Source organism: Phytophthora cinnamomi (genome assembly GCF_018691715.1).
Source record: "Phytophthora cinnamomi strain GKB4 chromosome Unknown Contig11, whole genome shotgun sequence".
Lineage (NCBI taxonomy): Eukaryota > Oomycota > Peronosporomycetes > Peronosporales > Peronosporaceae > Phytophthora > Phytophthora cinnamomi.
In genome coordinates, this window is record NW_027150944.1 from 1 (window position 1) to 67,527 (window position 67,527).

The 67,527-nt window shown below is 55.0% G+C and overlaps 18 protein-coding genes across 18 annotated transcripts; 7 read left to right on the forward strand and 11 right to left on the reverse strand.

The window, feature by feature from the left end:
- Positions 1–1,528: 1,528 nt before the first annotated feature.
- On the forward strand, positions 1,529–3,113 carry IUM83_18876 (zinc finger family protein; the record flags this gene model as incomplete). Its single annotated transcript, XM_067943899.1, has 8 exons — positions 1,529–1,576; positions 1,794–1,862; positions 1,927–2,068; positions 2,139–2,218; positions 2,296–2,415; positions 2,492–2,679; positions 2,739–2,874; positions 2,949–3,113. 8 exons carry the CDS (start codon positions 1,529–1,531, stop codon positions 3,111–3,113), a joined length of 948 nt encoding a protein of 315 aa, XP_067798046.1.
- Positions 3,114–3,273: 160 nt separating this feature from the next.
- On the forward strand, positions 3,274–3,727 carry IUM83_18877 (Transcription factor S; the record flags this gene model as incomplete). The annotated part of the gene is made up of 2 exons (XM_067943900.1): positions 3,274–3,409; positions 3,486–3,727. 2 exons carry the CDS (start codon positions 3,274–3,276, stop codon positions 3,725–3,727), a joined length of 378 nt encoding a protein of 125 aa, XP_067798047.1.
- A 126-nt stretch (positions 3,728–3,853) lies between these two features.
- On the reverse strand, positions 3,854–6,041 carry IUM83_18878 (HECT E3 ubiquitin ligase; the record flags this gene model as incomplete). The annotated part of the gene is made up of 3 exons (XM_067943901.1): positions 3,854–4,492; positions 5,659–5,777; positions 5,849–6,041. 3 exons carry the CDS (start codon positions 6,039–6,041, stop codon positions 3,854–3,856), a joined length of 951 nt encoding a protein of 316 aa, XP_067798048.1.
- Positions 6,042–6,221: 180 nt separating this feature from the next.
- IUM83_18879 (CMGC/CDK/CRK7 protein kinase, variant) lies at positions 6,222–9,000 on the forward strand (the record flags this gene model as incomplete). Its single annotated transcript, XM_067943902.1, has 9 exons — positions 6,222–6,400; positions 6,466–7,007; positions 7,224–7,329; positions 7,417–7,498; positions 7,578–7,668; positions 7,753–8,195; positions 8,279–8,409; positions 8,483–8,608; positions 8,670–9,000. The coding sequence occupies 9 exons, from the start codon at positions 6,222–6,224 to the stop codon at positions 8,998–9,000; spliced, it is 2,031 nt and encodes a 676-aa protein (XP_067798049.1).
- A 2,687-nt stretch (positions 9,001–11,687) lies between these two features.
- IUM83_18880 (Adipocyte plasma membrane-associated protein) lies at positions 11,688–12,938 on the forward strand (the record flags this gene model as incomplete). Its single annotated transcript, XM_067943903.1, has 1 exon — positions 11,688–12,938. One exon carries the CDS (start codon positions 11,688–11,690, stop codon positions 12,936–12,938), a length of 1,251 nt encoding a protein of 416 aa, XP_067797999.1.
- A 274-nt stretch (positions 12,939–13,212) lies between these two features.
- Positions 13,213–13,797, reverse strand: IUM83_18881 (uncharacterized protein; the record flags this gene model as incomplete). Its single annotated transcript, XM_067943904.1, has 1 exon — positions 13,213–13,797. One exon carries the CDS (start codon positions 13,795–13,797, stop codon positions 13,213–13,215), a length of 585 nt encoding a protein of 194 aa, XP_067797998.1.
- Positions 13,798–14,626: 829 nt separating this feature from the next.
- IUM83_18882 (Retinol dehydrogenase 14) lies at positions 14,627–18,222 on the reverse strand (the record flags this gene model as incomplete). The annotated part of the gene is made up of 5 exons (XM_067943905.1): positions 14,627–15,000; positions 15,087–15,159; positions 15,258–15,722; positions 16,992–17,369; positions 17,668–18,222. The coding sequence occupies 5 exons, from the start codon at positions 18,220–18,222 to the stop codon at positions 14,627–14,629; spliced, it is 1,845 nt and encodes a 614-aa protein (XP_067797997.1).
- Positions 18,223–22,751: 4,529 nt separating this feature from the next.
- Positions 22,752–24,404, reverse strand: IUM83_18883 (Voltage-gated Ion Channel (VIC) Superfamily; the record flags this gene model as incomplete). The annotated part of the gene is made up of 6 exons (XM_067943906.1): positions 22,752–22,755; positions 22,873–22,922; positions 22,989–23,246; positions 23,336–23,431; positions 23,500–23,763; positions 23,853–24,404. 6 exons carry the CDS (start codon positions 24,402–24,404, stop codon positions 22,752–22,754), a joined length of 1,224 nt encoding a protein of 407 aa, XP_067797996.1.
- A 238-nt stretch (positions 24,405–24,642) lies between these two features.
- IUM83_18884 (Voltage-gated Ion Channel (VIC) Superfamily) lies at positions 24,643–26,199 on the reverse strand (the record flags this gene model as incomplete). The annotated part of the gene is made up of 1 exon (XM_067943907.1): positions 24,643–26,199. One exon carries the CDS (start codon positions 26,197–26,199, stop codon positions 24,643–24,645), a length of 1,557 nt encoding a protein of 518 aa, XP_067798001.1.
- Positions 26,200–26,492: 293 nt separating this feature from the next.
- Positions 26,493–26,989, reverse strand: IUM83_18885 (Homebox and aldo/keto reductase; the record flags this gene model as incomplete). The annotated part of the gene is made up of 2 exons (XM_067943908.1): positions 26,493–26,799; positions 26,862–26,989. 2 exons carry the CDS (start codon positions 26,987–26,989, stop codon positions 26,493–26,495), a joined length of 435 nt encoding a protein of 144 aa, XP_067798000.1.
- Positions 26,990–27,083: 94 nt separating this feature from the next.
- Positions 27,084–28,022, reverse strand: IUM83_18886 (Homebox and aldo/keto reductase; the record flags this gene model as incomplete). The annotated part of the gene is made up of 3 exons (XM_067943909.1): positions 27,084–27,481; positions 27,561–27,895; positions 27,988–28,022. The coding sequence occupies 3 exons, from the start codon at positions 28,020–28,022 to the stop codon at positions 27,084–27,086; spliced, it is 768 nt and encodes a 255-aa protein (XP_067798005.1).
- A 934-nt stretch (positions 28,023–28,956) lies between these two features.
- IUM83_18887 (uncharacterized protein) lies at positions 28,957–30,470 on the reverse strand (the record flags this gene model as incomplete). Its single annotated transcript, XM_067943910.1, has 2 exons — positions 28,957–29,892; positions 29,991–30,470. The coding sequence occupies 2 exons, from the start codon at positions 30,468–30,470 to the stop codon at positions 28,957–28,959; spliced, it is 1,416 nt and encodes a 471-aa protein (XP_067798004.1).
- Positions 30,471–31,681: 1,211 nt separating this feature from the next.
- IUM83_18888 (ATP-binding Cassette (ABC) Superfamily) lies at positions 31,682–32,757 on the forward strand (the record flags this gene model as incomplete). Its single annotated transcript, XM_067943911.1, has 2 exons — positions 31,682–31,909; positions 31,963–32,757. 2 exons carry the CDS (start codon positions 31,682–31,684, stop codon positions 32,755–32,757), a joined length of 1,023 nt encoding a protein of 340 aa, XP_067797995.1.
- A 639-nt stretch (positions 32,758–33,396) lies between these two features.
- On the reverse strand, positions 33,397–35,427 carry IUM83_18889 (uncharacterized protein; the record flags this gene model as incomplete). Its single annotated transcript, XM_067943912.1, has 1 exon — positions 33,397–35,427. One exon carries the CDS (start codon positions 35,425–35,427, stop codon positions 33,397–33,399), a length of 2,031 nt encoding a protein of 676 aa, XP_067797994.1.
- A 1,354-nt stretch (positions 35,428–36,781) lies between these two features.
- IUM83_18890 (uncharacterized protein) lies at positions 36,782–37,876 on the reverse strand (the record flags this gene model as incomplete). The annotated part of the gene is made up of 1 exon (XM_067943913.1): positions 36,782–37,876. One exon carries the CDS (start codon positions 37,874–37,876, stop codon positions 36,782–36,784), a length of 1,095 nt encoding a protein of 364 aa, XP_067798038.1.
- A 5,174-nt stretch (positions 37,877–43,050) lies between these two features.
- On the reverse strand, positions 43,051–44,709 carry IUM83_18891 (ABC transporter G family member 29; the record flags this gene model as incomplete). Its single annotated transcript, XM_067943914.1, has 1 exon — positions 43,051–44,709. One exon carries the CDS (start codon positions 44,707–44,709, stop codon positions 43,051–43,053), a length of 1,659 nt encoding a protein of 552 aa, XP_067798039.1.
- Positions 44,710–44,970: 261 nt separating this feature from the next.
- IUM83_18892 (uncharacterized protein) lies at positions 44,971–45,979 on the forward strand (the record flags this gene model as incomplete). Its single annotated transcript, XM_067943915.1, has 3 exons — positions 44,971–45,400; positions 45,520–45,878; positions 45,974–45,979. The coding sequence occupies 3 exons, from the start codon at positions 44,971–44,973 to the stop codon at positions 45,977–45,979; spliced, it is 795 nt and encodes a 264-aa protein (XP_067798040.1).
- A 118-nt stretch (positions 45,980–46,097) lies between these two features.
- On the forward strand, positions 46,098–47,297 carry IUM83_18893 (uncharacterized protein; the record flags this gene model as incomplete). Its single annotated transcript, XM_067943916.1, has 1 exon — positions 46,098–47,297. One exon carries the CDS (start codon positions 46,098–46,100, stop codon positions 47,295–47,297), a length of 1,200 nt encoding a protein of 399 aa, XP_067798041.1.
- Between the last annotated feature and the right edge of the window lie 20,230 nt (positions 47,298–67,527).

Sequence of the window (67,527 nt, forward strand, 5' to 3'; positions counted from 1 at the left end):
CTTGGCGCGCTGGACTCTCGGCGCATAGTGGGCGCCAGTCAACCCCAGCTCGTCGTAAAGCAGGCGGCGCATGTACCATCCTGCGTGCAAGAAGGAGAACTCGCCGCTGGAGCTCTACCTACTAACGCATGTGCTGCAGCGTTGGAAGACCCCGCCGCCATGGAGCGGAGGCGGACAAGACTGCGTCCTAGTGCCTGGCGCCAGGCCCGACCCCTCTGTGCCGGGGCGGTGGCGGTCGATCGCCCGCGCTGCCGGTGCCGGGCACGGCACGCGCAATGGCCGGCACTGGAATCTCGAGATACTGCGGCGCGCAGTGTTGGACTCGCCCGGAGACGCGGAACCATCCGGCGCCGCGACTGGACGCGCCGTGCAGGGAAAGCTCCGCCGCTGGTGGTGACCAGCACTTCCCGAGCGCTGCAGCCGCAGACGAACCGGCCGAGCCGATCTCTCGCCGCGCTCAAACTTTAATCTGCGTTCCGACGACCGTCACTCCGCCGACTTTGTGCAAGGGCTCGCCCAAAAGCGTGCGCGCGCTAACGTCCAGCCGCACCGGTCTCCGCGGCCTCCATGGCTGCCTGAGAATTTTGCCTTCCCTTGGGGCATTTTTTGGCATGAGCTGGGCGGGCGAATCGCAGATCTGCCGGTCTGCCGGTCAAGTTGCATTCAAATCGCCGGACCAACACTCCGCCGCTCCTGGCCGGTCGCTGCAAGCGCTGTCACAACAACTGCAACTGCGTGGCCGAAGTCTTCGTAAACATGCGACCACCGCAGAAAATGAAAATGAAGGCAGTCGCGGATAGTGTTCACCACGCCTGCGCGCGTGATGGTCCAGAGATTGCTTGATCACGCAGAAGTGGTCACTGCAAGAATGCCCCCACAGTGGAGATGACTCCACTAGCGGAGAAAAGGTTACAAACCCGCACTGAACGAAGTGCATGTAACGCATGATTTTCTCGCCTAAGAACGCAGAATCGCCCCCGCCAACCTTCTTCCTCATTTTGATCAAAGTGCGTAAATCGGGTGTAAGAGCTGCAGTGCGCCGCCAAACGCAGCATGCCGATAAAATCCACGACCACCAAGCCCACTTCAACCTGCGCCTACAACAACTGTCGGCTTGGTTGCTCCCGAAGTCTTCTCGTCTGGTTGGATACCCCTAACAGTCTTCCTCTTCGAACTTGCCTCTACTGTACTTCCTGCACTCACATGCTGATGCCCTTCATGCCATGCCCTCAACGTTGGGCCTTATTAGAGCGTAGTTCACGGCAGTAGCCCGCGGGTGTAATACAGTGTATTGTGCACGTTCGCCACCAGTACATGTAGCACCTTCCCGGATATGTGAGTACTGCAGGGCTCGTCACTCAGCAGTCAAAAGCACTGCTCGACGGACGTCAAGTGGGACAGTCAAATACCTACAGTGGACAGCTGTCGTCACACGTCACATGGATACACTTCATCGCTTTGGACAGGTGTCATCACACGTCACATGGATACACTTCATCGCTTTGGGCGGGTGCATTTGGCGAAAAGCATGGCGTCGTTCGACGACTTGGCGTTCACAGGGCCGCCCTCCGCCAACGTACGCGGGCTTGCCAACTTACCTTACGAGCCCCTCTAACACCACGCCTCCCCGTGCCTGAACGTTTCGATCACCAGACTGCAGCGACTCCAGCGGCCGAGCTCTTCTGCAAAGACTGCAACGGGCGCCGCAGGCTCGACGTCAAGGTGAGGGGAGGAGGAGGCTGCTGCTGCGCTGGGTCAGTAGCTGACGGAGTTGTACTTTAATGCTGCCGCAGATGGGAAGCGGTGTCTGGTCTGTGGATGCGAGCTGGAGCGTCGACAGCAGGCGACAACAGCGACCCGGTGTGCTGACGCTGGATGCGGCAGAAGGCTGTAATTGCTACTTCTGACAGAGGCTTGCTGTCGTAGAATATGAGCGGCGCGCTGTTTGGCGGGACCGAGGCGAGTGCGCAAGATCTGCAAGCGATAGTGATGCGTTTGCTGACGCAGATCGGCGGCGACTGGAACGGAGGGGACACTGGAGCACGTCGCCCCGCGTCCGACGAGGCTGGTGCGAATGTGGAAAGCTACTTGGTGTTATCTGAAAGTATTAACTGTGGCTGGTGTTGGGAACACCCTAGTGAGAAACCTGGGGTCTTTTGTGGCAGACCAAGCCTCAACCGTTGAAGTGGCAGTTGTGGTGAAGGGAATCAAGAGCGAGGTGGGCAATCGATCCTGCGGCGTCGAGGCGAGGGATAACTATTGCTTAATGATTCGACTTTTATGCTGTTTGGCTAGGTTATCGCTATTCCGGGAAACTTTGGTCCATGTGAAGCTCTCAAGGAACGCAACGTGGTCGTCGCCGATCCATTTGACGGCGCAATAGCTTTTCAAAATGCCAACGAGATGAAGGATAAGGTCTAAGCGCCGTGTTCGAGAGCGCTCGATATTTATCTCGACCCTCTCACGGTTATCCCTCCTTGCGTTTATGCAGATTGTGGTGATGGCTCGCGGTGGCTGCACGTTCGCACGCAAGGTACTTCGAGCTCAAGAGGCGGGTGCTGCAGGTGTCATTATCATCCAAACGGTCGATATCTGGCCGTACACGATGACAGACTCCACGGGCGAAAGCAAGGGCGTGACAATCCCGGCGTTCATGATGAGCGCGAAAGTTGGTAACGGGTACGTTTTGTTTGCAGGTCAATATTCTACAAGGTCGCTGTCTGATACTGTTGCTATAGCTTTGTGGCGTTTCTCCGGGGCAAGCGCGACGAAGGTGTTTCGGCGGACGTTATCGTGCGGAAGGATGCGCGCGAGTGCGTTATTTGCCAGGTGGAGATGTCGATAGGCATGAAGGTCACGCGGATGCCGTGTCAGGTACGGGGATGTGGCCTGCCTTCGCTTTTGCCATCCACACTTCCTGACCTTGTGCCTTGTCCTCCGTGACGCAGCACATGTTCCACACGGCTTGCCTGCACGAGTGGCTGCAGATCGGCAACTCGTGTCCAATTTGTCGCGTCGAGATCGCCGCCAAGCGCACTGCCCACAACGGCTCGTCAACTTCACAGAACGCACAGCAACGCGGTGACTTCGCGTGGAGCGAGTGGTTCTCCTGATCATGGAAAGTCGCACAATTAATTTTGGCCTCACTTTCATTTCCAATAATTCCGTTTCATTTCGTCCGTTGCTGCCACAACTCGCACATTGTCCGTCACCGACCAGGATAATTGGCTGAACGGCAACCATTGCCACATTAGCGCGCCTGCAGACACAGCCATGTCGACCGAGTTCTTCGCCTCCAGCGCCACAGCTACGGGCCCGGCCTTCTGCCCGCACTGCGGCACCATCCTGGACCACCCGGACACCAACAGCATCGTGTGCTCGGCCTGCGAGTATCGCTGCCGCTACCAGGGTGCGTCCAATGCTCTCTGTGACGATTGACACATTGACACGTTTCCCACTAACTCGGTATTCCTGGCGAATGGCAGACCTGCCGTCGCTGACTGTGGTGACCCGCAGCGAGGACAAGCCGGCGCCCAAGTGGCTGGACGCCGAGAAGGTCATGAGCGAGGTCACGGGCCCGGCCCGCGCCACGGTGGAGGAAACGTGCCCTAAGTGCAACAACCCCGAGATGGACTACTACACGCTCCAGCTGCGCTCGGCCGATGAGGGTCAGACGGTGTTCTACGAGTGTAAGAAGTGCGGCCACAAGTTCTCGGTCAACAACTAAGCAGCAGCAGAGTCGGTTGGTGGATGCTCTCCCGCCCACGCACCATATAGATATATCGATACATGTACGTTCACGCAGAGGTCGTTTGTGGTTGTGTTGGTTGTGCTATCGTTGGAGGTGATGGATTTACTGCATGGTGAAGCCGGTGATCTCCATGTTGATGACGAGGGTGAGGTACGTGACGAGCTCTTCATAGGAGCGGTAGACAGGCAGGTCGAGGCGATTGAAGCACGTGTGGGCTTTCGGGTAGAGTCCTGTGGGCGGGGCGCCGATGGACACCAGTTGGAGGCCGAAGCGCCGTATGTGGCCGTCATGGCTCAGCAAGGCTCGGAAACCTTCGGCTGGCACGCGAGAGGTGCCGGTGACGAACTGCAGCAAACGCGCGCGCTCCTCTTGTGAGAATACGCGGACTGCCTCCCAGAACCACTGCACAACTTGCTGCTCGCTGCTGGTGGGTGAGTTGAAGCCTTGCTCGGCGCGCACGTAGCGGACATCGGTGTGTGATTCCCAGTCGGCGACGTCAATGGATGGTACACCGCACAAGAGCAGCTCCAGCTCTTGGTAGTCGAAGACAGCGAGGAGTGAGCGTGGCAGTACATCATACAAACCCTGAAGCAGCGCCGCAAGTTGCTCGCCTACGCCAGCGAACATTTTGTGCTTGAGCAGCAGGGTCAAGTACTCTTCCTTGTTGGCGTCCGTCACGGGTATGTCTTTGCCGCCTGGCTTGAGCTCATCCGTGACAACCGTGCCATCACTTGTCTGCCGCTGGATAGTGAAATCGAGCGCGAGAGCTTCAGCGCCATCATTGTCACGCAGCCAGAGAGCGTGTCGATGGAGTTCGGCATCCAGGAATTCGAGATCAGAGAACGAAATCGGTACCCCGAGGAGGTGCTTGAGGAGAGGGAGAGCTAGATGCACCGTCATGAGCTGTCCTCCAGAAGACACTTCGCCAACAACCGACCGACGAACTGGAAGCAGTGAAGATGATCTCGATGAATTTCCCGTGAGTTCGGGTTCAACCAGTAGCCGGATTGATCCGCGTGCGTTTGCTGGAAGAGCCCGTAGCTCTCGTCGAAAAGTTGTTCACACAAGAGTAAAACCCACTCGCGCAGTAAACCACCAGCATCCAACCCCGGTTCGTCGATAAATTCGATTCGCAAGCGCTGGCGGAGATCAGCTGCTGGAACGAGCATGAGCAAGTGCATGGACTCTCCCAGCACCGCCTCGCGACGGATTTTCAGTAACAGGTGACCTTCATCCCACGGCACAGCTATTTTGCCCAGCTCTTTGAAAAACCATCGCACTTTCAATTTGAATGGCAGAGCAGCAATCGACTCGAAGTCAATGTAGCTGGTGGCTCGCGGGAACTCGTCTATGTCGATTGAAGTTACTGTGTCGTGCTCGTGCACAAGCGTGTCTGCTGGAACCCATTCGGCTTGACCTTGCTCGTTGACATGACGCACGTAGCCAACCGACGGCTGCGCTATCAGTGCATCGTCGGAGCTTATTGCTGAAGCTGAAAGGGCTGTAGGACTTCGACAGCCACGGGCATTCTTTCGGATTGCAGCGGAATACTTTCCATCAGCGTCTGCCGACTCGACCATAGTTAACTCCGTTTCCACGCCCAGGTCTTCTCTATTGCTGTGGTTGTCCATCGCAATCGAAAGCGGAGATTCCTGTTCGGGACTGTAAGCATAGGCAGCAGGCGCTGACAATCGCTCAGCCTCTGGAGTACTCGGCAAGAGGGAGACTGCAGCTGCAGGCAAGCTGGCGCGGATATTCGCGGCGAGGTGGCTGAGGCGAGACGGCTGGCAGTGACCTACGCGCACCCAGCGGAACTGACCGTCGGGCGTTCTCTCACGTTGCCACAAGTGGCGTCGCCGCGCGCCTCGCTGCCGCTGGTTTAGGTTCATTTCATTCAGCCGGCGCACATGAAAGGAGCGGTTTCGAGCAGCCAACGCTGCCTGCGACTCTGGCGTCTCGGTTGTTAGGAGCTGGAACGACTTTCTCGCTTGCTTCGTGGTCGTCGCTGCCACCCCCTGCGAGATAACTACGGGCAAACGCAGCAAGTGAGGTTACTAATTGAGTTCCGAGCGCGTCGTTCCTCGTAGCTCGTCGTACCTTCTGGGGTTCCGCACATGAGGCACTCTCTCTTGGCCGGGTGGTTCTCGTGGTAACAGACGGAGCACTGCCACTCGGCCTGCCCGTCCTGGACGACGCTGTCCTCGAGCAGGTGGCGCTGCATGTTGTTGTTGAGGTTGTCGTCGTGCTCGAACCGCTCGAGGCGGCGCTGGTGCACGCAGTAGAGCAGCATGGAGCCCCACCAACGCCATGACGACGCCCAGGAACACGTACATGTAGAACTCGATGGCTGGAGGCAAGACACACACGCACACACAGACACACACAGCACACAGCTCAGTCAGACGCACCAACCCAACCACAGATCTCGCACCGCAACTCACTCTGGCGCTGGTGGGCGGACAAATCCCCCATGCTCACGTGGCCTGCGCTTCCGTCAAGCGACGTCGAGCTCTCGTTGATGCCAGGCAGCAGCGACGGCGCCGCCAAAGCGCTGCACCATTCACTCCCAGCGAGCGAGAAAGCGGGCAACTGCGGCGCCGACAACGCCCGCAAGTCGTTTCTAGGGGCGTCGTCACTGCAAGTCGCACGGTACAGTGGCCGTTAGCAACAACTTCAACATCCGGTGACAATCACTCCTGTCTCGTCTCGGAAAGACTGCACCACGGCCTGATTCCGTCTGATTCCCAGGACGACCGAAGACCATTTACAGGAGGAGCATGGCGGACGCGCCGTCGCCGCCTTCGCCGCCCCGCGCCGTCCTCGCCGCCCCCGCCGCCGCCCGCGCAGGCGTCTCCGCCTCCGCAAGCGTCCGCCACGCCCGCCAGCGCGAAGAAACCGGCGCGCGCCACTAAGGCGCGCAGAACGGCGCGCACGCCGCCCGTGCTGTCGCTGGCCACGCCCGACGCCGCGCCCAGAGCAGAGGCGGCAGCAGCTTCTCGTCGCCGCTGCCGCCCTGCCCCGAGGACCCTCCGGCGCCGCCGCCGCCCTCGTGCACGCCGCCCAAGTACCGCCCCTGGAGAGAACGAGAACACGGAGGACGAGCGGGACGACGCGCGCAGCGGCGAGAGCGCCGACGAGCCCGCGGAGCCGCAGAGCTTCCCACGCCGCCGCCGCCGCCCTCTCCGCCCGTGGCCTCCCGCTGGGCGCCGCCGCCGCCCCGCCGCCGCCCTACTCGCCCCCGAGCGCCAAGATCGCCGTGGACCTGTCTGGAGCCGGAGGCGCCGTGAAGGCCGCGGAACAGGAGGCGCAGGCGCCGCCGCCCGCCTGAGACCCCAAGCAGAGGGACGAGGCGGCGGGGAGGAAGAGGACGACGAAGGGACGAGGCCGCCGCCTCGGCGGAGCTGCTGGGGCTGGCGGACGCGTCGCCGTCGTCCGTGATCGCGTCCATGAGGAGCGCCGTGAGGGGAGGGAGATCATGGCCGCGGACTCCGTGAGGAGCCGCCCGCCAAGCCGAGGTTCTATGTGGGGGACATCGACAACTACAGCATCATTGACAAGGTCGGGTCCGGGACGTACGGGTGCGTCGGCGTTGGATTCGGCTATTGGGTGGTTGGTGGTGTCATGGGGAGGTTGGTTGACTGACGCTGCGGGTGTGGATGGTGTAGTGAGGTGTTCAAGTGCCAGCACAAAGTCACGAAGGACATTGTGGCGCTCAAGAAGCTGAGGCCGGATGTAGAGAAGAACGGAGTAGGTGCTGCTGAGAGGCTGACGAGCTTGGAGCGACACGTGAGCTAAGTGTTTGTTGGCTCGGATTTTGCGTTTTCAGTTCCCCGTGACCTCGATTCGTGAGATGAAGATCCTCAAGTACCTCAAACACCCGAACATTGTGGAGCTGAAGGAGATCGTATCTTCCAGTGGTACGTTGCCTACTCGCCTGACGCTATAATGCTTTCCTGAGAAGTATCTCAACATGTCTGCACTTCATATTGGGCACCCTGCAGCTCCTCCCAAAGAAGGAAAGAGGCCGCCGCTGTACTTTGCGTTCGAGTACATGGAGCACGATCTGTCTGGGCTGTTGAACCACCCGCGTGTTAAGTTCACTCGCACGCAGATCCAGTGTTATATGCGGCAGCTGCTCACTGGCATTGCATTCATGCACCGGAACAAGATCATCCACCGCGATATCAAAGCATCAAACTTGCTGTTGAACAACCAGGGCATGCTGAAGGTGGGCGATTTCGGTCTCTCGCGGTTTTGGAACGAAGTTAACGCCAAGGCGGGGAGATACACAAATAAGGTCGTCACGCTCTGGTATAGACCGCCGGAGCTTCTAATGGGCTCAACGTCGTACGACTTCTCGGTTGATATCTGGTCGATTGGTTGCATCTTCGGCGAGCTGTTACTGGGAAAACCCATTTTGCAGGGGAAAACAGAGATTGAGCAGGTACGAATATGTTGAACTGTGGCTGCGCTGGATTTGGAGCTGATACGTACGCTTTTTTTTCGTATTTGGCAACCGTGTTGCAGCTTCAATTGATATTTGGACTCTGTGACATGCCCACAGAGGAAACCTGGCCCGGATTTTTCAAATTGCCTGGTGCTGAAAGCTTCCAGATGGATGATAAGTATGTGTGCCCCTTGCGCGAGCGATTCAAAAAGTACGTGGGCTTGGGTTCGTCAGAGTGCATCGCACCGAAGGGCTAACCTTTACGGAAATGTTTGGTCGTTCAGTTTCCCTCCGCATGCGGTCGACTTGCTGGAAAAGCTATTACAATTGGACCCTGCAAAACGGATTACGGCCGCGGAAGCCATGGACCACGACTACTTCTGGCGCGTACAAACCTGCAAGCCGCGAGAGTGAGTAGCCAGCTCCCGAACTGCTTTGGAAGAAAACTAACATTTGCTGTTGATGCTGTAGTTTGCCAAAGTTCTGCGTGTCGTCTACTCATGAGTACCAGTCGAAGAAACGTCACCACGAGGAGATGGCTGCAGCGGCCGCAGCCAACGGAAAGGGTAGCGAACAACACCGCAGCGCGCGTCAGCGTGGCGAGCGCAGTGGGTATCGCGAGCGCAATGACCACTACCGCAGTGGTGCTCATCACCACAGCCGATCCGACAGAAGCCGGCCTTACCGCCCGCACCGCCCCAACAGCGATTACTACGATCGGGACCGAGATCGCAGTCGCAGTCGGAGTCGTGAGCGCCATCGAGACCGAGAACGTGGCCGCGACCGGGAGCGCGACCGCTAATTCATCACTCAGTCAGACGCAGAAAAGACCAATAGTGATCATTATCAACGGAGCACGCACGCGTTTAGTGGAAGCAAATTTGTGTTCGACTTGCTATCAGTTTGCAAAGTAGTAAGGTATTGCGATTGGGTTCGGCATCTCTTTGGGCACTTTGTAGCGCTGTGTCTCTGTTCTTGTAGGCAGCAAGCTTCGGACAACAAACGCTGCAAGGATCAATTGAATCGACCATGCTGCGTGCTGGTCGAAGTGAGGCTAGAGCAAGTGATAAACTCGACGTTGTCGTGGTACATCTTCAAGAAATCTCAGACTAGTAGCCCCAGGACAGTCCGTCAACGAGACCAAGAAGAAGGCTGCAGTCTCCTTTAATGCTGCGTCAGCAACGACGAACCTTGATGGAATTCGAGGGCTCGCCGCTATGTTGGTGGAACTACAATACTCCAAGGAATACATCGACAACGTCAACGTTGGGGCCACTGCAGTCGACGCGTCCTTCGTGCTGTTATCGTTCTTGGTGACGATGTTGTTCCACGAAAAGAGCATCAAGCTGGTGGATCAAGGCACAAGCTATCACAAATGGGGATACGTTCTTGTCTACAATTTCATGAAGAGGTTCTTCCGCGTGTACCCGTTCTTCGCTCTGGTTGCACTCTTGCTGTGGTAGCTGCCGTTCGAGTACCAAGAGCGATTCTTCCTAGTGGAATCGGCAGACAAGTTAAGGTGCTCACGTTCGACTTCGAGCACCGCTACTTAATGGTATGAACGCTGTCGTTGGAGATTGCCTACTATTTCTTCATTCCAGTGTTCGTGGTTGTGGTCAAACTACGCCAGCTTTGATGGGTCGTCCAACTCGCGTTGCAAGTCTGGATCGTGCACGATGGCGTGTACACGTACAGGTTCCACCACCAATCGCTTCGACCGCATATCTCGACATTATTACAGGGATCGCTCGATCTCGTGGTCTTTGTGAAGCTCGATGTATGGCGTAACGAGACCGGATTCAAGTTCTGCAAATGGCAAATGCTGGCGGTTCGAGTAGTGGAGTATATCCTGCTCGTTTTGTTACTAAGCGAAGGCTTCCGAATCTTGCTTTCCATGTGGGTTCACGATAACATTGTCCCTGTTCCTCCCGGCGACCCATTCAGTGGCCTGCTAGCTTGTGTCACCGTGATCGAGATGCTGTTACCGCCATCGGTGTCCACGATACTCGAATGGACGTGCTTCGCCACTGGGGCAAGTTCAGCTTCTATCTCTACTTGCTTTACCCCAGTGTCATGTACTCAGAGACAGTCGGCCAGAACACGAATTACTACTACAGGTTCTTGATACCACAAGTATCCCTGCTGCTCCTGGTGACTTCGACGTCGTACTGCCTTGTCGACTAGCATTGTACCAAATAGTGCAGAGATTTTCTCGGATGCTGACACAGTTCGAAGCGAGATGATTCTGCCACCGGAGACTAATCGAATCGAACCTCGCCAACGATAAAAAGCGTGGTGAACGAATGACGGTGATCTAACCTAAGATCCACCGCTAACACGAAACTGTACATATGGACGCAACCTGCGCTGAGCTGATCCTCGGCACTAAGCGCACCAATGTCAGTGGCGCCGTCGAATGCCGGTGAAGACAAAAACAATGAGTGACCCCGCCAAGGGAGGTGGCGCAAGCGGCCGAACCACGATGACGCGTTGGCAGTGCTGAAGAAACCTGGGAATGCATCGCTTTACGGCAGAGTACAAAAGCCAATGCAGTGTTGATGGAAATCTCAACCTTCGAACCAAGTTGGAAGGACAGATACGCGTTGGGCGAACTCTGGAAAGTGCAATTGACCCAGCACATGACGAAGGTTTGCCGACAACCGTCCTGGAATGGGACGACCGCGTGCCTCAAAATTTTCGGACTACATGTAGTTAGTCTACGCCCTGCTTGAGTAACGTTTGGAAGAACCCTACACGCGTGCGGACGAGGTTTTGGGGACTACGAAACCTACATGCATGAACTACGATGTCAACTCCACTGTCCAAGTTGATCATGATTGACGGGGTATATCTTCCTCCTAATACAACACACGCGTGTTACCATTTCCAGTGGAGAGTGTGCTTCTTGCTACCCAGAATTGCCTTAGCCATGATTCGGCAGGTCGTCCGATGGAGCGGTGTCGTAAACTGATAAAAAGCGGAGACTAGGCTTGCTCTTATTTAGTGTTGGAAAACCTTCTCATGAACGAATTCACGCCGTAAATCCGGTTGCAGTATTGTGCTCCTTTGCGCGAAAATTGACCGGCATGCCCAGCGAGCGGACCACCCAGGATGTTGACGGGCGCAGCTAGGTATTCATGAGAAAAAAAAAAACTCAGATTGACCTGCTTGCCTTCGTGTTGGTAGCAGCAGCACGACCCGTACAACGAAGCACAGGACGAGTGTCTCTGCATAGTGTCATGGCCACGATCTTGCATGCAACTTAAAACCTCCACGACAGCAATAAACGACTGAGCCTTCGCTCTGCATTGACCATGATGAACTTCATATTCGAAAGTTCATGGGATGAACAGTATATTGACCTGATTCAACGTGCCGCGGTAATCATCCGGTCGTAATCTTCACACAATATTGTGTACCAACCGTTACGTGAGGCCCAAAAAGCCTCGACGGATCATTCGTCAATCAGGCGTGCCCCCCTCCCGAGCAATGCTGGCGCTGCGCAACTTCCTGTCTCGAGAGCTGCTCGCAGCATGCTTCTTCGTGATGCTGCTGTCCTCGGCGCTGGACCAGTACCCGGGCGAGGTGGATCCGCAGCCGCTGGACTACGCGTACGAGCTGCGCACCAGCCAGCAGGAGATGCGCTACGATGAGACCAAGGCGCTGGTCAGCAACACGGAGCTGTTCGAGGCGCCGCTGGCCGAGTCGCTCTTCCTCAACCAGGCGCTGAGCGCCGAGGACCTGGCTGTGAGCCAGGACGGAGTGGCCTACGTCGGTCTGGCCGACGGCCGCCTCGCCAGCTTCGGGGCTGCAGCCGACGAGCTCCGCAACTTCTCGAGGACCGGACGCGAGGACCCCGAGTGCGGCACGCTGCCCATGGAGCCGACGTGCGGACGTCCGCTGGGCCTCGTGTTCGCGGCGGCCAAGCCGTACGCCAAGTTCCTCAAGAGGATCCCGGACGCCAAGCTGTTCGCCGGTGACCAAGTGCTGCTCGTGGCTGACGCCTACAAGGGCTTGTTGCTGTTCGATGCCAACGGCAAGCGCACGCTGCTGTTCAGCCGTGTCGGGGAGGAGCACGTGAACTTCCTCAATGGCATCGCTGTAGTGCAGGAGACGGGAGAAGTGTACGTGACGGAGTCTTCCCGTCGCTTCCAGCGCAACCGCGTGGTGATGGAGTTCTTGGAGCGCATGCCGACGGGATACTTGCTGCGCTTCGACCCGAGGAACGAGCGGGTGTCGATTGAAGCCAGCGGTCTGGGTTTTCCGAACGGTCTGACGCTGGACAAGGACGGCAGCGGCTTGCTGGTGGCGATCATGTTCCAGAGCAAGATCGTGCGCTTCGACTTCAAGACGAAGAGCATCAAGGATTTCGCTTTCCTGCCCGGCGAGCCTGATAATATCTCGATTGAGAAGGTGGGGGCTGGGGAGAATGAAACCGAAGTGCTGTTGGTGGGAATGGTCTCTCGCAACGACGGAGGTATCTTCAGCCACGTGAAGGGGAGTGTGAAGATGCGCAAGCTGCTGTCCCTGCTGCCGACGTGGATGACGGTGATCTTCGTGCACCGCCTAGGGCTTTTCGCCTCGGTTGACTTGGAGACCGGCGATATTCGCCATGTGTACGAGGCTTCGCAAGGCCAAACACCGATCGTGTCAGGAGCGTCTCGCTTCGGTGACCACATTTACCTGACGAGTTGGGCTCGCCCTTCGATCACGCGCATTCCGGCGGCTCTTGTGCAGTAAGGACGCGAAGGATCGTTTTGTATTGTAGCTTGGCTTATAGGTAAAGGTTACTTCAAGGCGAAGAATTTGTTAACAACAAATTCTGTAAGTGGTCTCACATTAGACTTACACTTGGTACATATACCAACGAAGGAGTAGCTTTCACGAACTTCGCATGTTCATACATATACACACTTTGATCGCACTCATCAACTACAAAACTGATGGCTTTCGCGTCTTATGTTGGGACAATTCTTCATTTTGGTTTAATTAGATAAATTCTGGAGGCATCCTCCTAAAAGCCGGCGAAGGGAGAATACTGCTGCTGATGAGTCTCCTCAGTCAGTATGGCGCCCATCAACTCGTCCGGTGCTTCCACGCTGCCAGGCCATGGGAGTTTCTGCGCCTTCAGCCTCACGTGCTCATCGATTGTGCTTTGCAGCGTCTTCACCACTTGTAGTTGTCGCGCAACCATCGCTCGGAGTTTCCGGTTCTCCACGAGCGCTGCGTACACCTTCGGGCTTTGGTTCGCCTCGCAAAGCTTTTGAAGCTTCGCAGCCTGGTTGTGTTTGCCTGGCGCTGAAGGAAGTCGTCTTCCGGATTGGTGCAATGCCGCCTTCAAGCATTCGAGCTCGACAACCTGAGACCTCAAGTACTTGAGCTCGTCGTTCGGGCGCTTCCTCCAGCGTGTCTTCGAGCGGGTGTACGGGAAAGCGCGGCCTCCTCTGTCGCACCCGGTTGTCGTCACCGAGAACGCTGGCCCAGGTTGCTCGAACAGACTGACGAGGAGTTCGCTGTCGTCGCTGCTTGATCCGTCCGAGTCGGTTGCCACCGTGTACGCCGGCACCTGCACGCTCAAGGGGTCTTGGAAGGTATCCATCTCGAAGTCAATTTCAAAGTGAGCAGGCAGATCGTCACCATTTCAACGGTAGGCTATCCTGAAAGAGGTACAGATGTCACTTTCCATTTGGTACGTCCGCCGGGTGGATGTTGGAACAACAACGTTATGGGGATTTTTGCGGCAATCAAGGGTTGCCGTTCAGACGTCCTAAGCATGCATATGCCTCCGATCTCTGTTTTGACCAGCAAGGCGATCCTTTGTATTTTTAATGTCTAGCTCGTGTAGCGTGACGGCGTGACAGCCATAAGGTGTATAGAGGTCAGGGCTTGCCCGCCCGGATAAGGAACAAACTTATTTAAACCACAGCTGTACGGACATCGTTCCATGGGATGCGAAGACGTTTGCGGCCACCAAATGGTGGCCGCAAGCGCCGCAGCACGTTTTCTATTAATAACCAAACAACTTTCTTATCCCAGCAAGACACGTACAAAGACCCTCGACTATTGATACAACTGCGCCTGGAACCTCTGTCTTCAACAGCAACACAACACAACCATCCCGAAGGAACGTAATTCCGAGTTTGCATTTCTTTCAACTGCACAAAGCTTGTGGCACAAAGTGCTTCAACGCGATCAATGACCACTGGTTACATCCCCCACGAATTGTGTGTGTGTGTGGGGGGGGAAATGACCTCAATTTGACGACTTACAACTACCATTAAAAATTCTGGGCTGGACGTTCATTTGTAGCCCAAGTGTCCAAGTTGGAAGATCGCCGCGACGTTAGCAGGAAAATAGGACAGCCTTGAACAAAGTGGTCCTCGTAGCTAACGCGACGAAACAGTATTTACTAGGATGACTGGCCTGTTTCACATACTGACTTTTAATTGCTCCAACATCGCCTGGAACATGCGCTGGCCTGTGCGTTGGTAGGTACGCACTACGACGTCTGCCATCTCCTCGAAGTCTTCTGACTTTTGCACGTCATACTCGGTTTCCACAGGTGTCAGCCGAACAGCAAGCCGCATCATAGTACCCGGGGATCTCCCTCCCATCGTGAACATTCCGAGCTTCTCCATGGGGATCGCTTCCAGCGAGATGTACGTCTTCTCGAGCAAACGAATAAATTTCGAGCCACTGTACTCGGCGTAGCCTGACCAAACGACCACGGTGCGTTCACCCTGAGGGATGCATAGCTGAAGAACCCTTGACTTGACGTCAGCTAGTTCTGCATCAGGGGAGCCTGAAGGTATCCGATGTGATAGCATGGAAGTACTTGCCGAAGGATTCATAATGCCGGCAGTGCTTCGCCGGCCCAACTCCTCGAACCGTGGCTCAGGCAATTGCGTAGCGAGCGAGCGACGTCCGCCACCTGGAACGGAAGCATGCGCACCTCGTTGTGCTGGAACGACATATCGTTCCCGTCACGGTGGAGCAGAAGTCTCGAGTACAGTGGGTAGCAGATCTGAGCGACCCGCACTCTTCGAGCACTCTGTCTACGTCCGCGTACTGGTGCTCCTTCTCCCCGTCCAGCAAGGAGAAGATGATACGGTCCGACACGTCCGCTTGGCTCGGCCAGGACATCTTCTGTGTCCTGAGTTTCCTGTGATCGTCGATCACGGTCTGAAGCGCGTTCGCCACCTGGAACTGGGTGAGTATCATCGAGCGAAGCCTCCGGTTCTCAGCCAGTCCGGCCTTCAGCTTCTTCCTGTGACTCTCTTCGCGGAGTTTGCGGAGGGTCTGGTTGGCGGTCCCTGCATCTTCTCCCGAGCCCAGCAGCTTCGTCCGTCCGTCCGCGCAGTTGAGGCTCGCGAGCAGCTTTTCCAGCTCGGCCACCTGAGACCGTAAGTACTTGAGCTCGTCGGTTGGACGCTTGCGCCAGCGCGTCTTCGATCGGGTGTACGGAAACGGGCGCCCCACTCGGTCGAATCGCTCGCTCGTCGGTGAGTTGCTCGACCCACTGGGCTGGTTGAAAAGGTTCATCAGCACGTCGTTGTCGCTCTCATTGCTGGACGCGTCCGAGTCGGTCGTATGCGTTGAAAGGAGGGCTTTCGAGTCTCAAGTCACCCTCGGGCATACAGTGAAGTAAGCTTGTGCGAAAAGCTCGGCACACTCATCGGAGCCTCACCAAATTCCCGAATGAGTCCATCGTATGTCCATGCCGCACGGTATTGTGGACAGTCTTCCGTTACTGATGCTGTTTCGTTTGGATGGCGGAGCGGTTAGGCCTTGGTCGTTGGCTCGACTTACGTCCGGCTTTTGAGGCTCGGATAATCGGACTGTGCACAGTGACCCTGACTCAGCAGTTGAGCGCGTTGGCATATGATCCACATGCTAACATCACCTGCAGTTCGATGCACAGGTGGTCTGGCATGGTAGAATCCTGGGCGAAACTACTCAACGCCAGCGAATGCGCACTTGCCTTTGTTGGTCTGCTGCGAACCAAAGAGGCCAGCGAGGCTTTTGAACCAAATACAGATCGCATGCGCGGAAAGTGGCACGATGACACGCAGCTCCCGGTGCGACAGGCTTTGAAGTGGCTCGCAATGCCGAGCCATTTCGTGGCAAACCGGCGCTCGGCATGTACTGGCGCTCGAGACACTCAAGATGGTGGTGGTGGGACTTTGAACTTCAAACGGGGCACAGTGCACGGGGAACGCTAACGAGAGAGGTGCCCACACATAGAATCGACTGATGCCTCAGAACTTGATGAATTTCAAGGCATGCGTAGGCGAGCGGCGAAGAACGACGCTTTCTCGTAAATTACAGCGGCTGGCGAGTACTGCGCTCGGTTCGCGGGTACAGGACGTATCATCAATTTCCGAGCGCTCGCTTTTTTTTTCGTGAGTAGTTTTCCGTGTACATGTAGTTGACGTGAACGCTTCTTGTCCGAGGGCCTGCAGGACAGCTAGGTACTGTGCGCGTAACACTTATAATACCTATCCACATTACTCTTATTCTTCCCGCAGCAAAAGTTAACTCTCACGGCCAAGAAACAGCATGAATGATTTTATTTACCGTTCAGACCACCTGTGGTTCAAGGACAGCTAGGTTTTTATCTCGTGCCTTTTACAAAGGTATGACAGAGACTTCTGCCACTTTAGTTTGATACACTCTAGCAAAATCATCGAGTTAGTGAAAAATACAAGTGTACTGATTACATATATTGACTCTTCATCTCCTAGAAGCAGCTAACGCTGCCAACTGATCTCGCACCGCCAGAACGACTCGCACCGAGTCGCGTTTGTAGCCGGCGATAATAATGTCCGCCATGTCCTCAACGATTGTGGTATCAAGGTCAGGGTCCACTGGCGTGTATCGAACAACCGTTCGGAGAATGCAGCCTTGCACCTTGCCAGGCTGGGCCATGCAGTTCTTGTCGAAGCTAATGGGCTCCAGCGCGAACCACAGTCTCTTGAGCAGACGGACGTGTCTGTTGCCGTCGTCGTACTCGTTGAAGCTGGACCAGTTGATGACAGTGCGGTCGCCCTTGTCGACCGACCAGAGGAAGTGCCGGCCCTTGATTTCAGCCGGGAGAGCACCAGGCAACTCCACGTTGTCCACCGTGACAGCGTGCGAGTAGCAGTCGTGCACCTCGAACTTACGACAGTGCTGCGACGGCCCCACCCTCGATCCGTGTTTCAAGCTTTGCCGCAAGGCACGCGCCACGATCGGCACGGGAACAGGAGAGGAGCACGCGGACGTCGTTGTGCTGGATCAGACGCCGTTGGCGTCGCGCTGAAGGAGCCGGTTCGGAGGAGGAAGTAGATGCGGGCCACGCCGCTCTCATCCAGCATCCTGTCTGTGTCGGCGTACTGCAGCTCCTTCTCCTCATCCAGCAGGGCGAAGACGAGGTCGTCGGACGCGGCCGCGCTGCTGGGCCAGCAAATCTTGCGCGCTCGGGTCGCACGTGCTCGTCCAGCGCGGTCTGCAGGGCTTTGGCCACCTGGAACTGACTCGCCACCATGGCGCGGAGCTTGCGGTTCTCCATCATCGCCGCGTTCATCTTCCTCGTGTGACTCTCCTCTCGGAGCCTCTGCAGCGCCTCGGCCTGGTTGTTGTCGCCCGCGTCCTCTCTGTACTGGAGCAGGCGCGACCTGGTGTCCGAGTGGCTCAATGCCGCCAGGAGAGCTTCCAACTCCACCACCTGCATGCGCAGGTACTTGAGCTCGTCGTTCGGCCGCGCTTGCCAGCGCGTCTTGGAGCGCGTGTACGGGAACGGTCGACCGCCTCGGTCCGACAGATCGATGGTGGTCGGCGACCGACTCGGCGACCTGCTGCTGCTGCTGCTTGGCGGCTCGGGGGCGAATAAACTGAGCAGCACTTCGCTGTCGCTCTCGCTGGAGCCATCGAGCTCCGATCCCACGGGCGACGCGTACGTGGGCGACCGAGTGGCCACCTCGGGCTCGAGCTCGCCCGCCACGGGCTTCTGTATGAAGCCCAGGGAAGAGTAGAGGGTAGCCATCGGCGGGGTCTCAGCGCTGGTAAAATTCCAAAGTGAGCGGTATTCCAGTCACCGCCTCTTTCTTGAGGACGAGCTGCAGGATGCGGACGTAAGCAACGCAGTGCAAAGGCGTTCGGACAGACCCGAGGCGCTCGTTTGCGCCATGTGCCCATGCTCCAGAGACCTTATCGGGCATAGACAGCCGAGCGGCCTGCGGCGAAAAGCCTACGGACTGCAGGCTGCGGGGCGGCGGCTGCAATGCGGTCGCCTCACGCCAGTCGCGCGGGTCCAACGCGAGGATGGCAGCGCCCTGTAACGTTGGCGCATCCTGGCGGAATGACAGCCGCAGCCGCAGGCGCCGCGAAGAAATAGGACCGCTGCAGTTGGGCACATGGTGACTCCATGCTGCATGCTGGCAAAGGCGACCATGGACTGTATGGCGCTGAATCGTGCGATTGGCATTAGCATAGCACGGGTGAACAACGCTGACTGCATTGAGAGCAACGGAAAGAAACGCAGTGTCTCTACTGGTATCTGTTCGAGACTCATGCTAATGTTATGAAGGTTAGTTGGTCAACAATTGATCTCCAATCGCTCGGACCACCAAGTCCTGCCCTCGTTCGTACATGTACATGTAGATTACTGTACAATGTCCGCCGCCATCTCTTCGACCTGACTCACCTTCCCAATGTCGAGATCAGTGTCGGCAGGCGTCGACCACACAACCGTCCGCATGATGCAGCCCTGCCTCACGGCCCTTGAGTCTTCTCGTTGTCGATTGAGCTGCTGGCTTCCAGGGTTTCGACTCGAGCGACATCCAAATCCTTTGCAGCAGCCGAACAGAACTGCTGCCTTCGTTCTCAACACAGCTGGACCAAGTCAACATGAACCGTCAGGAGGCTTGACCACAGAGAAGCCTCTATTTGACTTGGGCGGTGGGATCACGACATGGTCGACGGTTATAGCATGGCAATAATGGTCGAAGTTCAGGAAAATGGTCGGACGGACAGACCTTTGATCTGTAATTCATCGAGTGCCGCAGCGACGGGTGACGTCCGAGACTCGGAACAGCAGTACATGCAGACGTTTGTGTGTGTTGGGACGAAACTGCATTTGCTTCATGCTTAAGTTGAAGTCGAGAACTCAAAGAATGATAGACCCGAGCGGTACCGCTCTCCTCGAACACCTTGCCGATCTTGGCGAACTGGTGCTCTTTCTCTTCGTCCAGCAACGCAAAGACGAGCTGGTCGGAAGCTGACACACTCCTCGGCCACGAAATACGTGTATTCCGGGCGCAAGTCGCACGTGGTCATCGATAGCGAAGTGTCCTCGCAATTTGGAATTGGCGACCAGCCATTGCATGCAACTTCCGATTCTCCCGCACTGTACTCACTGTTGCTGCTGACGATTCATCGTGGCCTTCATTTCCCTGTTGTGACTTTCTTCCCGGAGCCGTCGAAGCATTTCGGTGTCGCTTTGTTCAGCCGCTCCACCACACAGTAGTCATTTTTGTCGTTGGTCATTGTGGCTCAGTGACGCTAGCAGTGCCCCAAGCTCTATCACTTGCGAGTGCAGGTTTGTGCCTGCAAGTCTTCGATCGGGTGTACGGGAATGGCCGTTCTCCTCGGTCTATAAGCTTTTGCGTTGGTTCATTTGTTCCAGGTTCTTCTAGCAGGTTTAGGAGATATTCTGTATCGCTTTCATCGAAGGTGTCGAATTCGATCGAAGGGTGGTAGCTCGGCATTTGATTGACCATGCATCCGTCGTGATTATGTGTCCATGTTTCTTTCGTAAACGAGGGGGGGGGGGGCAGAAGGTGGGGCCTCACCACCATCTTGGTGTGGGGGGCAGAAGGTTTCGTGAAGTAAAGCCACTTATTGCTGTGCTGAGCTGACCGCGACAGATTAGATCTACTGTAGAGAGAGTTCGATCGCAAGAGCGTATTCAACAGAGGCCAGATATACAGGCAGTTCGAGAGAACAAAAAAGGCAAACAAGCGGACACGTCTCCATATGAGCTAGAGATCTTATCGAAGTTTACCAAAAAGTATGATTTAGCTACGTGTGCGTTACGTGGTCATCAAAGAAATCCGAAGCATCACCCATTTGTCGCTGTGCGGACTTGACGATCGTCGTTACTGTTGACTCCGAGGGAGCGCTGCTTCTAGGGTGCTTAAAATGACACAAAACGAACGCGCAGCACTTTGTTCGCATTCTCATTCACGTTAACCTTCGTGAGTTCAGCTAATGCCCTGACAGCGTGTTGTATGGGCACCAACAAGGCGTCAGCTTTGAGGAAGTCAACGAGAGCGCTGCTAACTGATCTATCACCGCCCGAGCGACGACCCCAGTCTCACGATCGTACATCTCGCTGCCCATTCGAGATCGAGGTCTGTGTCTACAGGCGCCAACCGAGCAAATGTTCGCATGATCGAGCCTTGCGGTCTTCCTTGGACTTGCGGTTTCTGCTCTTCTAGCGGTATCGGCTCGACAGAAGCCCACATCTTTTGGAGCAAGCGAACATATCTGCTATCGTTATACTCAACGTAGCATGACCAAGAAGTGACAGATTGGTGCGGTTTGTCGGCAGACCATAGAAGAACCGTCGCTCTGACTTCGGCAGGTAGTGAACCGGGAACTTCGATGTTGTCAACAGTGACTGCTTGCGAGTATTTGTCGCGCACCTGAATATCGCGGAAGTGCTCGGACGGCCAGGTCTTCTACCCGTGAACCGCTGCGCTTGTGCGACGTCCGATAATCGAATTGACAAGATACTAACGCTGGAGTGCTGGAACGAGACTCCGTTGTCATCTCGACGACGACAGATTAACCAAGTCGTAAGTTCTAGACTGAGCAGACTACTGCGGGCTGAACGACGCAGAGAAAACTTGATCGCAAGGACGAAAGACGAAAAGTGGATGTGATAGAGAAGCAAAGTAAAATCAAGCAATTTCCATGTCATTAGTGACCATGTTGTGGTGGCGCATGAATGAGACATCTCCTCGATGTGCTCCAGCTTCTGAACGTTGAGATCATATCCCAGTGAACAAACTTCCGCGAAAATGAGCATGGCTTGGTCTTGCTGCCCCCCAAGCAGTGTCCTCTCGAGAAACGGTCTACAAAGACCCGGATCAATGGCACGGCTATCAACGAGATCGTGTGACTACGCGAGCTATTCAATGAAACCTGGGCCAGAAAACACTAGTTATCCTATGTGCAGGAATTGCACACGGAATAACCTCGCCTATCCGGTCGACGCCCTAAGCTGCTCAATCATCGCTTTGAACACGATGTCGGCGTTTCGGTAGAATGTACTCGTAACGACGCCCGCCATCTCTTTGATGTGCGCTGCTTCCTCGAGGTCGCACTTCCCTTCAACAGGAGCAATACGCACAGCCATACGAAGAATGCTACCGAGCGTATGTGCATTGTTAAAATGGACCGGCTCGATAGAGACCCAAGTTCGCTGGAGTAAACGGACGTATCTGCAGCCGTCATTTTCGTGGTAGCAAGTCCACGTGATGATTGTGCGATTTGGTTTGGAGACACACCTTTGGAGAAGTCTTGCTTTCACTTGTGCGAAACGAGTACCAGAGCTTCGACTGTCACGGCGTAAAAGGAGTTCTCCTTCATGCAAAGTTTGCGACAGCGCTTCGATTCGGCCGTATCAGCTTTGACTCCGTGCGCAAAGCAATTGCAAAGTGCAGCAGCCACATCCAACACGGGAAATGGCAATTCGCGCACTTCGCCGTGATGGAAGATACCATTTTGGTGAAGTTGAATCCGAGACTGGACCCTGTAGTTCGTCCGAGCAATCCCGCTGGCCTCCATAACCTCGTCCGTGAGAGATAGCTGGTACTCCTTTTCTTCGTCCAACAACGCGAAGATCAGCTCGTCTGGCAAGCTTTGACGATCGCTACCGCTTGGCCAAGGGAGTTTTCGTGCTAGCAGTCGTACGTGGTGATCAATCGCTTGTTAAAGGCTCGCGCTACTCGGAGTCGGCCTGCTAGCATCATTTTCAACTTTTGATTCTCCAGCAGCACCGCGTTCAGTTTTCGGTCGGCACGATACTTCCAGGGGATCTCGTCATCGTCATATTTTGCTTCATCATCCACTTTCAGTGTGTGAATGAGCGATGTGAATGTCTCCTGCAGTCCCGCTACTTGGGCGTGTAATTCTTTTATTTCCTCGCTGGGACGCTTGCGCTGTTGTACACTCGCCGTTTTACTTGGCAACAGGTGATCGTCGTTGCCAAGGTGACGTGAGCTTCCTCCTCGCTCAACATTACCGACGCCTTTGGAGTCTTCACTTGTGCACGGTGCTTTTGTCGCTGTCCCCGATGATTCTTGGCGCGCCAAACTTACTGTGAAGCTCGGCGTGTCGTGGGCCATGGCTGATTGAGTGAGCCCAGCGTCCATCGATTGCTGTCTTCGGTGCGCAGGGAAGAAAGTCGGAGTGAGAATCCCGGGACTCTTTACACGGAAGCAGGGAAATTTAGAGACAAGGGTTTCGGGCGCAGTCTGTGCCCGAAACTGACCACGCACGATACTGTTATCTGCAAAAAGGCGCCATGATAAGCATTGAGATGATAAAGTAGGTGATAACACTATCGCTGAGTATATCGACTTGGACTTACCAAGGGGCTTAGGAATTTGTCATAATCGATACGTACCCGGTTGTAAAGGCGCTGCGTGGAACGAGTGTTTTCTTAGGGCGTGCCGGCTAACAAATTTCACGACGAGTACACGCAACTCACCAGCTCTAGCTTTGATACACAGCAAAGCGCACCAACTCGTGCTCGTCCGCAGCATCCGCTGCGCCACCTGTCGAGTCGCTGAAGAGAAGGTTCTCAATGATCTGATACATAATCCCGAAGTTGCGATGGTACGAGCCGACAACCAGGTTGGTCACTTCGCCGATATGCTCTCTCGCCTCCTCCTCGGACTCAAACTCGGTCGTCTCAGGCTTTATCTGCAGTGCCATGCGGAACGCACAGCCCAGTACACTCGTACTGCTGCTGACGCTGCCACCACTTGAGGAGTTTTGCTGAAGTCAAAGACGGAGGCAGACGTATATCCTTTTTCGTGCAGACGCACGAATATGGAGCCGGCCACCTCGACGTATCCCCTCCATACCACCACGATGCGATCTTGCTCGAAGTAGCGCCGCATTGCTAGTCGTGCGCAAATGTCAAAACGCCGCGACTTGGGTAGCTGCAGCTCGTCTAGAATCTGAACGTTCAGATGATCGTTGTTGACGACGTGCGTCCGGATGCGGCCCAACAGGTCCCTCGCCTTACCGTAGCGAACACAACTCCACATTGCGCGGTGCACAGCAGGCATAGAAAAGGCAGGAGGCGAGCATCTTCGTGTCGGAACGCGATGCCGTCTGCACCCCGAAACGTCTCGATGCCCTTGGAGTTCTGGAGCAAGCTCGCTAAATCCGTTTGGCCCATGACGCTGTCAAACTCAGCGTACTGGGCTTCCAGCCCCACGTTCAGCTGGGCAAAGATCAAGTCGTCCGACACACTCGTCGCGCGCGGTCGTCGTCCTCCCTCGATAGCCTTAAGTCCCCGCCACTCGGGTGCCAAGTCAGCAACTGTGCAGCTTTTTCCTGCTGGTTTTGAATCGCAGCCTCCAGGCTGCGTGCAACCTTCAGCTGCCCCTCTAGCATCGACCTTAGCTTGAGGTTCTCCACCATGGACAGATCCGCCTCGACCTTCTGTCGGTCCGCGATGTGCTTCCACTTCCTGAACAGGTCGTCGTCGTGGTCCGTCTCCAGCTCACTGCCACTCGAAGCCGACGGGGTGGAGGATAGCTTCGACAGCTCCTCCTCCAGGTCCTTCACCTGGGCTCGCAGATAGTCCAGCTCGTCTTTCGGACGCTTGCGACGCCGCGGTTTGGGCTTCGCGTACGGAACTGCCCGGACGTCTTTGCCCCTGCGCTGGTCGAGTGAAGGTGACGATGTTGAGCCTGCAGTCTGTTGTACGGGCTCGTCCTGCTCTAGAGGTGGGATATCTCCCAGTCCGAGCATCATGCCGGAATCGCTGGGCCCCCCGAAAGCGTCCACCAAGTGGCAGCCGGTCTCGATGGGCTGCGCGTTGGACCCACCCGAGAAGGACAACATCTCGTCCAGAGCGGTCAGCAGATCGTTGTCCAGGCCGCCCCCATCGAGAGCCGAAGCGGGAGGAGTCGAGTCCTGCATGACGATCGCCACTTTTGGCGTTGACTAATAATGGTGCTACTATTAATAACGGATGCTTAGGGTATGTTATCGGTATACTATAGTACTACGTAGAAATAACGCATTGCTATAGTACTTGATAACAGTAATATACCCAGTATACAGACGTTATACTGGATTTTAGTATGTGCAACGGAATGCGATATTATATGGAGAGACAAGTTATAACATGTAGTATGGTGTTAGCCTGTATCGGTATCTACGATATGAGCGCCTGGTTGGGGGCGCTGCAGCCCATGAGCTCTTTGAGGAGGAGGTTCTCCATCACCTGGTTAAGCATTCCGAAGGTGCGATGGTACGTGCCGAGCACCAGGTCGGTCATTTCTCCGATGTGGCCTTGAGTGTCGGCTCCGGGGCTGAACTCGATGGTCTCCGGTCGGACGTCGATCACTGCGCGTAGGATGCAGCCCTCGGGTTTCGCACCCGACGCGGCCTCGCCTTTAGTGAAGTCGAAGGTCGACAGTGTGTTGACCCCCCTCTCGCGTAGACGCACGAACACCGAGCCGGCGATCTCCACGCAGCCGCTCCAGACGAGCACGACGCGGTTCGCCTCGAAGTACCGACGCACGGCGAGCCGCGTGAACACTTCGGTGCGGCGCGACTTGGGGAGCTGCAGCGTGTCGACGATCGTGGCGTTCAGGTGGTCGTTGTTGATGACGCGCGTCTGGATGCGGCCGGGCATGTTGTTGCTCTCGAACAGCAGAAAGGACCACATGAGGCGCGCCACGGCCTGCATCGAGAAGGGCATGAGGCGAACCTCCTTGAGTCCGAACGAGATTCCGCTCAGGTCCTGCTGGAGGTTGATCTTGCCCAGCATCTCACGGTTGAGGTTGGCGATGCCGTTCGCTTCGAACAGCGAGTCCACCTGGGCGTACTGCGCCTCGAGGCTGCCGTTGAGCTCGGCGAAGATCATCTCGTCGGCGATGCTGGGCGCGCGGGGGCGCCTCGTCGTGCCGTCCTCCTCCTCCGCTTCGACGTTGAACTCGGTTTTGACTGCGTTCCACGGGAACGCCTGCGCCGCCGCCTCCTGCTGGTGGTCGGCGATCGCGGCCTCCAGACGCTTGGCGATCTCGATCTGGCCCTTGAGCATGGCGCGCAGCTTGAGGTTCTCCACGACCGTGCGGTTGGCCTCCTCCTTCTGGCGCTCGGCCACCTGCTTCCAGCGAGAGAACATCTCCCCCTCGTCGTCACTGACGGGGGACAAGCGGCCGCCCGCGGTCTGGTTGAGCTTGGTCAGCTCCTCCTCGAGGTCGGCCACCTTGGCGCGCAGGTAATCGAGCTCGTCTTTGGGGCGCTTGCGGCGGCGTGGCTTGGCCTTCGCGTACGGCGTCGCGCGGGCATCTTTGTCCTTCTGGGCATTATTTGGCTGCTGCTGTTGCTGCTGCTGCTGTTGTGGTGCGACAGCTATGGGACCGTCGGCGCACGGTATCTGCAGCGACGTCTCGTACGGGTTGGGCACCTCCAGCAACTCGAAGGCGTCGGAGATGGCGAAGCCTCCATCCAGCGGCAGCGGCGTCGCCGTGGCGGCCGCTTCGGGCGTGAAGGCGAGCATCTCGTCCAGCGCCGCCAGCAGGTCGTCGTTGGTGCCGACGCCCAGCGGGGACAGCGGCGCGAACGCCGCCGCCTTGGCGGACGGGTCCATTCCGTGCTCCATGGTATCCGATACTACGCGTACTACCTGTTCCTGCTGCGGGGTCTTGCGCTGACCGGAGACTGCGTCCTCCTCCTCCTCCTTCGCCTGCACGCCGCTCGCCATGCAAGACGCGTCAGGCGATTACTAGGTCTCGAGTGTTAAGCGCCGTACGCATGGAGTAATCCGCTGCAGCAATTGACAGGCGATGGAGGTCATCACGGAAGCGTGCGCACCGCCACGCGCTGCCCAATCTTATGAATGTGTGCTTAGGATTTATAGGGGTTATGGGCTGTACCAGTGCGTGTGGCCTGTCCGGGCGAGCGCGCGGAGCTCCTTCATCCTGGCGGCGAAGAAGCGCGTGTCCAGCACGTACTGCTTTCGCGCGCGCTCGCCCATGGCTTGCCGCTGCTCGGGCGTCATCTGCAGGATGCGCTCGACGGCGGCACAGATCTCGCGCCCTTGACGTACGTGGCCATGCCCTTGACGCCCTGCAGGCCGTGCTCGCCGTCGAAGTTGCCGCCCAGCAGCTGCTTGTCCACCACCGTGCTCGGGTGCGGCACGAGTACCGCCGACTCGGCCGGCAGCAGCTCATTCATGGGCGCCGCGTCGGTGGTCACGATCAGCGCCGCGTTCGCGCGGGCCTGGTTGATGTAGTGGCCGTAGCCCTCCAGCACGCTGGTGCACAGCAGGAACGCCGTCTCCACCATCATCCTGCCGAAGATGCTGCCGGGCACGCGCCCGTGTGCACCGTCACCTTCGGCTGCGCGCGGATGGACTCGTCGTACGTCTTGCGTATGAACGTGTTGTAGATATCCTGGTCCACGAAGACGTCCAGCGGCGGGAAGTCCGGGCGGGACAGCCAGCAGTCCAACACGGCGTTCGTCCCCTTGAACACGCTGTACAGATCATTCATCGAACAAAGTCAATCCCGCGGCTTTGAAGCTCAACATGCAACACCGAAATCGCGGCCAACGAACCTTTTCCCAGCGGTGTGGACGAAGTGCACGTCAGAAGTTCTTGGCGTGGGCGGCTGCCTTCGCCCCGAGCTGGTGCTTCGCGTACAGCGCCGCGTCCGACGTCGTGTGCCTCGTGTAGATGACGCGCGCGTTGCGTGGGTTGCCCTTCTGCTGGTACCACATCCGCACTCGCCTCGCGCAGATCGCCGTCTTGCACAGCACCACATCCACGCGCCAGTAGTGCGCCGCCACCAGCTCGTACATCTCCACGTTCGGCATCAGGTACATGGGCTTGCTCGCGGGCCACGACGGGCTGTCGGGCACGCTGTCCCAGAAGTGGTTCATGAAGATCAGCGGCGTCTTGGGGCACAGGTCATGGTACGTCAGCTTCTTGCCCGTCTTCTTGTCGTCGAACTCAGGTCCAAGACCCACCGAGGCAGCGCTCGACCCTGCACATCTGGAAAACACATGCAAAATGGTGTCAACGACCAGAACCATCTTCAGGTTCGGTGTGCCCCAGCAACCTACACTTGACGTAGCCCATCGCATCTTCACAGTAGCCGTCTCCTCTGATCCCTGAGGGCAAGAAGACCTCCACGTCGGGACAATCCGCCAGCTTCTGTTGCAGGTTCTTGTCGTCCCGTTGGAACCTGCCAACGCTGCTGTCCTTGTCTCCGTTGCGCCCGAAGTGCGAGGTGATGACGCTCTCGCGGTGCTTCATGCAGCCTTCGTGCAACATGGCGAGGTGCAGGCGCTCGCTGTCGTCAATCTCCTGAGCGTCGAGCAGTAGCTCGGGCGGGTAGAAGTCCAGCTCGTGCTCATTCTCGACCTCGTCGAAGTGGTGAGGACCCGAACGCCACCAGCTGTCCAGCAATAAAACAATAACAACGCGCCGACCAAGCCAGCAGCCTGGTGGTGCAGCGGGCGAATCGGAGGCGAACGAGGATGCACGAACGCCTTGGACACGCGAGGAGATGGACACGCCTGCATCGTCGCGATGCTGCGGTAATGCACGCACTTTTCCAATTGCGCGATGTGAAGTGACTGGATGAAGTGGGAATATGAAGTACGCGTGCAGGAGCTATCCGCTATCCGGCTGTGCAGGCGAGCTGCTGTCTGTCGTGCTGCAGTCTATCCCGAGCTGCTACATGTAAGCCTAGTCTGGGCGCTGCAGGTGTGGTGAACCCTTGTCCGCGATCCTTGCCACTTCAACTTGTGGCGGTTACTATTGTGATGACGAACACCAAAATGCAGATGTGCAACCTCACCAGCGGTTACCACGCTGCCCGATTTCCCTCGATGTGGGCGAATGCCACTGCTCACTTTCGAACTCGCTCGCTGGCAACTGGACGTGGGCGAGGGCGACCGCCGAGCGTTGGCGCGAGGTGTTTTCGCAGCGCTGGCACGGATTCTGACGGTCTCGTTGCTATTGAGCCAACGCCAAGTGGAGATGGCGAACGTGCTGCATCCGACGACCGTATTCCAAGCACGAGTGAATGCGCAGACCAAATTCTCGACGGTGTTCACAACCAACGGCAGCACAAGTGAAAAGTGACGACGTTTCCGCAGTATGGGGAGGAATCGTTTCCAGGTCGACTCGCTCGACTAGGAAGCGGAGAACTACTGTGTCACTCGAGTAACAAGGCGGTGCTGGTTGTGGTCGTGCTGAAAGATGCTGCGTCGTGACTGCTGGCGGAGCATTTCTTCATGTTGCTGGGAAGGAGAAAGTCTCCGTGACTATGCTCACGCCATCGCTACGACCTCTCTTGGGGTTCAAGTGCTGGGAGATGCCCAATGACCTCATCTACCACACCTAGCACCCAAAACTCGATGCACGGCCAGAATTGTAGCGAAGACCGCCGACAAGAGGAAACAACAGACACAATTCGTGATGTCCAAGAAGGTATATACAGTTAATGAAGCTTCATGTGGCCACTACTGTCCCTCCGCCGGGCGATACAACTTTGCCACCCATGGCTTCTCGAAGCAAAAGCGTATCGATCATCTGGTGCATTAACCCCATGGTGACCCGGTAGGTGCCGACCACGAGCTCCGTCATCTCGCCGATATGAGCTTTCTGATCTTCTGATGAAGCGAAACCGGTCATTTCGGGGCTCGCGAAGATGGCCATCCGAGTGATAGATCCAGGCACACCAACACTGTCACTCGACGTGCTCCCGAAGCTGAAAGGTGATGTTGTGCAGTAGCCCTTCTCACGCAGGCGAACGAAAACGGAGCCGTCCATCTCGACGTAGGAGCTCCATACCACCACCGTGCGGTTCTTCTCGAACACTCGTCGGAATGCAAACCTTCGAATGCTGTTCGTGGCTGGTGCGGAGCCTACTTGAATCTTCTCGATCATGGTGACGTTCATGCGATTATCACCGACAACTTCGGTCTTGAACGGGCCGAGCATCATTTCCTTGGCCGTGCTGTACCGCAGGATGCCCCACATTGTTCGGTGTACCGCTTCGGACGAAAACGGTAGCAAGCGGACGTCCTCGTGACGGACTGACACGCCGTTCGGATCTTGGTGCACCTTGGTGCCGTTGTTCATGTCACGGTTGACGTGAGCGATGCCGCTCAGCTCAAACACCGTATCGATTTCGGCAATCTGCGACTCAAGGCTTTCGTTCAACAGCGCGAAAACGAGCTCGTCGGTCATGACATCTGGCTGGGGAGCCCCCGCGGTGCCACTTCCATTGAATGTAGGGAGCGACTGCGCCGCGTCTCGCTGGTGCTGGTCGATGGCAGCCTCAAGGCTCCTCGCGACGTTCAGCTGTCCCTCGAGCATGGCTCGCAGCCTCATGTTCTCTACAACCGAGCGGTCCGCCTCCTTCTTCTGTCTCTCGGCGATCCTCTTCCAGGAGAGCAACACGTCTCTCGAGTAGTCCACACCAGCGTCTGCGTCTGCATCGACAGCAGCGCCTGTGTCGCCGTTGAAGATGGCCGCCGCACTGACGGGGACCCGACATCCGGCTTGGTCTGCAGCGACGCCAGCTCCTCCTCCATGTCGGCCACCTTGGCTCGCAGATAGTCCAGTTCATCCTTCGGGCGCTTGCGGCGCCGCGGCTTGTTCGTCTTGGAGTACGGAGCAGCCCGCACGTCCTTGCCTTTCTTGCCCGGGGCTAACGATGTTGCTCCCTGTGGGCTCTTGGCGATGTTAGACCGACTCACGGACGGTCGACTGGCAGACGTCGTGGACTTGTCCGTCGTGACGCCCTCATCCGTCGCCAGCAGTGCCTCGGCCTCAATGGCCAGTATGCCATCCAGCTCATCGCCGAATAGAGGCGTCTCATCCGCCACGACATTAAACGCGTCGGCCACGGGCGCGGCGTCTGCGAGCGATAGCACGTCGTCCAACGCCGCCAGCAAATCCTCGTCCAGAGCTCCGACACCGCCTTGGATCACGAACTCCTGACAACTGCTCTGCTGCATGGCGGAACTTCTATAATACACTGCACAGCCCGCTGAAAGAGCTGGTCAACTCGTGGAGACTCGTTATCTGAGCCGGTAGAGGGGCGGAACGAGCTCGAAAGCTGCTTGGGATCGGCCGGTAGGGCAGCAGCAGGTGGTGGCTCCGCCTCTGGTGTCTCGGGGCCAGACGTTGTCCGCCGGTGGTGCCGTGCTGCAAGAACGGAACTGAACTGCCAGCAGCAGATCGAGCAAACGAGCATGGCGTGCACACTGCTGTGCGCACGAGTGGGCGCCAACGCTGGAGTAATCGACCGGATGTTTACGGGACGGGCGCAGCACCACACCACGAGCACCAACCCGGCCAGCACGACGGAGTCGGCCACGATACGCTACCGTTGTATGCTTGGAACGGTGCACCGAGTCAATGGGCCCTCCTGGAAGATGCGTCGTCCTCGCCATCGCTGCTCCCCGACGCGTGCTCTGCATATCGACGGGGGCTGACTGACCGTGGGCAGGAGCTAAATGTAAATGCACGACCATCCAAGTAACTTCGGATGCCAGTCAACCCGCAAGTGCTGTACGCCGGCAGCATCGAGTACCACTCGAACCACCGAGAACGCATGGACTTGGTGGTCCCCCAGTCGCCCTCGACTCGATGCCACGCCAGCGTCCTACACCTGCTGCTCGTAGACGTGTAGTAGGAGCTCCAGGCGCTCGGCTACTCGTCCATCTTGACCTACGGCTCGCTGCTCGGGGCCGTCCGCAACGGCTCATGATCCCGTTCACCGAAGACACGGACATCGCCTACAGTGGAGAGATCTCAAGCGAAAGCGTGCTGGCTGGTGCGACGTCTTCATGAACCGCATCTGGCGAGTCTGTGTAGCCCCAACGCATCCGCTAGCGGGCAACCGCTACCACCCGGACAGCCCGATCGCCAAGAACTTCGCCGTGCCCTACGTGGATCTCTACTCCATGGAGAAGACCAAGGACGGCGGCGCCTTCTCGATGCAAGAGCCCACAGGCTGAACGCTGCCCAGCTACCGCTTTGAACCGGGGTAATTAGCTTGGCGCAGTCGCAGACTAACGGACGCAGTTGAAACCTCTGCGCGGCGGACGGTTTCGGTCCGAAAAGCGCCTGTCGTTTCGTTCCAACGGACTAAAGGACCTTGTTGGGCGAGCTCACTCTCTGACGGACCCTTTCGCCTCCAAGCGCGTGCAAGAGCTGGATCGACATGCAGAGGCCTCGCAATGTGGTGCTGCCGACGGACCTGTCGAGATACGATGACGACCTGGAAGCCGACCTCATAGTCGACACCGATGGCTCCTCGGACAACCCGAGTCCGCGAAAGCCATCGAGTCCGTCGAAGAAGGCCCCGACGTTGGGTCATCCCCGGTTCGTGACGACTACGAAGCGGCGCATGGTGTTCTGGTCCATTGTGCTCGTCGCGCTGGCGATCGGCGTGTGCATTCTTCTCACTGTGGAGATGCGGCTGCTACCTCGCTCGTTTTCAAGCCCAAGCAGTGCTCGCCGCGAGTGCTGAAGGCCAGCGACATGGAGTATCACTCGGACCACCGGTTCAACACCATGATCAAAACCATCAACGCCTTCCCAGCGCCGTCCTTCAAGCCCAGTCACGAGGCGCTCTGCAACGACTCGGACCGACAAGAACGCGGGTACCAATACTGTCTGCCGATTTCAGGCCGCAAAGACTCGAACTTCTGCCCAGGCGCCGACCGCATGGACCTGTTGCTGCCTCAGTCGTCCTCAACGCGCTGTTACGCCAGTGTACTGCACTTGCTGCTTGTCGATGTGTACGAGGAGCTCAAGGCCCTGGACTACAACCCGATTCTGGCGTTCGGCTCGTTGCTGGGTGCTGTCCGCAACGGGTCCATGATCCCATTCACGGAAGACACCGACATCGCGTACGTGGGCGATATCTCGACGGGCAGTGAACTCGACGAGGCGCTTTGGAAAAAGGGCTACCACCTCTTCCACCGGAATGTCTGGCGAGTTTGTGTAGCCCCGACGCATCCACTGGCTGGCAACCTGTTTGATCCTGAGCGCACTATCGTCCAAGACTACTCCGCGCCCTACTTGGACCTCTACTCAATGGAAAAGGTGAAGGAGGGCAAGGCATTCAAGATGGACGAATGGGGTGGCACGCTTCCTGCCTACCGCGTGGAACCATACTCGGAGGTGGTGGTCAATGGTTTGCCGTACGACACGGTACACGACCCAGAATACTTCCTGCTTGAGGAATATGGACCGGACTACAAGAAGCCTACGCCTCGCAGACTGCTATTGTGAACCAGCTCCAAGTTTCAGTCAATTACGCAACAAATAAAACTTTAGACATTCAATGAACACAGTTTTCTTAAACGAGGTTTTGGCGATAAACTTGCTGCAGTTCGCATAACCTACATACTACTGTAGTACTATTACAGCAAGCATTTCGACGTGTTTTATTCGGTACCGGTAAGACCACTTCAGTCGTGTCGCTATAATAGAGAAACTCGGCTAGAGATCTCCTACAAATTGCAATCTACGATCGCGAGGCTTGGGCGTCATGTAATCGCTTCCGTATTCCGATAGAAGCAGGAAGTCTGGATCGTGAACGGTGTTGTATGGCACGCCATTAATCGAAACTTGTGCGAACGGCTCAACGCTCTCAACCGGAAGTCTCTGTGCCTTGAGTTCCTGCATTGACCACGAACTGTTAACTTGCTGCTCCATGGCGTACAAGTCCACGTACGGAACCGTGTAGTCCCCGACAATCGAATGGCTTGGATCGTACAGCTGTGACGCGAGTGGGTGTGTCGGCGCTACACAAACCCGCCAAATATAAAAGTCGAAGAGGTGATAGCCCTTGCGCCACAGTCTCGTCGAGTTCTCCACCGTCGACAATACTTCCTCTATACGCGATATCAACGTCTTCAGTGAAGGGAATCATGCCCCGTGGCGAACGGCGCCTAAGAGTGTTCCAAATGTAAGGAGAGGAACAGCTCCAATGGCCTTCAGCTCTCCATACACATCAGCAAGTAGCATGTGCAGCACACTGGAGAAGCACAGCTTCGCTGGTGATTGGCGTAGAAGGATGTCCATTCGATCGGCGTTGGCGCACAAAGGAGTATCCTTCCTACCGGAAATTGGTAGGCAGTAGCGGAATTTGCGGTACTTGCGATTGTCCGCGTTACACAAAACCTCGTGGCTACCGCTGAACCGTGGTGCGGATTGTGCTCTCGACCTTTTCATCACGGAGTAGAACTCAGAGCCGTCTTCGACGACACTAGCAATGTCAGGTGTGCACTCGGTCTCCGGAACTGTTGGGACTTCTGTCTCGGCCGGAATCTCGGCCTCTTCTAGTTGGGCTGGAGCCTCGGTCTCTTCAAGCCTCCCCTCATTCGTGGTGGGAGCCTCAGTTTCATCAGACTCCACCTCACTCGTGGTAGGAGCTTCAGTACCTTCAGCCTCCACCTCAAGTGTGCTTTCTTGCTGCTGGGTGGTGATCAAGTTGATGTAAGGCCCAGCATATTTGGCGACAATAGGCTGCCTTGGGTCGTAGAGATTCGCAGCTAGCGGGTGGATGGGAGCAACACATACGCGCCAGTTGTCGTCGTAGTAATAGAGGTTGTAACCTTTTCCCAGTAGTGTGATATCTAGTGCGGTTCCGGCAACTAGTTCTCCACTGAAGGTGACGTTGGTGCCTTCAGTCAGCCCGTCACCAGAGCCATCCTCGCTTTCAGTGCCCAACTTGACGATTGGAGATACCCCTGCCGCTTGAAGCTCCACGAATACATCCACAAGAATCATATGCAGAACACTCGCCAGGCACAGCGTCGACGGTGATTGACGAACTAGAAGATCAATGCGATCGGCGCCGGCGCAAAACTCGGGATCATTTCGGGTAGACATTGGAAGGCAGTAGGGAACGTCGTGATCCTCACGAGCATTGTCACTGCACAACGCCTTGTGTTCTCCTTCGAAAACGGGTGCTGGAAGCGCCTCCATTGTCTGCAGCATCGTGTAAAATCGTTGGGTAGAAGCGTACTCAATACTTTTAGCGTCAAGCACATTCGGGATGCAGGCGGCCTCCAAATGCGCATGCGCGTCTATCGTCTCTGGCTCAGTAGCATCAGTGCTAGGAAGACTTTGCTGTGCTGGTGACAGGACGAGATTCACGTGCGGAACGAGTCTCGCTGAAGCTGTGATCTTCCGATCCGAGTCGTACAGATGCGAAGCCAGCGGGTGCGTTGGTGCCACGCACGCGCGCCACTCGTCGTCATCGAGGAAGACGTGGTAGCCCTTCTGCTTTAACGCCACGTTAAAACCATCACCCAGCGATACGCTCCCGGTGTACACGATGCTTGTGACACCTACAGATGCACCGGAAATGGTGTCTAGCGCCGAGGTAAAGTTGGCGTGTGGGGACGCGTCAATCGCTTCCAGCTCTTCAAGTACGTCCGTAACCAGCAAGTGCATCACACTCGCACGACACAGCGTCAGCGGAGACTGTCGGATCAACAGATCAATGCGGTCAGCACCTGCACAGAACACCGGGTCGTCTTGGCTCGTGATGGGGAGGCAGTACTCAAACTTGCGCTCGTCGGCATGGTCGTCGGCGCACAATGCCTCATGCTTGCCACGGAATGTTGGGCTCGATATGGTCATGTCCTGGATCATGGCGTAGAATCGGTGGTCGGATCGGTAGTTGACATTGGCGGCGTCTAGCATGGCGGGGCTGCATCGTGGGTCGAAGCTGGCCCAGCGCGGGATAAACTGCATCTCAGTCGTGAGGGTGGCGACGCCGAAGACTACAAAAACAAAGAAAGCGAGCGCAGTCTTGGCAGGCCTTGACAGGCGTGTTGTCGAAGGTAGAAGCGGTTTTCTTGGTGTCGCATCGATCTCAACCTCCTTCTCATCTTCGTCGGTGTAGTTGTCCAAGTTGACAGGGAGTACAGCCACGACATTCTGAGGCATGACTGTTGTCTTTAGACTTGTCGCACTGCAATGGAGACCGAAAACTTGGAACTGGGGCTGGTCAGCTCGGTGTTTGGTGCATGTGTAGGCTTTAAATTGGCCGTGGGGTCCCATGATGTGCGAAGCCACGGACCAAGATCTATAATCTCACGAGCTAACATAAGACCAGCATGATCTTACCCTGCGACCATGTCATTATCAATCAATAGGATACGTTGGCTGAAGCTTTCAATAGCAACGGGTAGTTTACGAGGACGCGTAAGTTGATCTTCCTGAAGGGGGACGGTCATCATATCAAGTGTACAAACTGTGCTGCGAATCCAAGCACAGACTCGTCCTCGCCAAGATGCATGTTGTATATTTAGGCGCCTTGGTTTCCTATCCAACATGCGGGAATGCAGCGTGCAGTTTCCGAGCGGATAAGTTTTCCCAACGCTAGAGATCCATTCAAGGAGAGGGCATTTGCTCTTTTGTAGCGGCGCGACCATCACGCTCCACCGACGGACTCTTGCGGCTTCATCACGCCGCGGTCGCACTCGCGTTCAACCCACCACGCCACTCCCTGGGTTGGCCTCTCCGATCCAGCTCTCGGCCCGGCGCCGCGGTTCAGCTTCCACGCGTCGACGCCCCTCAACCATCGAGTCCCAGGCTAAGCATGTGAATGGACTTCCTTTTCCCCATGACCTGTACTCGGAAGGGAATGATGGCGTACTTTGTGTAGGCATCTAAAACGACAAAAGCTGTTAGGGTGTGGTGCCTTTGTTCAGCCACGTCGGTCGTCTTCACTTTCAGACGTAGTATCCTCAACACCCCAAATCGTTTGATGGTGTTCAGACTTGTGTCCGCAAAGCTGAACCCTCGACTTTTCTTCCCTTTCGCGACTCGCGGTGTTTTCTCCGTGTTGGTTTCCTCGGGAAATGCGCCTTGAGGTCTGCGAGGCTTGGGCTTGAGGTAGTCTACCCGTACTCCTCTTCTAGCAAGTACTTCGGATCGTGAATGGTGTCGAAAGGTAACCCATTGATCGAAATTTGAGAAAATGGCTCGACACGGTCGCTTGGAATTGAACCTCCGAACTCCTGCATCGTCCACGACTCGCCATCTTCATTTTCAGCCATTCTGTACAGATCGACGTAAGGGATTTCGTAGTCCTCGGCGAGTGGCGCGTCTGGATCGTACAAATGGCTGGCAAGGGGGTGCGTCGGAGCAACGCACACGCGCCAAATCCCATAGTCAAAGAGGTGGTAACCTTTCTTCCAAAGCGCGACATCTAGAGCCCCGCCGCTAGTGATAGTACCAGAGTACGCTATGTCAACGTCTTCAGTGAATGGGATCATGGACCCGTTGCGAATGGCGCCTAGGAGCGTTCAAAGGTGATAATAGGATCTGATCCATTAGCTTTCAGTTCATTGTAGACGTCGGTGAGAAGCATGTGCAGGACGCTGGCATAGCACCTCGTTGAAGAAGACTGGAGGGCGAGCAGCTCCATACGGTCAGCTCCGGCACAGAAACTCACAGCTATGCGACCCGTGATAGGGAGGCAATAGCGGTAGCCGCGATTTTGACGACCGATATCGCTGCAGAGCGCCTTGTGTGAACCATTGAACGCAGGGGCTGGAAGTGTCTCCATCTCCTGTAAGATCGTGTAGAATCGGTCGTTTGGATCGTACTCGACGCTCTTTACATCGACCTGGTCTGCAGAGCAGCTATCATCAACGCTGGTAGTGGGCTTCTCTGTGTCGGGTGCAGTAGCGGTAATCTCTTCGGTTGAGGCGACGACGAGAGTCACATGCGGCACGGGAGATCCTATTTTGCAATCAGGGTCGTACAAGTGCGAAGCAAGAGGGTGAGTCGGTGCAACGCACACGTTCCAGTCCCCATTGTCCTGAAAGAGGTGGTAGCCCTTCGCTCGCAATGCAGGCTCAAGGACGCCAACTTGTGAAATGTTACCACTGTAAGAGATGCTCGAGAACCCAGTCGGAACCGCAGCAGCAGAACTATCGCTCGACATTTCATCGGGCATACTGAAGTCGACCCTCGGAGCTGCTCCAGCAACTTGAAGCTCCTCAAATGCGTCCGAAACCAGCAAGTGCATCACACTCGCACGACACAGCGTCAGCGGAGACTGCCGGATCAACAGATCGATGCGGTCAGCACCCGCACAGAATACTGGGTCGTCTTGGCTCGTGATGGGGAGGCAGTACTCAAACTTGCGCTCGTCGGCATGGTCGTCGGTACACAATGCCTCATGCTTGCCACGGAATGTGGGCGGGATCAATGTTGTCGAGGCCTGGATCATGGCGTAGAATCGGTGATCAGATCGGTAGTTGACATTGGCGGCGTCTAGCATGGAGGGGCTGCATCGTGGGTCGAAGCTGGCCCAGCGCGGGATAAACTGCATCTCAGTCGTGAGGGAGGCGATGCCGAGGGCTACGAAGCCGAAGAAAGCCATCGCAGTCTTTGCAGGTCGCGAAAATCTTGGTTTTGACTGTAGCAAAGGCTTAATAACGACGTCATCCTTGTCGACACCGAGATCAAGTTCCGCGTCATGGTTGGCGAGATGGCTCGGTAGCACAGCGACGACCGATCCTCTCATGATCTGGTAGAAGGTCTACGCGTGCCGGAGACTGCTAATTTATGACGGCCCATGCTTGAACACGCTCACAAAGCAACGGGACACGCGAAGTTGCGAGTTGGTTGCACCGGAAACCATGCAATAACCGTTGCGTCAGTCGCTTCCACTTCGCAGCATGTACGCAGGCCTATCAAAATTAGGCTGAAATACCTACCTACCTACCTACCTAATTTGACCTCGATTAGGCATTTTGGGAAAAGTCTGAATAGGTATTGTGAAAAGCACTCAGAATGTCTAATCGGATAGTAAGTCGGCTGATTTAGTGCCTTATTTAGAGACGGGAACCCTTATGTATTTCTACCCATCCCTTATTTAGAATTGGGTACACCTAATTATAATCGGTCTTATGCAGCATCGCGTCAAAGCTATTTTAGAGTCGGAATCGATTTGGTCTCTAAATAGGCTGAAATGTCAGCTCCAACCTCGGCATTCCGAGGAAGTCCGCACAAATAAACCCACCGAGCAAGCGGCTATGCAAACACTAGCCAAGATATCAGTCAAAATAGGAGGAATCAACAGGACGAGCAGAACCAGCGTCCGTGTCGAGGACGCGGAGTTTCGCTTTGACCCAGAGGGCAGCTTTGATGACCTCTACGCGAGAAACGGAAGAGCGCATCGTAGCCGCGCTAGTTGCTTTCGATATTAGAACGTTGCGCCCTGATACTAATCTCTACGCTAAGCCAAGTCAAGGCGCCACTCAGCAGGGCTGGGTGGATTTAACCACAGCTCTCCATCGAAATTCTGCGGCATACACCGTGTCTCCGCTGTCTCTCTCCCTCACCACTGTTCTGACAAGATGGCTTTAGAGCCCAGTTCCCAACTCCTATTTAAGCCGACTTACTCAGATTAGTACCCACATTAACTTCCTATTCAGTACAAATTACCACGTATCGATTTTTTTGCTCACAGCCCTGATTTACAGAGCTATACGGAGTGACAAAATCACCGGTTTTCACAATAGTTCTGAAGTAGATGGCTCAAAATCCAAATTAGGTATGCAGGTGATATACTTTATTCAAGTGAGTCAGCTACGTGGACTCCTAGCGACGCGTTCAGCTAGATCGACCAAAACGAAGTACTGCAGCGACTGGAGTTGGCTTTCCACTGCATAGTTGGTTAGAGCTGTTCTCTGCGGGTTCTTGACTTGCTTCAAGACGCTGAACTCACTCTCAACTGAGTGAGTGCCGGGCGATATTGCCGCCACTCCAGCGACGAATGCGAACAGTAACGTGTAATTGCCCTCGCAGTCCACATCTGCAACATGTGTGTGAGAATGTTGTCACGCCTGAAAGATGAGAACGACTTGATATTTGTGGTCTTGGGGCGCGGTTTTTTCTCAGTCAGCCTCGTAAATGCATTGCGCTCTTCAGCAGGTGCAATTTCGCGGCCAAACGCTTGACAGAATTTGCACCATGCCTCAGTAATCTCACCATCAACAACACTGCACTCAAAGGCTGAAGGCCAAGCTCAGCCTCGTATTTGGGGATTCATTTTTGCCGCTGCTGCAGAGGGGTGATTTTAGTTTGCACAAGGGCAGTGTTGACACAGCGGTTTGCACCAGTGACTTTAGGCTGTGGTGCGGTCTGTTGGTCTCCACGAGCACCCTTCTTAAACCCTCGCCTTGATCCTTTTGTCTTCCCCATTCGTGCTAGGAGGTGGAGAGCGCCGAAAGGTGGAATGCACAGGCAGCGACTCGAATAGACTGCGAGCTAGGGTGGTTTCAGGCATGTCCGCAATTAGGTATTTTGAAAAAAATAGGATTAGGCATTTTGCACTTTCCCTTCACACAATACCTAATTTTGAGAGGCCTGCATGTACGCCTCGTAGGTATCATACCGGATTCAGACGCTGAAAATACAACGTAATGGAAGCTTGGGTGCGTAAAGGGCAACATAAAAAGTGATATTGTAACTTAAAGTCCGTACTCTCTTGTACTCTAGACCAGCTTCTCACTTCATGGCCACTAACTTCTATAGTTGGCTAAAATAACCCCAAATAGAAGGCCTTTCATCACCGATCTAGTGGTGAAAGGCCTTCTATTGGGGTTAACTACTCGTTGCTGAATGCAATTGTTAGTTGATGGGTCGCCCCGTAAACTTCGCCTTGAAGCCGTCCCGTAAGTCGTCTCGTAATGCGGTATCGTAAATTACCACGCAATAATATTGTGAAAAGCACTCAGAATGTCTAATCGGATAGTAAATCGGCTGATTTAGTGCCTTATTTAGAGACGGGAACCCTTATTTATTTCTACCCATCCCTTATTTAGAATTGGGTACACCTAATTATAATCGGTCTTTTGCAGCATTGCGTCAAAGCTATTTTAGAGTCGTAGTCGATTTGGTCTCTAAATAGGCTGAAATGTCAGCTCCAACCTTGGCATTCCGAGGAAGCCCGCACAAATAAATCCACCGAGCAAGCGGCTATGCAAACACTAGCCAAGATATCAGTCAAAATAGGAGGAATCAACAGGACGAGCAGAACCAGCGTCCGTGTCGAGGACGCGGAGTTTCGCTTTGACCCAGAGGGCAGCTTTGATGACCTCTACGCGAGAGCGGAAGAGCGCATCGTAGCCGCGCTAGTTGCTTTCGATATTAGAACGTTGCGCCCTGATACTAATCTCTACGCTAAGCCAAGTCAAGGCGCCACTCAGCAGGGCTGGGTGGATTTAACCACAGCTCTCCATCGAAATTCTGCGGCATACACCGTGTCTCCGCTGTCTCTCTCCCTCACCACTGTTCTGACAAGATGGCTTTAGAGCCCAGTTCCCAACTCCTATTTAAGCCGACTTACTCAGATTAGTACCCACATTAACTTCCTATTCAGTACAAATTACCACGTATCGATTTTTTTGCTCACAGCCCTGATTTACAGAGCTATACGGAGTGACAAAATCACCGGTTTTCACAATAGTTCTGAAGTAGATGGCTCAAAATCCAAATTAGGTATGCAGGTGATATACTTTATTCAAGTGAGTCAGCTACGTGGACTCCTAGCGACGCGTTCAGCTAGATCGACCAAAACGAAGTACTGCAGCGACTGGAGTTGGCTTTCCACTGCATAGTTGGTTAGAGCTGTTCTCTGCGGGTTCTTGACTTGCTTCAAGACGCTGAACTCACTCTCAACTGAGTGAGTGCCGGGCGATATTGCCGCCACTCCAGCGACGAATGCGAACAGTAACGTGTAATTGCCCTCGCAGTCCACATCTGCAACATGTGTGTGAGAATGTTGTCACGCCTGAAAGATGAGAACGACTTGATATTTGTGGTCTTGGGGCGCGGTTTTTCTCAGTCAGCCTCGTAAATGCATTGCGCTCTTCAGCAGGTGCAATTTCGCGGCCAAACGCTTGACAGAATTTGCACCATGCCTCAGTAATCTCACCATCAACAACACTGCACTCAAAGGCTGAAGGCCAAGCTCAGCCCTCGTATTTGGGGATTCATTTTTGCCGCTGCTGCAGAGGGGTGATTTTAGTTTGCACAAGGGCAGTGTTGACACAGCGGTTTGCACCAGTGACTTTAGGCTGTGGTGCGGTCTGTTGGTCTCCACGAGCACCCTTCTTAAACCCTCGCCTTGATCCTTTTGTCTTCCCCATTCGTGCTAGGAGGTGGAGAGCGCCGAAAGGTGGAATGCACAGGCAGCGACTCGAATAGACTGCGAGCTAGGGTGGTTTCAGGCATGTCCGCAATTAGGTATTTTGAAAAAAATAGGATTAGGCATTTTGCACTTTCCCTTCACACAATACCTAATTTTGAGAGGCCTGCATGTACGCCTCGTAGGTATCATATCGGATTCAGACGCTGAAAATACAACGTAATGGAAGCTTGGGTGCGTAAAGGGCAACATAAAAAGTGATATTGTAACTTAAAGTCCGTACTCTCTTGTACTCTAGACCAGCTTCTCACTTCATGGCCACTAACTTCTATAGTTAGCTAAAATAACCCCCAAATAGAAGGCCTTTCATCACCGATCTAGTGGTGAAAGGCCTTCTATTTGGGGGTTGGCCACTCGTTGCTGAATGCAATTGTTAGTTGATGGGTCGCCCCGTAAACTTCGCCTTGAAGCCGTCCCGTAAGTCGTCTCGTAATGCGGTATCGTAAATTACCACGCAATAATATTGTGAAAAGCACTCAGAATGTCTAATCGGATAGTAAGTCGGCTGATTTAGTGCCTTATTTAGAGACGGGAACCCTTATTTATTTCTACCCATCCCTTATTTAGAATTGGGTACACCTAATTATAATCGGTCTTTTGCAGCATTGCGTCAAAGCTATTTTAGAGTCGTAGTCGATTTGGTCTCTAAATAGGCTGAAATGTCAGCTCCAACCTTGGCATTCCGAGGAAGCCCGCACAAATAAATCCACCGAGCAAGCGGCTATGCAAACACTAGCCAAGATATCAGTCAAAATAGGAGGAATCAACAGGACGAGCAGAACCAGCGTCCGTGTCGAGGACGCGGAGTTTCGCTTTGACCCAGAGGGCAGCTTTGATGACCTCTACGCGAGAGCGGAAGAGCGCATCGTAGCCGCGCTAGTTGCTTTCGATATTAGAACGTTGCGCCCTGATACTAATCTCTACGCTAAGCCAAGTCAAGGCGCCACTCAGCAGGGCTGGGTGGATTTAACCACAGCTCTCCATCGAAATTCTGCGGCATACATCGTGTCTCCGCTGTCTCTCTCCCTCACCACTGTTCTGACAAGATGGCTTTAGAGCCCAGTTCCCAACTCCTATTTAAGCCGACTTACTCAGATTAGTACCCACAGTAACTGCCTATTCAGTACAAATTACCACGTATCGTTTTTGCTCACAGCCCTGATTTACAGAGCTATACGGAGTGACAAAATCGCCGGTTTTCACAATAAATTATAATAAATTACGAAACCAGTAATGTATACTACTAGTAGTATAACGCAATGCGCTACAGAAAAACCGACTCGGATTGACCTTTTACCAAACGCTACAACAACAACCACAATATTTACTTGACACTACCTTCACATGCGCACCACCTCGCAGCTGGATCCTTCGCCTGCAGTGGTGAGGAGAACCTTCTCCACCACTTCATGCACTAGGCCAAAGTTGTGCCTGTAAGTGCCGACGATGAGATCCGTCACGTCGCCGACGTGCATCTGCGCCTCCTGCTGCGAGTTGAACTCCGAGACCTCCGGAACCACCTGAACCGCCATTCGAGTCATGCAGCCTTGCCTGAAGCTGCTGGGGCTGTGTGCGCCTTGCCTAACGCCCCGGTAGAACTCGAACGTCGACGCCGTGCTCCACCCTTTCTCACGTAGTCGCACTGAGACCGAGCCATCGATCTCAACGTAGCTGCTCCATACAAAAATGACGCGGTCCTGCTCGATATGCCGCCGGAAAGCAGCTCTCTTGGTAACGCTAACCTGATGAGACTTGGGCAACTCCAGCATGTCGCGGAAGATGAGGTTCGAGTGGTCTTTGGTCAGCGCCTGCGCTGTCGTGTCCTTCACTACCAAGCCGTAATGCAGACTGTTCCAGAGCGCGTCGTGCCACGCCTGCAGCGTGAACGGCAGCAACCGCGCTTCCTCGTGGCGGAACGAAATGCCGTTAACCTCGCGCTTGAAGTCGAAGCCGCCCGCCAGGTCGTGGAACACATTCGAGAGCCCAGACGTCGTCAAAACCTCGTTCACCTGAGCGAGCTGCGTCTCCACGCTTGCATTGAGTTGATCGAAAATCTCCGCGTCCGACAAGGGCGTCTTCGGCGGCGACACGCCGCTTCCGATGGTACGCATGCCGTGCCACGGGTTAACATCCTTCTGGTGCTGCGCGATGGCGGCTTCGAGTACGCGGGCGACCTGCAGCTGACCCAAGAGTCTGTTGCGCAGCCTGCGGTTCTCGTCGATGGAGTTGTCGGCCTCTCTGCGCTGGCAGTCGGCGATGTCCTTCCAGCTGGAGAAGCCTCTCGGGACGAGCGCCGTCCGTTGTGTCTGCGGCTCCTCCACGCCCGCCGCGCTCCTCAGGGCGTCCGCCACATCGGACTTGCTGAGCATCTCCAGCTCCTCCTGCAGCTCCGCCACCTTGGAGCGAAGGTACTCGAGCTCGTGCTTCGGGCGCCGGCGGTTGCGCCGCTTGCACGTCGAGTAGGGCCGCAGCCGCCCGTCGATCTTCTTGGGCGGCGACTGCACCTCCTGCTTCCGCGTGGGCGCGACCTGCTCCCCCTCGTCCGAGGACGACAGCAGCTCCTGGATCTCCAGCGACAGCAGCATCGAGTCCACGTCCACGCTCACGTCCACGCCGTCGACCGCCAGCGCCTTGGTCGGCGCGGCGGCCACCGCGTCCACGTTGACGGGAGAGCTGGCGACGTTGACGGGCGCCTCCTCCGTGAAGTAGCCCAGCGCCTCCATCAGGTCCGCGTCCGTTGCCGTGCGTGGCGCCTGCATGGGTCTGTTGAAATTGGTGAATGGGCCGGCCGCCTCTGCCTTCGTCTGCGATGGGGAGTTGACGTTCTCGCAGGCCGCAGCCGCATGGCAAAGCGCGCCGCAAGCGCCGTAAATAAGGCGGCAGATGTCCGGAACACGTGCAAATCGCCGCCAGCGCTCGCTCGCCTCAGGCTGCTCGTGCGTCGGCGTTGTCCGCCCTCGCTCCGTCGCCACGACGTTGCGGCGACTAAAGCTGTACATGCACCGGTACAAACTGTACTACAGTACCTCGTGACGCTGCGCGCGCGCCGTCCGGTGGTGCAGAACGGAGAGCTGGTGACTCGACGGCGATGAGGTTATAATACATGTACGGCGCGCTGACACAGGCGGAGCTTCGTTCGAGGTTGCGTCGATTACAGCTCGAGGCGCGTCTCGCGGCCCCGGTAATCAGCGCCACAGCTGCGATGGCATTGGTGCAGTCGCCTTGCTGGGCCCTGCACGCCTCGACGCCATTGCGGGGCGATGCTGCAGCGCTCGCAGCGGTGGCTGACGCGCCAGCAGAGCTCGCTCGCGCTGCCGGAGCTGGGCGTGATCGAGTTCCTGGTGCTGTGCTTCGAGCAGGTGGCGGTGGCGGGCGCGGCCGTGAACTGCTTCCAGAGCTCCGAGGCAGACGCAGACGGCAACGCGCCGCTGTTCCTCCCGGCGGTGGCGCGCGTGATCCCGCAGGCGCTGATGGTCATCACGGTACTGAGCCTCTGCATCGTCTGGGGCTCGCAGACCGCCCGGGGGCTGCTCCGCCTGCTGCACCTCAACAAGTGCGCGGATCGAGTCACCTTCGTCTCGAGAAGGAGATATCTCCCGCCGGTCGTCGCGCTGCTCAAGCTCTTCTTCCTGCTCTACGTGACGCTGCGGCTGAACGGCTCCAGCGGACTGCAGTGGAAGCAGCAGACGAGTGCGCTCTGCGCCGCCCTCATACTCGTGGCCTGCGAGGTGGTGGACGTCTTCGCCGTGGCGCACACGTGGGCGCTGAGTCGATGGCGAGGCGTCCCCGTTCACGACTGGCGCGAGCAGGGAGAGCTGCAGTCGACGCCAAGCAGCTCGTGCTCACGTTCTTCGACCGCTGGAAGGACTGCGGCCTGGTGACCTCGTTCCTCAGCCAGAGCGAGATCACGCTGCTGATAGCCGAGATCCCGTCCATGGCCTGGGCGAGCTGGACATGCTGCCAGCGCGGGGCCACGCCCGAGCACCTGTCGTACCAGCTGCATCGCTGGCTCACCGTGCTCACCATTGTCATGGGCATGAACGTGATCCTCGTGGCGCCTCAAGTCGAGAATGACATTGTCGGCGCCTCCACTTTTCTTGTCGCCGATGTCGCACTGACGGCCCTGAGGCTCTTCGAAGGGCGACACCGACGACGAGCTCGAAGGGAAGCGATACGAACGCAGCGGCTTACGATGGTGACTGCTGCACTGGACAACGATACCAGCTCTGATAAAGACGACAATGAGAATGGTGATTCCATCAGTGTTGAAGCGAATGACGACGTCGAGGCAAGCAAAATCGCAAGCTCCCGAGGTCAAACTGAAAGTCGTGGACAACCCCCTGCAGATCCACAGCACAGTACACCAGAACACTCGGAAAGTGTGGTGATGCAGTGCTGGGATCTCAAGCGCCGCGGAGTTTGGAGAGCTGCCGTTGTACGAGGAATTCCTGCGAAAGAGTGGGCGTTCGCTTCTCTCGACTGTGTGTACTCCATCCTGGTGGTGTTGAACTTTTACGAGACCGTCGATGGCTCCGAACTTCAGATTATGCCTGGACTTCTTCTGGCTGCAACAGAGAATAGCGATCTCAAATCCCTGCAGGATGAGGAGGACCAGCTCATGAGCGAAGTCAACCGCGTTTCCATGATGGTATCATCAGCGTTTTGGACGATCTTGGGGCTGTCCCTTGCTGCTCGCCACTACTTTTTGTACTCATCCAGACGCCAGCGAATTCCCGGAGTTCCGCACTACTTTCCCATGGATGAAGCTGGTACGGTCACTACTCGGCAGCCCAACTACTTCGCGTTGAGTGTCCAAGTCGTCAAAGTATTGCTGCTACCATTGCCAATCTGCGGCTGTGCGTACGTGTTGGTACCGGCAGATTTGTACGTGTTCAAAGAAGAAGTTAACGTGTTTGTGGCCGGAGCAATTGGTGATATTGCAGCAGCACGATGGGTTGATGCTTCTAGTCGAGCCTTGTACGGTCTTGGACGCTTTGACGGCGATCCTCCTGGTATGAAGATGTTTGGCGGCTCCCCGTACGTCAAGGGCAGCACGGCATTGCAGGTCTTCTGGGATCGCTTCAACGACTTCCTCGGTCCACTGAGTCTTGATCATTTGGTTGTCAGTTCCAAGATCGCGTCCGGGAACTTCACCGTCGTCTACTTTCTGCTGTGTGTCTGTGTGCTGCATGCACTGATCGCATATGTGGACTCAATCAACATCAAGAGCGCAGTCTATCGAGCGGAGCGCCTTGGCTACCTCATCGCAGTCACGTTTCTAGTTCGTAACTCGGCGAAGTACGTCGAGCGTCAAGGCCCCGATCTCTACGCGCCCGTGCTGCTAGTAGCGACCGAGTTTTTTGCACAAGTCTCTGCTCTCGGCTCTCGTTGCAAGGCTTGGTGTTCGAAGCGAAAGGCTGGCTCTGCAGAGCGAACCTCACGACAAATGCCTATGCTATCTTCCATCTCCGAGCCCGACGAATGGCCCGTGCTCAGCTCTGATGATAGTGGGAATTGTGGGGAACGTTCGAGCAATCCCTCGGATGACAGTACGCGCTGTGTCTACCGCTGCATGAACAGCACTTGAGATTTTGTGGTTGTATTGATACATGCCAATTCTGCATTGAACAATGAAAGTTTCATGTCAATCCGACAACTGTAGCTCTCTGTACGAAGAATAGACTAGCGGCAAAATAGGTGGGCGAAGACTTTCTGGAGCGGCTGTACTTTTACTCGCTGTAGTTGGTGCAAAATACAACAGCTCGTAGACGTCTACGCGCTGAAAGAGCGCTGGAGTCTCTGCTTCTTGGCGGTCTGCGTCACGGCGCGTACCAGAGCTCCGAAATCTTTCGTTTCGAGCTGTGCCAGTGCTCGGGACAGCTTTTGAACCGCCTTTTGTAGCGGGAGCTCCACCAAGTAGAACGACGCCGTGGCAAGCGCCAAAAGGAGAATGATGCGTTGAAATAGCCTGTCGAAGTAGTTCGGCTTCTGGCTGATCGTCTCGGAAAAGATGACGAACGGGTGCAGCAAGTAAACCGAAAAACTGATCTTGCCCCAGTAACGCAAGACGTTCCACTCGAGCGTCGTGGACACGGAAGACGGCAGGACCATCTCAATCACGATGATCGCAGCCAACAACGTGCTAATGAATGGATCGCCAGGAGAAACAGGCGCAAACTGGTGCACCCACTCACTCAGCAACACGCGAAAACACTCACCGATGAGCAAGATAAGTATCAAGTACTCTGCAGCCCGGACGCCAACCACGTGCCTAGTTTGAAACTCGAACCCTGAAGCTTTGCACCACGAATTGAACTTGACAAAGAAGACGGCAGCGAGGGATCCTTGGAGGAACGTCGTAAAGTGCGGGCGGAGGGTATGTGGTGCGAACGGAACACGTAGAATCCATCGTACAGGACCCACGCCTGCAAGGGAATGAAGGCGGCCCACCAGTATCTTTGCAATCGAGCCATTGCCACCACAAACGCCGGGATGAAGAAGTAATACGCGATCTCCAGCGGCAACGTCCACAGCATGAGGTAGCGATGTTCGAAGTCGAACGTTAGCACCTTGTAGAGATCGTACTTCTCCGCGTTTTCGACCAGAAAGAAGCGGTTTTGGTACTTGAACGGAAGTCGCGAAAGCAGAACCGCGACCAAGGCGAAGAACGGGTAAACCCGGAAGAACCGCTTGAGGAAGTAGTCCACCAACGCAATAGACCATTTGCGATAGCTAGCTCCTTGCGCCAGCAGAGTTTCGACCTTTTTCAGGAACAGCATGGTCAGCAGGAACGAGGACAGCACGAAGAACGCGTCCACGGCGATCGCCCCCACGTTGATCCCTCTCATGTACTCCTTCGCGTGCTGCAGCACCACGAGCATTGCAGCCAGGCCGCGGATGCCATCAAGGAAGAGCACTTTAGCTGGCGCCGCCTGAACCGGAGCCGCCAACTTCACCGTGTCAGTTGGTCGCTCCTTGTCCGGGAGCTCGGGGATGCTCACTGTCACGCTCGACTCGCCCGTATCAACATCGATAGCCTTGGTGTCACCTCGTCCTGCGCGCAACATGAGCGAATCGCTGCTTTTTCGCCTGCGTCTGCGGAACAAGAGTGAGGCTGTTGCCAGGTACAGCGCACGCGACTGCGCCTATGCCATCGCACTGCGAATCGCAGTGCGATGGCATGCGATTCCTAATCGCAATCGCCGATTCGCAGCTGTGGCCCTGATTACCCAGGCGATAGACTCGCCTCAAACTGTAATCGACGCAGCCTCGATTGCCTATAATCAATCTAGAATTACAATACGATCTAGAGATCCAGTCTAAGGGCACATCTATACGTGTATTCAAGGGGAAGGTGACTCAAATCTGGGTGTGTTATCCTAACCGGATTATCCTAACCGGATGTCTGGATAACTGCGCTCGGAATCAAAAACGTTACATTATACAGTCTTTTGCCTGAATAAAGAACACCAGATGTATATTCAAAGTCCAAGGTGATCGGACTATACAGGCAAAATGCTTGAGCATCGAAAACAGCAAAAAACTAAATTATGTTAATTGAGAATGAAGCTGATATCAGCCTTACTAAGCAGACCGTGTCGATGTCCTCGGTTTGCGGTCTGTGATTGGCGGAATCGTTGTAGATACCATCTAATTGGCGGAATCCCAAGTTCAACCCTTCTTGTAGCAGTGCAAGTGGCTACAACTTCAGTAACATCAGAAACAGAAGGTTATCAGCTTCTACCTGTTCTTTATTCAGGCAAAAGACTGTAATACCCGCACCGCACTTTAGTGTACCTACATAGACCAGATACTTACCTAATATCCTATCTATCGGAACCGTACGATTGAATTGCTGGGAGGGATCAAATTGTGCCTATTGAATGCTCTGCTTCATCACGGAACATAACGTCAAAATCATCGTCCAGCCTGAAAGCACCTGTTCATTCTTACGGTGTCTATTCTAATAGAACACTTTCCATGTTCGGCATTTTCTGGTCAAAGACTGGGTCTTTTACTGGGACCGGGTATAAACCCACCGGGATACCCGGTAGATGGTGAAATATCCCTAACTGCGGGAATAAGTGTTGGTTCTCTGAGGAGGCACATCTTTCTCGAGACAGCAAGCATATCGTGATTAAATCGATCTCCCAGCAAAAAACGGTTTTTTCAGCGTGTAGCTGTGTGTTATGCCGATTTACGTAGACTTTTCCATGCCCACATACAAGACAAAGTCAAATTACCAGTGTAAGTTTATCCAGGGCTGTCTGCAGCCTGACGAACCACAGTTAATGATCTCGACCGGTACGCTGGTGACTGGACAGATGCCAAGACGTGTTCTTGCATGCTAGCAGTTCATATTTGGATGCTTCGAACCACTCAATACCGTGTCTGTGCATTACCACACCGAGCATAGCAATAAGCCCCTTCATACGTAGCTCAGAACCCGCGCCTCTACGTGTTGATCTCACTCCCGATCGAACAAGTGCATGCTCGAGTCGATGTACTTGGATAAGATCGAAGGGTAGCGAGCGTAAGCGCGTCATAGTTGTCGTGGGAGCGCACAAATGCAGGAATTCGTGAAAAGCTTGATATTCAAATTATTGCATTGCCTCGCTTGAGCGAGTGATTTGCACACGAAAAACCATAGGTTATCCCGAATTACCTAGTCTTTTGCAGGTTTATAGGTACCCCATGCGATTTGGCATGGTCTCGGGAGGATCTATACTTTATCACCAAAGATGCGATACACCTATTGTTAACGAGCCATACGCCGCCGCTACGCCACGGTAGGTATAGGAGGGTCCCAGTTGGTGGGCGCGCCCGCCTCCGTTGCGCTCCGGCAGGCTTGGCCAAAGCCAAGCAAAACATGTACTGTACCGTAAACCATTGCAACGCTCGTACCGTAATAATCGGGCCCAGTGCGACACAGTTTCCCAGTCATAATCAAGTGAAGCAAAATACCTCGTAAGGTTTTCCAAAGAGTTCGCTCGGACCCGCACGGTTGGTTGCGGTACCTCCCTCGCGCCATCGCAGTCACAAAAGAAAATGAAGAAGAGGCCGAAGAACAATAACAAGACGAAGCTGAAGGTGCGGTCTCTCGGAAGTCATGCTCGATACTCGTTTTTTTTACATTTTGCTGATGATGCTCGTGTACAGGGTGCTGAGGCCTCTAAAACCACTGCCAGAGATGACCATCACTGACGAGGAGGAATATAACGATCAATAGACGTTAAACGCAAGTTTTTTTTCAAGTCTTTTTTCTTAATATTTTTTTAGGAGGGGAGGAGTTGTCACCCATACGTCTGCCGGTGTCGCACTCAAACCGTTTGTCGCACTGGACCCGATTATTACGGTAAAAATTCCGTCCTATATATTTGTTAACAAATTCTGAGTTTTTACGGCGTTAAAACTAAACGTGACCAGCCATCACATACATGACACTGTAGCTTGCGGGTTTGAAAAAATGCTTAGCCTTTTCCCTACAAATATTATCAACAAGATAAAGACGTTGCGTCACTCCCATATAATATATGTAGAGATCAGATATTATCTGATCTCTACAACCTTATTTTAATAAGGGTTGCCAATGCCCGCAGCAGCACCTTTAAAATGGTTTGTCTCGACAACTTAGAATGTGCTGACTTATTGTGAAGGAAGCGGTTAAAGAATTATATATTACTAAAACAGTACATATGAGTGGTAGTGGGTGTAATCAGAGGTGGATGGAGTATAAATTGTTGTGTGTTCCTTATCGAGGCACTTTACTGTATCGTTAAGAGTTCAGGCCAAGTAACAACCAAACTATTAAGAAAAACTCAAACCAAATCTGACGTCTTCATGCCAGCTTTGGAATGGCGCCAAAATATGTTTTTCGTTTGCTTGGTGTGTACCACAAAGGTTGGGATAATAGTTTGGTGCACCACACTAATTTAAGTACACCACAGAGATTATGTAACCCCAAATTAACCACTGTAACCAAAAGACGGTTTTATTATTAGCTTAGCCTGCATTTTTCTTTGAGCAACGCTGCGGCACCTTGCGAATGCGGCGGCGCTTGCGTCGCTCCCGGTCCGCGCGCGGGGGAAGGGGCGGCGGTGGCAGCGGAAGACCCATCGTGACGGCCACCAGGGCCGCGCTGTGTTCGTGCGGGTCTACCGCCGGCTCTGGTGGCGGTGGTCCCGGTCGGTGCCAGTAGGCCGCGGCGTCGGGGCCGCTAGTGCACGCAATGCAGCAGCGAGGGCCCGTCCTGACGTGTCCTACTGCGAAGCCGTCCCACGCGAGGAGCGCCTCGCAACAGGCACACCTCCGCAGCTGCAGCCCCAAGCCGTCCACCGTAATAGGTGGCGGCACAACTTGGGCACTGCATGTGTTGCTGTGGAAGGACCACATCAGAAATGGAGAGTGAACTGACCAAAATAAATAATTAATATTAGCCAGCCACATTTCGTCCAATCAGAGCCGCCTTCGCTGCGCTCGGCAGCCAATGGTTGTTTTAGCCAATCAAAAGCCCGGATTCGCGTGACAGGTATGCGTTACGGACGGAAATCACGTTGCTCGTTTTAGTAAGTTAGGACTAGCCGAGCGCCGCCGCTTCGCGGCGGTGGGTGTGGCTTTGGTCACAGTAGTGTGGGCCGCCCGCCTCCGCTTCGCTTAGACAACGCTTTAACGTTGGGGTAGGGGTATACCCGCCTCCGCTTCGCTCCGGCGGGCGATGGTTTCGTCAAAGGGATATACTGCTAAACTGAAACGCACTTGAAAAACAACATAGATTTATGTAATTATGAAGTGTGTACTGCTGAATGCTTACTCCGCCTAAGCATCTTCGAATATCTGCCTGTACACAATGTTGTCAGTGTATGCACCGTCGTTTTCCTCCAGCCCTGGATACTCGATCAAAGCCTTGAACCTGGACTTGGATGTAACTCGCGACAGCGCCACGTAGAGGTGTCCGTGGGAAAAGCAGGGTGTCGCCAGATACAAACCCAGGTTCTGGACAGTTTGGCCTTGGGCTTTGTTGATGGTCATGACGAAAGCTGGTACAACTGGAAACTGCTTACGTCGCAAGCGGAAGGGGAATTCGTGCGCGTCCCCATCGCTGACGAAGACGATCCTTGGAATTAGAACATTTTGGCCAATCCGTTCGCCAGTCATGATGGTAGCATGAATGACGTGGGATTTGAGCTGGACACCCGTAGTCGCGTTCCGTTGCAGAGGCACAAGTCGGGGTTCAGGTTTCTCATCATAATAATTGGTACGCCTTCCTTCAATGTAAGTTTGTGTGGAGGAATACCGTTGATAGTCGCCGAATGCAAACCTCCGGCTCGAAGAAGTTTCCTTCGTTGTCGTCACCCACTGAATCCGCGGATAGATACTCGTGGGTCACCCCGGAGAGTCGTTCAGAGACGGCTTGGTTGATGCGGTGCACCACGGCATTGGTGGTCGTCAAGATGGCGATTGTTCGTAAATCGCACACGTGGACTTGTCGTTCAGCTTGAGAGGTATCTTGAACGTCGAATGCGCAGTACACCCGCCCATGGAGCAACAGTGAAGCAATTTCACTCGATGCCACTGCAATTGCGATCTTCCCGGACAGTCGCACCTTTGCCAGGATATGGCGCAGCAGAGTTGACTTTCCTGTACCTCCCGGACCGTCAATAAAGAACAGCTTGTTGCCTTGAACGGGTGCTTCGGCCGCCTGGATGATTTCGTCGTAAATAGCTCGTTGGCCGTCGTTCAGCTGGCTTTCTTGGTCCACAATGGCTTGAAGAGTGGAGTGTTGGTACCCCCCCCCCCCCCCCCCCCCAGTTCAGGTAGTTCCGCAACAGCGAATCCAGCACCACCCGCAGGTATTCATGCAGCTGAGGGAGGTCAAAGTCCGCCACTACGTAGCCACTGATTTGGAGCAGGTCGTTAAGGTCCTTGAGTGTGTGGAACCTGATCGTGTCTTCCTTCTCCTGTCCTTCCAAGTCCTCGTATGTGAGCGCGAAGTCTTGTGAAAGAACCTCGTAGAATCGATTCCATAGCTGGCGAACCTCCGAAACTTGAGAATAAACAATGATCGTCGCGAAGAGCTGGCGGAGTTGGTACGGCATCTTGAAGGCAGCGGCTTCTTCCATACACGCAATCCACTCTGCGTCGTCTTCAAGGTAGCCCAGTTTGAGTGCGGCCTGGCGATACGTGTAGTGGACCTACTTTGGCTCACTACTTTTGCTTACACGTCGCGATACGTGTATGAGGAAGCGTAGGAGTATATTAATAATTTGAATTAATTATACTTGAGTCCACAAGTATAATATAAATCAAATAAAAACACCAAGTAGCTAGTTTAAGGTAAAATGAGAACTGTATTGTTTGTGAATTGATCTTCCTCCTAAATCTGCTAAAACTGTTTATCATCTATGAAAGGGGTTAACAGCGGCTGCTGTCAGAGCCCTGCCAATATGCACGTCTCTAATTGATAGAAAGATGCTGCTTTCTACCAATAGGATCTTTGGGTGGTGTGGACCACTCATTGTGGTGGCCCACTTCAATGTATCCATTGGTGTGACTTACACCAAGGTGAAGAAGAATCTAATTTTTTTAACAGATATTTATCTGTTAAAACCATAAGGGACAATTGTCATGCACAAGTCACAGTTGTCACTTGTGACCGTTGACATGCACAAGTGACAGCTGTCACTTATGACTTTGGTCATGCACAAGTGACAAGTGTCACTTGTGTGTGTAACCCCGTTACACCATCCCACCGTTAAGCTTAGACGTGTCGAGACCGACACGTCAATTAATATTGACTGCTTGTCAATTGTCGGGGAGATCCGTGCTCAGCCGCAATGAGCACGACCAAGCTGAAAACCGTCATTGCAACAGAGGGTATCTCTGTTGCTGAGTACCATGCGCGGCAGCGCGAGGTGCGCCGCTACCACGGAAACAGACAACGTAGTGTCTGTGTACGAATTTTCGATGTCGACCGCGTCTGTGCGTCGACATCTCTAAACGTATTCATGTTGCTTACCGTGATCGGATAAGCAAGCGCCAAAGCACTCGAGTCCTTCTCGAAGTGAGGCAAGTATTAGCAACTCCATGGAGGCTGGTGTCCGTGCGCCGTGCGCCCTGTTCGTCCAGGTGGCGGTGCGTATCAGCAACCGCGACCTCAACAGGTATACTATATGTATACCTGAAAGCTTCAATGATCTCCGTGCTAATTATCTAGCACGCGAGCCGTCGGGCGTTGTAGATTACTACAGCGCTCGCACTACCTTCTTGCTGGTAGTGCGTGTTGGGTTTCGTACTCCTTCACCATGTCCGGAACGTCTTCCATCAGGACGTTCCGTGGTTCCCACGTGTCGTGTTGGGGAGGGAAACCTCTCCAGCGAATGCGAAAACAATCCGGACCTCGGATTGTTTTCCTATGATCAACAATTCGCTGGACGATCCAGCGAATTTCTCCGCGTGCGTCTCGCAGCGGTGGCGGAGGTGGTGGTAACACGCCCCGATGGTCAACGCCATGTTGACCTTCATCTCGTGACGCTCCACGACCGTCACCCGGTCGTGGAGTAACTTCAGAGCGCGGAGGTTGCCGCTCTGTACCAACTTGTCCCGTCTCACAGACCGCCGGTCGGGCTGTAGGCCTGACTGTATTAACTGCTCCAGCGCGTAGTCGCGCTGGAGAGGAGAGTTTCCCCTGCCGGTCTTTCTCTTCGGGTCAGACGAGCCATGAGGCTCGTGCTGAAGGTATGGCTTTAACCGCCCGACATAGAATGTCAGGTGGAGCCGCATGCTAGACAGTATGTCTAGCGTGTATGCGCTACCGTGGCGTGCCATCACCGTGAATGGCCCGATGAAGCGTGGAGCAAGTTTACTTGCTCCGAAATCCGAAACCGCATGTTTAGGCAGGTTTTGAGTAGATAACAAAACCAATGAATCCACTTTGAATTCATCTGTGTTGCCCCTGCCAATATTATCGGCGTTCAGCTTCTGTCTATCCACAGAAGCTGCAATCGTGTCCTGGACAAACCGAATTACGGCTAGTCTGCGATGGATGAAGTCCATCGCATCCGAGCTGAACGAGTTCAACTCGCTCTCCGCAAGAGGCTCGAGCTCTGCGTGGTTCTTCGTGGTGTCTGCGCCCTCTGCCCTGCACAGACTCGTTCTCGTTGTTCTGGGTGTCGGCGCCCTGCGCCGACCCTTGGTTTTTCCTGCCAAGGTCGGCGCCCCGCCCGGACCTGGTTGTCTTGTTCCTTGTCGTCACAGCTGACACTGTGCAGGTGTCAGCGGCTTTCTGCGGCTACTGCGCTGCAGTCGTAGATCCCCCCCACTTAAGGTGGGAGCCATCACACCGGGTAAACTCGGTAGACGTGGATGCCGCATGGCATTCACGTAGAACGGTGTATGCCCGGTCGAAGTATGCACCGAGTTGTTGATGGCAAACTCTGCCATCGATAAGCACTCGCTCCAGTATTGGAACGAGTGAGCGTAGCCCTTCAAAATGTCGACGAGCACGTGGTTCACGCGATCGGTTTGGCCGTCCATCTGCGGATGGTCCGCAGTCGACATTGAAAGCTGGCTCCTAAGAAGTGTAAACACTTCTTGCCACAGGTGCGCTGTGAAGCGCGGGTCTCTGTCCGACACGATGTCGGTCGGCATGCCATGGTGTTTGAACACCATTTCGACGAACAGACGGTCCGTCTGCTTCGCGGTCACCTCTACCGGCACCGCAGCAAGATGTACCATCTTGCTGAAGCGGTCGATAAAGACCACAACACCGGTATTCCCTCCGCTATCCGGGGGAAGACCAAAGATGAAGTCCAAAGACATGGACTTCCAACACTCCGGCGGAGTCGGTAGTGACTGCAATGGAGCCTGCGCGAATAGCACAGGCTTTACGCGTTGGCACACCTCGCAAACACGGACGTACTTGTGCACCCACTTGTACTGGTGGTGCCAGTAGAAGTCACGCGTGAGAAGGACGTATGTCTTCTCACGTCCGAGATGTCCCGCAGACGGGGCACCGTGATATTCATACATGATCCTGAGGCGCAGGTCATGGTCGTTTGGTACGACAACGCTGTCCGCGTTGTCGTCGACTGCATTGTAAAGAAGCGGTCCGTCGTGCACTCGCTAGCGGTGTGCACGCGCACGAAGGTGCTTGGGCAGCTTCTGACGAGCCCTGTCAGAAGGTGCTGTGCCATCGTCTAACAGAGACGATGTGGGTTTGCTCGATCGCATGGCGTCAATGGTATCGACGTCAGCAGCTTCTGCGTAGTCCGGCCGACGTGATAACGCGTCGGCCACCACATTCAATCTTCCGGGTTTGTATTCGACCCGGAAGTTATACTCTGCAAAGAATGAGAGCCATCTCGCCATTCTTTGTGATATGTGTGGCGACTTCACTGCGGTGCGCAGTGAAGCATGGTCGGTGTAGACCAGAAATGGTCTACTTCCAAGCAAATACACTCGGAACTTTGCGAGTGCGTACTTCATAGCAAGGAGTTCCTTGTCATGCACCGGATAGTTGCGCTCAGCTGGCTTCAGCTGACGCGATTGGTAGTAGACGACACGATCACGGCCCTCGTGATCGTGCTGCATCAACGCGCATCCGATCGCGAAATCGGATGCGTCACACACTACGTGAAATGGGCGATCTTGGTCAGCCACTGCCAAGATCGGCGCCTCAGTCAAGCCCCGCTTGACTGCATCGAATGCCTTTTGGCAACCGGGTGTCCAATTCCACACAGCTTCTTTCTTAAGAAGCTGTGACAGCGGGCGGATCTTGCCCGCATAATCCTCCACGTACTTGCACAAGTACGTGGCCAAGCCAAGGAACTGCCTCAGTTCCTTGACACTTGAAGGCGTTGGTCATTCGTTAATCACTCTGACCTTTTCTGGGTCAGGGCGAACACCATTCTTCCCTACGAGACACCCGAGGACGGGTATCTCGCTCGCCCCGAAGATACACTTCTCCAGGTTCGCGTAGAGCTTATGCTTTCGCATAAGATCAAGTAGCTTCCGGAGATGCACCCTGTGCATCTCTACGTCGGTCTTCCCGTCCATAGCCCGACTGTGGATGAATACATCATCGAAGTAGCTCGGCGCGAAGTCGCGCACCGAGCGCAACAAGTGCGTCACGCACCTGTTGAAAGTCGCAGGGACATTCCTAAGCCCCTGTGGCATTACTAGCCATTCCCAGAGCATGCCGCTTGGCGTGCTCACTGCCGTGAGAGGGATATCGCTCTCACGCATTAGGACTTGATAAAACCCATCTCGCAAGTCGAGAGCACTGTAAACGGTGCTCCCGGCCATCGAATCGATGATAACATCTTTTCGCGGTATCGGCGTCTGCGCCGGTACCGTCGCATCGTTCAGCTTGTTATACGCATGAACGATGCGCCATCCGCCCTGTGGCTTCTTGACACAGAACGTCGGAGCACTGTGCGGGGACTTTGATTCCCGCACTTGTCCTGCTTTGCGACGACTTTCAAAGAAGTCGTTGATTGCTTTTACTTGCTCTCGCGGCAGTGGCCATTGCCGCGCGACACAGTACTTCGTGCCCGGCACGAGATCAATCTCGTGCTGAATGCCCTTATCCTGCGGAAGCTCCGCAGGAATCTCTTCCGGGAGCACGCCTTTGTACTCCCTCAACAGTTCGTAATAGGGACTCGTCTTCAGCAAGTCCCAACCTTGTTCCTCGAAGCGCTCTCGCTTCGTCTTCGCACTGAGAGTGTCTTCACTCTCAGTGGTACTTCCCAAGAAGAGCTGCCTCAGCTCTTCGCTCTCGCTCTTCGTTCTTTCGCTGTTCGAAAGAACGCAGACCTGCTCGATGCGTCCATCGTGCAAGTCGCGCGTGAAGCGCTTCCAGCTCATGACTGGAAGCGAAGTCAACTCCGACGCCGTCGTCGGAGGATTAGCGAGTTCCATTTCGCGATACTGTAATCCAGTATCGGTCCGCGTCAAGACGTTCAGCGTCTCGACGTCCATCGCTCTCTGTTCCGCTGTCGCGGCCGAAGCGCACGAGCATGCGCTTCTTCCAGTCTATTACCGGGTCGTACCGTGCAAGCCACGGCATGCCCATTACCACGTCGAACTTATCGTCCAGATCCAGGACGATAAAGTGTGTGACAAACACTCGTTGTTTGAATGAGAAGCGCACGTTCACGACGCGCTTCTCGGTCTTTACGATGACACCTGTTGCCAGTCGTACTTCCAGAAGACTTCGAGGTACATTTACCTCCTCGAAGTCAAGTCTCGGCAGGCCCCCCGTAGTCGAACAAAGTTGTTCGACGCGCCTGAATCTACCAAACCTCGAAGAGAGTCACTCGTTCTCTTCGAGTAAACCTTCAGGATGCCTAGGTTCGGCCTGTCATCTTGTTTCTTGCAGCGAGAGCTAGCCTCACTGGGGGCTGCAGTCCTCAGTGTCGCGTGCCCGATGTCGTCACGCGTGACTGCATTACCAGTAGGGCGCCCCGCGCCTACTGGATGTTCGCGTTTTTTGTTGGTCCGCGCCGATGCCTAGTATCGCCACGACGGCCACCTCCAGTGGGCATGGGAGCTGTGCACTCCTGTGCAAAGTGACCGATCCTTCCGCAACGGAAGCATCGCACGTTGCCTCCCTGCTGCTGGTAACCAGCAGTTGTTGCGTTCGAGAGGTCCATTGGTTCCGGACCTCCCGTCCTCGCTACCGGGCGCGGTTGCGGCCTCGGTACGTTTACATGGAGTTTAGCCTGCCGCAGGCTAAACTCTTCTTGCATGGCAAGGGTGATTGCAGCTTCGAGAGTACTCGGGTACTCTCGGAAGAGATAGGTCTTCACGGGCCCATCTCTCAGTCCCTTCATGAACGTGACGACTTTAGTCGCCTCGTCTATCGGGTTGGTCACGATGTTCGAGACCAAGTATCGTGCGCGCTGCGCGTAAGCATGGACGTCATGCTTACCCCTGCTGCAGGTCGAGGAATTCAGCCCTCGACCGGAACTCATTTTGCGGGGGCTCAAACGCTTGTCTGAGCTCCCCTTTGAATACTTCGTACGTGCTGAAGCACGTAGGATCGGAGAGTCGGCATCCGTACGCCCAACTCCTTGCGCGTCCGCCAAGGCAGGACATGGCGAATGCGACCTTCGACAGCGGGTCGACGATGCGTCGAACGACTGTGGCTGTGTCGAGTTCGACAAGCCATCGGAGGAGAGGCTCGCCCTCTCTTCCCACGTAATTGCTTACGCTCAATTTTAATGATTGAGCACGCGGTGTCGTCACTGACGACGCCGTCGCTGAGGAAGCAGCATCACGCTGCTCCTTCATGATAAACCCCAGAGCAACACCATGTTGCTCCGTCGGCGATAGCGTACGCAGCATCGTAGCTATCGCCGCTTCTACAATGACTGTTGACAGTCGTTGGAGGGCCTCCCACTCTGGGTCAGACAGGTGGGGGCAGTCAGCGCGTGCAACATGCGTTGCAGGCGTGTTGGAGCTCTCCATGGGCACCTCCGTGCTCATGTGGTTCTCGGCTCCGCGTTCGTACACCTCCTACGAACGTCAAGCAGTCGGTCATTGGACGGACTACAAAGTGCTACCAGGTGTAGTGGGTCTAACTTGACTCACTACTTTTGCTTACACGTCGCGATACGTGTATGAGGAAGCGTAAGTACTTAGTAATTACTTAGGTTGATTATATTCGAATACACAAATATAATTTATATCCGATAAGACTCAAAGTGACTTAGAATAGGTAAAATGAGAACTGTATTGTTTGTGAATTGATCTTCCTCCTAAATCTGCATAAAACTGTTTATCATCTATGAAAGGGATTGACAGCGGCTGGCTGTCAGAGCCCCGCTAATATGCACGTCTCTAATTGGTAGAAAGATGCTGCTTTCTACCAATAGGATCTTTGGGTAGGTGTGGACCACTCATTGTGGTGGCCCACTTCCATGTATCCATTGGTGTAACTTAAACCAAGGAGATGAATTATCTAAAAACATTTAACAGATATTTATCTGTTAAAACCATAAGGGACAATTGTCATGCACAAGTCACAGTTGTCACTTGTGACCGTTGACATGCACAAGTGACAGTTGTCACTTATGACTCTTGTCATGCACAGGTGACAATTGTCACTTGTGTGTTACAATACGACGCATACGTAATACCATCGACTGTTCGAAGCTTGGCAAAGGGCTAAGGTCTGTGGCGAGGCGGGTGAGCGCCTTTGCCGCCCAGGTGTACAGCACGTAGCCACGGGGCTGCCCTTCCGGAGAAATACTCCTCCTTCCGGATTTCCCAATGGGGTCAGACGTCGGAAGCTGCACTAGGTGCTGCAAAGAACGAGATTGGCGTGTGACCTTGTGAATCCCTCTAGGTATCGTTTACCTTCGGTGGGACGTATTTTACCGGTTGAGTTGTTTTCACTATGAAGAGGCCTTGAGTGCGTAGCGTTTACGTTACTCCAAACAGTAAGTCTCCACGACCGGGGGTCGAAATGACAGGTAAGCCTTCCTCGATAACCAAAAATACTGAGAGTTAATATGCAAATATAAAGCTGCTACTTATTCTTTTGGATCCTTGAGCGGGGGGCCCGTACACCAGTCTACTTGAGTTTCTTCCGGATCACTGGTCAAACCCGGAAGCACCCATCACTCACGCGCACCAGCTTCCACAAGGAGATAATTAACTCCAAACAGAAGACTTTGAGAAAACTCAACTCCACAAGGAGGACAACCTTCAGTCAAACAGTATACAGTCTTATCACACAGTAGTCAATCGATTGGATTCAGGGGTGACTACACACAACCTCCTAGAAACACAGCTAATATGAAATATGGGGCCTCCAGAAGGAAAACCAACAACTGGAATATGAAACAGGACAGGACACTTCAGGAGCGCGTCGCCCGATCACCGCTTAACTCGGTCTTAGCCTTTGGGAGAGTTCCACGGCGGTAATCACGGTCACGACGCGTCCAGACGCAGGCCTCGCAGCTTAGGGCCGCCGGCAGGGTTGGTTCCTCCGGGCAAGGCTTGTTCCTCTCACTGCTTGACAGCACCACTTCGCCCCTAAGGACTCCGCAGCACTTGCGCTCTTCTTGGCAAATTGAACTCTCTGATTAGATAGTCTGTTAGGCGTGTGTACCTACAATCTCTCTGGAAGCAGCCATTTTATCTTGAATTTACTATGATCGGGCGTGGCGTAATCACGTCGCACGTCGAGCGGGTCATGGGCAGGAATCTGGTCGGTGCATAACATATCATGGTCGGTCGTCTTGGTCGGTCGTTAACATCTTGGCTGGACTATACTTGGAAGGACTTTCTGGGTACATCTCCGGACTTTCTGGGTACAAATCAGGTGGCGACTGGTCGCATGTGGTCGCTCCGTCGGGAGATCGGCATCTGGAGTTTGGCGTTCGGAGTTTTCTTCGTCTGGAGTCGTGAAGCTGGGGATTCTGGAGGTGACTTGGGTTCAGTATGCTTCATCATCAAGCATTCTCGGGCAGCCTCCTTCCGCACTCCGCCTCCGCCGGCTTGGGCTCTCAGCTTGTGCGTGCCCCTGCTCTCCGCCATGGCTGACGATCTCCAGCGTCACATGTCTTTTTCTGGACCCATCGCAGGCAGGGTTACCGGATAGTCGCTTGGGCAATTTTCTGAGGAGCCGCTTCGCGTCAACCGTCCCTCTCATCCCAAGCTCTCATAGAGGAGTTTACCTCCGAGCTGATAGGTTGCGATGAGACCACGCGTAGCAAGGCGCACGAAGATGTCCAAACACCGGATTGCTCCGGACGGCGGTACGGTTGCACAGCTTGCGGGGGTCGCTTCCTTTCTTTGTCCCACTTCGCATCAGCCAGTTGGTTCCCAAACCATCCATCGGAAACTTCTTTCATCGAAACGCAGCCAGAATAAGATTTCCCGGCAAGCAGCCAAGATCATGATTGCCTCCCCCGCAACGCGCACCGCGAGCAGCGCCCCGGATGGGGTCGGCTCTGCCGAACCCTGCGTAGGCGCAGGGTCCTCCGCCCCAAGCAACGGGCTCAGGTCCAGCGATGAGAGCGAAGAGGAAGAGGAGGAAGAAGAGGAGGAGACGGAGCAACAAGCGTCCGGCTCGACAGGGGGGTCTCCGGACTCCAGGGCCCAGGGCCAAGCTTCGGCGTTCTCGCCCAGCGGCAACTCGTCGACCCCGGCAAGCCAGCCGCAGGGTCCGAGCGCAGAGATGTCCAAGAGTCTGCAAGCACTAAGCACGGATCGAGCGAGTGCTCTCCAAGCGCGAGGCCACCTTCCTTCTGCACAAGGCTCTTCGTCACGCAAGCCCGGCGCATACGCCTTCCCGACAGAGCAGCTTTCGGACGTCACGGTGCGGGTCGTCGGCGTCCCGGCGACGGAGAAGCACAACGACGGCAAGACGTTTCTACAGCATGGCTTTGGTGGTCTGGAGGCCCTGGTCCAGATGGAGAGTCTGGGCGCAAGCGAGTTGGTGCACCTGTACGACTTCTTCGAGGACAACGAGACTACATCCTGACCCCGCGCGAGAATCCGCTGACGGAATCCGGGCTCACGTCCCAGCTCGAGAGTTTCGCCGTCAAGCGCGAGTTGGCCAGCCTCCTGACTCAGTTCGACGCATAGCAATTGGCCTATCGGGCGATCGGGACGGTGTCCCTCCTCCGGAAGATGACCGCGAAGTACGACCGGATCAAGCGTCGGCTCGCTGAAGATGAGGATGCCAAGGCGAATGTGGATCTTCAAGACGAAGTCCTCCGGCTCAAGCGCGAGCAGCAGTTCCAGACCAGCTACTGGATCGAGAAGATGACTGAGCTTCAAAGGGAGAAGACTGAGGCTCTGGCCCAGAGTCCGAGCGACTCTGGGCCAGAGCCTCAGTCTACTTCCTCCTTCTCATGGAGGAGCGGGTGAAGGACGTCAAGAGTCTCCGCGATCAAGTCCCCGATCTCAAGGCCGAGTTGGAAGTGGTGCAGTCGACTCGGGCAACGTCGGGTCCGCGGTCTCGTCTCCGGACAGCGCACGTAATTAACTTTCTTCAGGACAACGCGACCGTGATGATGAATTGGCCCGGCTTCGCGACCTTCTGGACCACTTGGAGTCTGGATCGCAAGTCCCTTGCGAGTGGCAGACGGTCATCACCGTCATGGCCAACGACAATCTCGCCTTCCAAGCTCCATAATTCGTCCGGATGGATCCTCCTGCGGACGATGGCGATGAAGAGACTAAGGTAAGCGGCCCTCCAGGCTCAGTCATTGACTTGTCTCAAGACCCGTTTTCGAAGACGTCCGGGTTCAAACGCACTCACGCCGGTAAGCAGAAGTCCTCGTCCAAGTCATCCAAGTCAAGCAAGAAGGCGGCTCCGGACGTCGCTCAGGACTTTCCGACGGACTGGATCGAGACCTCGGATGCTAGCTGTCGCCCGGAAGTGTCCCCCATACCGCTAACTTCAGTGCAAGCTCGGGCACACCTGGCCGACTACCCAGTCGTCTGGAAGAAACTGCGCGCAGATGTCCAGCTCCTGATGAAGGACGGTCTGGAGTATCCGGACGCGCTGGTTTTGGAGGGGCAGGACCAGTGTCTCCACACGAGGTTCCACCTGTATGACCTCGTCATCATGTTGCTGTCGATGATGTATTGGAACCGTCTGGATAGTACATCGTGGACCAAGTATATTCTGCGTCGGTACGTGACTGTCGCCTCGACATCTCTGGAGACCTGGTCAAGAGTGGACAGCATCTTCCGGAATGGGATCCACTTCCAAGCCTCCACTCAGACGAAGCCGAGCTGGAGATTTTGGAGCTCGAAGAGGACGAGGATGACGAGGTCGACGACAAAGACGAGTAGTACGACCCACAGCAGGATCCAGATAACGGCGTCGATGACGGGTATGACGATGAGGATGGTGATTCTGGAAATGACAGCCCACCAACCATTGCCAAGCGAACTTCCAAGCGTCGGTGTCTGAGTACTTCTTCGGAGCCGAGCACACCCAAGAAGTCCAAGTCCAAGAAGCCCAAGAAGTCGCAGTCTGAAATCCACTCGGGAAGCGAGTCGGAGTCCCACGCAGATGTCAAGTCGAAGTCCAAGGACGGTTCTGAGATCAAATCCAAGGCAAAGTCCAAGCGTTCCAAGCGGCGCAGCTCTGGGGTTCCGACAGAGCTCGCTGCCAAGGGTCCAGACAACGTGACGGCGGACGAGGACCGGCTTATTGAAACGCCGGGTCCGAACGTGAACTCCTGGATGTATTTCGGAGTTCGCATGAAGCCAGGTGGCCCCACTGCGCACGCTCCACAGCCGACGCCAGGGTTCCCAGATTTCATTCCGAATCGCCACGACCTGGATCTCCTGAAAGAGCGATTCAAGCCTGACGAGCTTCGTGACTTCTTGGGACGCGTCCCTGGGAGAAGATGCTGAACTTGCGCCGTGCGGAGTTCTACTTTCATCGTCGGGCAAGTCTGGGCTACCGCGCGGTTAAGCTCATCGAGGATTGGGTCGACCTGATAGCCGACAACGCAGAATCCGTCTGGCACGCACTCCACCGGATCGTGTTGGACCGGAACTCCAGTTCCAACTACATCCGAAGAATCTGTGCCAGACGGATCAAGAATCACGAGAACCTCAAGAAGCACGTCGCCACGAAGGAGCGGCAGATGGTCGGGATTGTCCCTGCCTCTGTCTGGGACGAGCCTGGCATCTGGAAGTTCCCTAAGCACATCTGCTACTGGATTCTGATGAATGAAGACCACACCAAACCCGGCCCCAATCTGCGTTACTCGCTGAAAGAGAAAATGGAGCTTCTGGATGCCCGTGATCCGGCCCGCGCGCAGTGGACCCCCTGCTCCTCGGACGATGAGCGCATTGCCCACCTTCCGGAAGCTGTTCGCCGCCGGTTGATTCCGGATGGGCAGCGCGATTCGATCGAAGACTAGCTTCTGGGCCATGTCACCTGCGTAGCACCTGCACTTCCCATGCATATTCGTTCTGAATGCAATCTCCTTGATTGTTTGTCCTGTCTTCTTGTCATCGTTTCCATCACATGGTCCTGTGTTCTTCAAACTCAAAAGTCTTAAGACTGTTATCTCCAAAATCCACTGTCAGAACACTTCATCAAATCCACAAGCGTAAAATTCCAGATCTCCATGTCAATATCCATGTCACAACTCCACCAGTTCAAAACACTTTCCGTCGAGAGGTATACCCGCACAGCCGATTCATCTGGACACTGGGCGTTGGGATGATCGTCCCCAGCCTGCATCGTCTGAAACCAGGCTCGTGCACGTGCACCTTGGTTGAACTCGTACAAAAGCGCACCACAACTGAGTTGCGACGCAGGTAACCATTCTGGATTCTCATACACTTTTCACTTGATTAGATATTCCCGCGTACGTTTGGACGTCCATGTGCGCTTGGACCACCTGAGGTCCAAGATCTTCTCAACTTCATACTCGCCACGTTCAGAGTCGGGTTCCCAGCTGTCTTCAGGAAGTAGGACAGTGTCAAAATCCTCGTCTTCTGACACCTCGACCTCCGTGGTTGGACATTTCGGGAAGAGGGCACGGGGCTTAAGTCGGCTTACATGGACCCAGGAGTTAACCCGATATCCAGTGTCATCGATCTTGAGTTTGGCCCGAATGTCATCGTGCATTTCATCTATCTGGAAATACCAAGCCACATGTGCGCGAGTTTTCGACTGAGACCAGATTGAACCTTCTGAATGTATAACCAGACCAGGTCTCCCTTCTCGAATCCAGACTTCAGTCTCGGACAACTCTCTCCACTTCTGTGTCTGGGCTTCCGAACGCTGACGATTTGCCTTCTTCTGCAGATCCTCAGCACATGCTTTCGCATAACTGTGCTGCCGCTGAATCTTCTGACGCCACTCGTAAGCTGTTCTCTCCGGAACGCTAGAGGGTTTCGGACCCACATAGCCGACAACGTCCCTTGAGCGTCCCAGCCGTGCACCAGGTAGAATGGTATGTCCAGACGCGTGTCATCGAATGAGGTGTTCAGAGCAAACATGAGCCTCTCTGCGTGGTCATCCCAGTCGCTCTGGTCTGCCTCGGCGATGTACGCTCGGATACTCCGAACAACTGTCTGGACCGACCTCTTCTGCTGGCCAATGGCTTGTGGGCGCTACGCGAGAGTAGCTCGTTGCTTGCTCCCCAGAAGTTCTCGAAACCGTGTGAAGACTTCGCTCATGAAGTGGGGGTCCTGATAATGCCTGACCATGGAGCTCGCCCCGAACCTGCGGAAAACGCACCCTTCGTAGACTTCGGCCACGTCTTGAGCAGCGGTAGACCTCATGGGCTTGTACATCACGAATCCAGAAACCGCGTCTTGGAGCAGCAACAAGAAAGTGTTCGCACGATCGGATTCCGGCATGAGAGTCACAAAATCCAGCGAGACAACTTCAAACGGACGCCTGGACTCGATATTCCCGGGCGACGGACCTTCGTTGGGAGGCCGTCCCTTGTCACTTGCACAGTCGACACACTCTTCCACACAGCGTTCAACATCAGCGTACATCCCTGGCCAGTAGAAACCCGAAGGGAGCTTCTCGTAAGTCGGGGTGACCGCCTTGAAATTCTTCATGCGCGTAATATAGCATGTCTGGGCGTAAGGACTCCGGGACCACCAATCTCGGTTCGTCTGCAAAGTCACGAGGGCGGTCTCGGGTCGAGCGAGCTAGACGGTAGAGGACGTCCCGTGCATCCAGCGCGAACAGGTCTGCCACTTTGGTGCTCTTGCGGAGTCTCCTCAGCGAGAACTTCGACATCTCCTTTAAGGAACGACTTGATCTCAGACAGGTAATGGTCTTGATCCTGGTGAGTCCGGATGCGTATCCA